General features: G+C 43.0%; 2 protein-coding genes across 2 annotated transcripts; both read left to right on the top strand.

Moving 5' to 3' along the window:
- Positions 1–27,826: 27,826 nt before the first annotated feature.
- Positions 27,827–37,152, top strand: LOC133902977 (F-box/LRR-repeat protein 15-like). The gene is made up of 17 exons (XM_062344307.1): positions 27,827–28,599; positions 30,348–30,618; positions 30,717–30,849; positions 31,216–31,315; positions 31,396–31,593; positions 31,666–31,936; positions 32,044–32,142; positions 32,224–32,312; positions 32,415–32,514; positions 32,611–32,781; positions 33,334–33,486; positions 34,852–35,012; positions 35,104–35,302; positions 35,636–36,099; positions 36,185–36,248; positions 36,518–36,607; positions 36,693–37,152. The coding sequence occupies exons 1-17, from the start codon at positions 28,205–28,207 to the stop codon at positions 36,768–36,770; spliced, it is 3,036 nt and encodes a 1,011-aa protein (XP_062200291.1). The 5' UTR covers positions 27,827–28,204; the 3' UTR covers positions 36,771–37,152.
- A 14,866-nt stretch (positions 37,153–52,018) lies between these two features.
- Positions 52,019–54,966, top strand: LOC133904148 (MOB kinase activator-like 1A). Its single transcript, XM_062345657.1, has 7 exons — positions 52,019–52,351; positions 52,901–52,949; positions 53,355–53,463; positions 53,561–53,654; positions 53,762–53,895; positions 54,011–54,174; positions 54,531–54,966. The coding sequence occupies exons 1-7, from the start codon at positions 52,326–52,328 to the stop codon at positions 54,603–54,605; spliced, it is 651 nt and encodes a 216-aa protein (XP_062201641.1). The 5' UTR covers positions 52,019–52,325; the 3' UTR covers positions 54,606–54,966.
- Positions 54,967–60,948: the final 5,982 nt, after the last annotated feature.

Consider the following 60,948-nt stretch of genomic DNA (forward strand, 5'->3'; position numbering starts at 1 on the left):
ATAAAATTTAACCAATTTCTTCGGTTTTATTTAGTCGTTGCTACTAGCAATTTGGAAAGCACTTCCTTATTTTTGCCCAAAAGTACTATAGTATTTCATATAGCAAACATTTTCGAGGAGGTAGTTTCTATATCACTTAGTTTGTTGAAGCTTGCTGAAGCAGCTTGTCATGAAAACATGAATTTTATTTGACTGAGCACTAAGTTGACATATATTCTAGAAAAAAGTGCATACTATTGAACAAACTAATTAAGCAACAAGCTAGTTAATCCAAGCTACAACTAAGTTACTTTGGATATTATATTTTTGTGTGTATAATTTTTTGTTCTCCCAAGAAGGAGGGCTTTAGGTGATCATATTGGAACACAACACTCAATCGTGCAAAGTGGCCCTGGTCACTCATGCAACACACCCGATCCTAATAATGGTTGGCGTCCACCACCATCACCATCTTCACCATAAAGGCTACTGCATAATGGGTTGAACAAAAGCACATTTCATATACTGTTCTAGCATATTTAAAAGCACCATTGCTCAAAGCCTACTCCATGTAAATATATTTGTGAATGGACATGGGATGATTTATGAGATAGTAAGACTATATATTGTGAATTGTGATGGAGGAGTTGATCGATGCTACTCTTGGATAAGTCATTGCAATATTTGATTTTACACAATAAGATAGTAGTCGGAGTGGCTAAGTATTGAGAAGAAAAGCACAGTGTATTGCGGTTGTTTCATGTTTATTTGTGTTGTAAACAGATATGATGCAGCGGTGTACGGTGTGTAGGGAGTTTGTATGTACTGCGCTACTCTTTTTGTAGATGTAGATGTTTATTTAGCAACAAGCTTTTCATAAGTAATTGCAACGTCCAGACACTGGTCTTTTCCCTTTCGAAATGTAAAAACTATTCCATATGCCATACTTGATGCAAGTAAGATACAATTTAATTCAAGAGGTTGAGAATTGTGATGGCATGTCCGTGTTCCACTCAAAATGGTAACATGGAACCACTTAATTGCTTCAATTACACCATCTTGATATCATTTTGGTGAATATTGGAGTAAGAGTTCGTCTTGCCCCAGCAAGTACGGTGCAAGCTTAGAGATAAAGTTTGAGAGGAAGTAACATCACAAATGTATTGATAGTAAAAATATGGACAAGTCTAGGGGGAGTATCACAAAAAGACTTTATGATTGTGTTCCTCCGTGCTATGTTGAGAATGCTCCTTCTGACCCCCTTTTCCAGATGACCACGACCCCCTACTTATAGGGTGATAGTAGCTTAGTGTGCAAGTTATCACGATATATAAATATCTAGGACCTGACCAAATTACTGGACCTTATCTCAGTAACTAATTTTTACCCTGCATAGAGGATAAATATCTACCATACTAACTATTATGGTGCCTGCCCCTGAGGGGTGAGCCGGTTGCCAATTGTGGCCCGGTGCCGCACTAGAGAGGGTGTCAGGACGACTTTTCATTACGCTAGGGTGTTAGGATAAGCACCACTTGCACTGGCATTAATTACCCGTCGCCTTGCGTCGGGTTGGCTGTATGGGGTGTCCTTTTCTTCTGATATTATCTCTGGAGGCCAGCTGTATCTTTAGGCTTCAGAAGGCCGCATAGGCACCGAAGGGGTGGTCCAAAGGGGTCCGCAGCCTCTGAGGGCCAGGCCTCCTACTAAGAGTCCAGAGGTCAAAAGCTCTGGAGAGACTTGTTGTAGCTCCGAGTATTCGGAAGGCTACGTATGTACCATAGAGGTGGTCCGAAGGGGTCTGCAGCTTATGAGGACCAGGCCTCCTGCTGAGAGTCCGAAGGCCAAAAGCTCCAGAGGGACCTTTGATAGCGATCGTCAATCATTATCCTCAGGTTGGTCTATTTTCCCCAACAGTACCCCCTCATTCTCTGGCCTCGACGTTTGGAGGGGTGAGAGAATGTAGAGGAAAACCAACTCCAGTCTGGGTTGTAGCAAGAATGCCCGAAGGCCATTCCCTATCCCTGAGGAGTTTCTTGGCGGAAACTGCGGGTGTCGATGGTGAAGCTCAAGGCTGATGACGCATTGGTGGTGGCGGCACGCCCTGGGGTTATGCTGAGGTCAGAGGTGCAGCCGGCATCAAAGTCAACGACAGGGTCGATGACACGGCCGAGGCGGCAAAGTTGACGACGGGGATGTAGGAGGCAGCCCGTTACCCCTCAACGGTAGATGCAGAAGTGAAGTCATCGGCGAAGCTGAGGGGCGTAACGAAGGTGGAGCCGATGAAAAGGCTGCGTGTCACACCCGGTTTTAACGGCCAAAACCAGATGCGGCTTATGTGTGCCCAGGATGTTCAACACACATAAGGACGTCATAGGTGAAGTAACAAAAGCAATATTTTTATTAAATAAACGTTAAACTCTTACAGCAATTGACATATATTGTCTTCTATGAAGATATCTGCAGCGGAACAGAAGCACTGGTGCCCAACAACACCGCAGGCAACTGACCGGGAGACACGCGCCTAGAACGTCACAACTTCGTCTTGATAGTCTTCAATATCTTCACTCACTGAGCAGCAGCATACATATCGCATGGTATAGGGAAAATAGCAAGTGTGAGCACATAGAGTACTCAGCAAGTGGGGGAAAGTAATGATATGCAGGCTTATATCAAGAATAGGCTAACACAAGGGTTTATTTGCGTAAATGCAAGTAATGAAAACATATTTGGACTCAAAAGCATTAAGCAATTATTAAGTGAATGTAACCCATACAGTCCAACACGCAGCATACAAGGCTCCCCACCTTGCACACCATAACCTTCTAGTACTCCCTGTACTATAACCAAAATCATCTAGTACTTCCTGTACCAGAACCATAACCACAACCATCTAGTACTCCCTGTACTAGAACCATAACCACAATCCATAATCACAATCCATAATCACAACCCAACTAATCATGTGAGGATCCAAGTCTCTCATAACCGTGAGCACGGCTGTTATAACAGTTTTACACTCTGCAGATGTTGTCCAGCTTTCCCCACGAGTTAGTGAATTCCATGTTGCCGTATTCGCGAAACACTTAACACACGCCAGTGGTGTGCCGCCAAGAATCACTGTATGACACTTTCCACTAACCAGAGACTAATCCAGTGCATGTCTGCCCACTAGGTTTCACCGCCAGGCTTTACGCAAGCAGCAGCTCCTACCCAGAAGCCCCCTTTTGTGCTGACCCAACACACACTGGACAGACTCTAATCAGTATGTCACACTTTACCCATATCAGCCTCGTGGTTGGTACGTTACTTCTTGGGTTGTCGCTCCACGAACCGGTCCTTACTTAGGTTACTTGAGCAAACACTAAACCAACATCATAACCATGACAACCATCAAAACTAATTTGCTCAAGGCCTAAGGTTCCATGTTGCTAGACCATTAACCAGTTAACCACTATTGTTGCATGTGTTCATTAGTCAAGTATATGACACTTCCCTGTATCCCAAACGCAAGGCTAAGCAATCTACCCATAAAAGACTCCTAACCATAAACCATCTAGGTTCCAAGGGATGATAAAGGAAAATCTAGGGAAAACCCTAACATAGGTGACTACCCATCATATTGACACTGCATGCAATTTTGTAAAACAAAACATTTAAAAACATAGGTTCAATATGATCAAGGACACTTGCCTTTTTCCCAATGCTGCTCAGTGTTGTCGAAATCTTGGTCTTGAAGTCCCTCGAACTGCTTCAGAACGTTATCAACTAATCGCGAGAACTACCGACAAACAACACAAAGGAAAACACTAGAATCAACATACCAAACATCATCAAAACACTTTAAAAATACTATGGTTGGATAGGGATGATTTTAAAAATATTTAGACGCAAGGATCGCCTAAATCGGAGTTAAGATAAAAAGAGAATGAGCCTTCGAGAGATGGATTAGACTGAAAAGGAAAAACTACTTTACTGGAGTTATCTTTCTATGGGAAAAGAGTTTATTGCACAATCACTGTGTTAGGCTTGACAACGTCATTGCGTAAGATTCAAGAAGTGTACGGCAGACTAGACTTCACTGGCTAGGCTAAGGAGAATAATGTGACTCTGACTTGGTATACTATGCAAGTACCATCTGGATTAAAAAAAAAAGGGATACGCTAAGGTCTAGTATCGACCACCTATGATGGATCAAAAAGGCAAAAGGTTACGCTTCTAGGTTAAGGATACTACTAGTGACTCTATGTAGCGATGGTGGTTCGGGTTTCGTCGGAGATGGCGATCGGGCATGTGGCCACAGACATCGATGTCGGCTTCAGTGGTGTTTCAGTGAAACGAGGGGAGCATGGCGTCGAACGTGGAAAGACTAACTCAGCGGTATGGTTGGTTTTGGAAGGGGTCATCCGAGATAGCGGCAAAACAACGATGACTGCTTCTAGGTTTGGTGGTGACCGCGAACAGATGTAGGAACGAAGACACTCGCGTTCCAGGAGATTGGCTATGAAATTTGAGGAACCGTTTGAACAAGGATGTTCATATAACCCGGGAACACAATGCTATGGCATGGGTTTTGGTAGATCATCCACTAAGAGCAAGAACGATCAGTATAGATGAAACGGGTGATGGCTGCGACATGCTGTGGCTGGCAATGGCGTCCTGGTCGTGTCGCTGCACAAACGGGGATGGGCTCCTAGGGTAACATAGAAGACTCCATGGGACACGCCGTGACACGGTTGGTGCATCCATACGGCTTTCGGATTGACGGGGGACGCGAATGCAACTTCAGTGCGCGTGCTGAACACGTGCAGAAACAGGACAGCGGGTATGTCAACCTTGATTTCGATAGTTTGGCTAATCTACTGGCCAAACCGGTTGGTGAGGGCGTGGGAAACATCATGGGACATGTGCTGGTAAAAGGGCATGGCAAACGGTGCACTAGTTGGCCGGGAACATCGATGTTAATCAGCTACAGCGCTGCTGTCTCGCGGCTGTCCGCGACGGTGACGACCATGGCGGCAAAGATCGGGCTTTGGCCGGTGCTAGGACTTGGCTAAGGACTTAGTATGATGCTAAAACAGTAGTAAGGGAGGAGAAGAAGAGGTCCTCACGTTGCTTTGGTGGTCGAGGAAGAAGGATTCGCGGAGAAGACGACGTAGCGCATCACGGGCGGCGGCGGCGGCGACTCCGGCGAACGGCGGCGCTCCGGCGACTCACGAACAGAGCAGCAGCGACTTCTAGGGCTTGAGGACGTGAAATAGAGGTAGGAGAGGGCGTGCAACTCATATATATAGGGCTAGGGACGGCTGGATGAGGTAGAGTCCAAACCGAACACGAATTGGATTCGAGTTCGAGTCGGTTACGGTTTCCTTTTTCGTAGCTCTGTATTCCGAGGATAATATCTCCATCGTCCGGACTCCAAATTGGACGTTTCTTGATTCTAAATTGTAGTACTCGAAAAGATCTACAACTTTGGTAGTCATTGGAACTTCTGAAAACGTCATCTTGATTTCCAAAAATGCGCCACAAGATAAACTGTTTCAACTCGGACTTCTCTGCGCAGGACTGATTTCGGGAGCCATAACTCCCAGCTCCATTATCCAAAAGGTGACTTCCATAGGTTCAAATCAAAGCTCTCGACGAGACCTACAACTTTGGTATTATCAAGATTTGCATTTGAGGCCGTTTTGAACTCCGAAACGTCATGCGAAGATGAGGCTGTCCAGGACTCCGCGAAAATTTATAGATTTCGTGGATCCTTTGTTGGGCCATCTAGAAGACTTGGCTAAGGGTTTGGACTTGAGCAAGATTGGGCCCAAAGACACTTTAGGTATATCTAGGGTTTAGAAAAGAAACTTTTGCAGAGAAATTTGAATAAGATTTGAATTTGAATTGAGTTTGGAGTGAATTTGAGAGGAACGAAAAATGAGGTTGATCAAGAATAAGAGTAGGTAAGGAATTTGAATTTTAGATTTGGGTAGAATTTGAGAAAGAGGAAAGATTGGATTTAAACAAGGATTTGAATAAGATTTGAATTTAACTAGAGAAGGATCAGGTATGATCAAACATTGAATAGATGATGAATTCAAGGATTTTGAATTCCAACCATTAAGATCCTTAACTTATTCACTACTGAGTTTTGTAAAAACATTTTCAAAATCTTTTTCACTCAAAACACCAAAGAGAAAGAAAAGAAAAAGAACTCTAATGCATTTACCTGGCTCCTAGCAAAACTCAGCATGCAATGCACAAGAAAAAAAAACCTATATTGATTGATTGATTAAGAAAATAGGTTTTAAACCTATACTACTAGTGAAGCTATTCAATACTATTGGAAAATTTTAGAAATTTGAGAAATCTGAAAATCAGGGTGTTACAAATCTACCCCCCTTAAAAGAATCTCGCCCTCGAGATTCGGGCAGGTCGGAAAAAAACACAAGGGATCTTTATCTTCAAGTTTTCTTCTCGCTTTCCAAATTGTTTTTTCTTCTCAGTGTTAACCTCGTTGCCCTGACATACTCTACTAACTTTGCTTTTGACGGTTTCCACATCTGTCTTGACATATCTTGATTGATTATCTTGAGTATGTTGGATCTTCTCGGATATTCCATTCCTGTCATCTTCAACGGTTGTAGTTGTCTCTGATGTACTGTTCTAACTTTTTCGACATGTGTCACATAGGACCATATACTTGCTACACCACTCTTGTTTCCATACTACCGATAACAATCCTTGAGATCATGGTACATCTTAGTGTTTTCTTATTCCTGAGAATTCCGTAGCTTTAGCACTCCTGATAAGTTTTTTTTTTTTTTTTTTTTTTTGGATCTTCTCATATGTTGATTGACCTTGGCAGACCTTCTTATCCTTGATTATTTAGTAAGACATATCCTAATTCCAAGGAAAGTGTACTTGTTCTTAGCAGTCACTTCTGTGGTCGGAGTGCATCTTCTGGGTACTGTCCTTCATTTAGCACATTTTATTACCTCATTACCTTTGCTGACTAGCCATTTCCAATATCTGTCTTGAGATTCCAGAACCAAGAGATTAGCTAGGAAGTCTACCCCCCTTAAAAAGGAGTGGACTTCTCTGACTTACATTTCCAGTTCTTGAGAAGTAGATAGTCATGTAGCCTTTGACATGGAATATATCACTCTCTTTTTTTGTTTGTGTGCCTACTGAGCATCTGTGTGCTTGATGGGATCTCGTCGATCTTAGCTATCTTGAGTTACAACTTGAAAGTCGTGATAGTCTGAATGTTGAACTGAGATCATCATATGGGATTGACGATTGATCTTATTCTGAGCAAGAAACTCCTTGGGACATCTTTTGACCCAGCACGTAGGTTCTCCAGAGTGGACACACACCTTCTTATCGTCAGGTACAAGGATCCTTAGGGGACATCCATTGGCATAGCATCTTTCTTCTTCATAGCAAAAACACAACTTCCTTGTAGAGGTACTCTGCAAATTTTCTCTCAACCTATGAAACTTCCTGGTTGACAGAACAAAGTACTTGTTCAGGAGTGGAACGTAACTGAGAACTGTTGTTGCTTGATGGTCTTCAAAAGCTTTCTTCCTCTTCTTGATGTTGCCTTGCTTTTTATGCTCGTCTTCTGCACCCAGAGCTTCGACGATTTGTAGCAGACTTTCTATATTCTGAGTCATATCTTGAAGGATCTGAGCCTGCGTCTCCAAAAATTGTTCCTTGTTGAATTGAGGTTGCATCTACTGGATGTTGTTGTTGTTGGTACCTTGACCGGGCTGACCTTCTTTCGAGTTCACCATTTGATCGGAATTGAGGCAAGAGGTTGGGCATGAAGAGAAAAGGCTAGAAGGAGAAAACCCAACTATACTATCAGCTATATAGATATATAAGGAATGTCGCTGTTATCAGATGCTAAAGCATCCCTCAACGCATTCCAGCACTCAAACAGAAAAGCCGAATCACACAAGGCACACAACACAAGCACACGACCTAACAGCGCTCTAACGATTCCGAAGATTGGGGAAAATCCTCCTATGACTCAAAGAACTAAAACTGGGAGCGGCGCGGAGTTAGACCTTCATGTCTTCAGTGTTGTGGTAGATGAATCTTCCTTGTCATGATGGATCTACATCTTTATCATATAAATCTTCACTCAAGGTAGGAGCGCCAAGAGATCTTCAAGTGCATCCACCTCGTGCAGAGTAACTGGGATGGTTCAACAACTAATAGTTTGAACAGGGGAGTGTTGGAAATTCATTTTTCTCAAAAGAGTGCAATAGGTAAGTAGAGAGAGAAACTGAGAGGTCAGAAAAGCACAAGGATGAGTTTTCAAAATAGGCTTTTAAAATATGACCTTATGTCACGACCATTCTATCTAGGCTTGCGTCCTACGGTCAGTATGGCTCTGATACCACCTCTGTCACACCCGGTTTTAACGGCCAAAACCAGATGCGGCTTATGTGTGCCCAGGATGTTCAACACACATAAGGACGTCATAGGTGAAGTAACAAAAGCAATATTTTTATTAAATAAACGTTAAACTCTTACAGCAATTGACATATATTGTCTTCTATGAAGATATCTGCAGCGGAACAGAAGCACTGGTGCCCAACAACACCGCAGGCAACTGACCGGGAGACACGCGCCTAGAACGTCACAACTTCGTCTTGATAGTCTTCAATATCTTCACTCACTGAGCAGCAGCATACATATCGCATGGTATAGGGAAAATAGCAAGTGTGAGCACATAGAGTACTCAGCAAGTGGGGGAAAGTAATGATATGCAGGCTTATATCAAGAATAGGCTAACACAAGGGTTTATTTGCGTAAATGCAAGTAATGAAAACATATTTGGACTCAAAAGCATTAAGCAATTATTAAGTGAATGTAACCCATACAGTCCAACACGCAGCATACAAGGCTCCCCACCTTGCACACCATAACCTTCTAGTACTCCCTGTACTATAACCAAAATCATCTAGTACTTCCTGTACCAGAACCATAACCACAACCATCTAGTACTCCCTGTACTAGAACCATAACCACAATCCATAATCACAATCCATAATCACAACCCAACTAATCATGTGAGGATCCAAGTCTCTCATAACCGTGAGCACGGCTGTTATAACAGTTTTACACTCTGCAGAGGTTGTCCAGCTTTCCCCACGAGTCAGTGAATTCCATGTTGCCGTGTTCGCGAAACACTTAACACACGCCAGTGGTGTGCCGCCAAGAATCACTGTATGACACTTTCCACTAACCAGAGACTAATCCAGTGCATGTCTGCCCACTAGGTTTCACCGCCAGGCTTTACGCAAGCAGCAGCTCCTACCCAGAAGCCCCCTTTTGTGCTGACCCAACACACACTGGACAGACTCTAATCAGTATGTCACACTTTACCCATATCAGCCTCGTGGTTGGTACGTTACTTCTTGGGTTGTCGCTCCACGAACCGGTCCTTACTTAGGTTACTTGAGCAAACACTAAACCAACATCATAACCATGACAACCATCAAAACTAATTTGCTCAAGGCCTAAGGTTCCATGTTGCTAGACCATTAACCAGTTAACCACTATTGTTGCATGTGTTCATTAGTCAAGTATATGACACTTCCCTGTATCCCAAACGCAAGGCTAAGCAATCTACCCATAAAAGACTCCTAACCATAAACCATCTAGGTTCCAAGGGATGATAAAGGAAAATCTAGGGAAAACCCTAACATAGGTGACTACCCATCATATTGACACTGCATGCAATTTTGTAAAACAAAACATTTAAAAACATAGGTTCAATATGATCAAGGACACTTGCCTTTTTCCCAATGCTGCTCAGTGTTGTCGAAATCTTGGTCTTGAAGTCCCTCGAACTGCTCCAGAACGTTATCAACTAATCGCGAGAACTACCGACAAACAACACAAAGGAAAACACTAGAATCAACATACCAAACATCATCAAAACACTTTAAAAATACTATGGTTGGATAGGGATGATTTTAGAAATATTTAGACGCAAGGATCGCCTAAATCGGAGTTAAGATAAAAAGAGAATGAGCCTTCGAGAGATGGATTAGACTGAAAAGGAAAAACTACTTTACTGGAGTTATCTTTCTATGGGAAAAGAGTTTATTGCACAATCACTGTGTTAGGCTTGACAACGTCATTGCGTAAGATTCAAGAAGTGTACGGCAGACTAGACTTCACTGGCTAGGCTAAGGAGAATAATGTGACTCTGACTTGGTATACTATGCAAGTACCATCTGGATTAAAAAAAAAAGGGATACGCTAAGGTCTAGTATCGACCACCTATGATGGATCAAAAAGGCAAAAGGTTACGCTTCTAGGTTAAGGATACTACTAGTGACTCTATGTAGCGATGGTGGTTCGGGTTTCGTCGGAGATGGCGATCGGGCATGTGGCCACAGACATCGATGTCGGCTTCAGTGGTGTTTCAGTGAAACGAGGGGAGCATGGCGTCGAACGTGGAAAGACTAACTCAGTGGTATGGTTGGTTTTGGAAGGGGTCATCCGAGATAGCGGCAAAACAACGATGACTGCTTCTAGGTTTGGTGGTGACCGCGAACAGATGTAGGAACGAAGACACTCGCGTTCCAGGAGATTGGCTATGAAATTTGAGGAACCGTTTGAACAAGGATGTTCATATAACCCGGGAACACAATGCTATGGCATGGGTTTTGGTAGATCATCCACTAAGAGCAAGAACGATCAGTATAGATGAAACGGGTGATGGCTGCGACATGCTGTGGCTGGCAATGGCGTCCTGGTCGTGTCGCTGCACAAACGGGGATGGGCTCCTAGGGTAACATAGAAGACTCCATGGGACACGCCGTGACACGGTTGGTGCATCCATACGGCTTTCGGATTGACGGGGGACGCGAATGCAACTTCAGTGCGCGTGCTGAACACGTGCAGAAACAGGACAGCGGGTATGTCAACCTTGATTTCGATAGTTTGGCTAATCTACAGGCCAAACCGGTTGGTGAGGGCGTGGGAAACATCATGGGACATGTGCTGGTAAAAGGGCATGGCAAACGGTGCACTAGTTGGCCGGGAACATCGATGTTAATCAGCTACAGCGCTGCTGTCTCGCGGCTGTCCGCGACGGTGACGACCATGGCGGCAAAGATCGGGCTTTGGCCGGTGCTAGGACTTGGCTAAAGACTTAGTATGATGCTAAAACAGTAGTAAGGGAGGAGAAGAAGAGGTCCTCACGTTGCTTTGGTGGTCGAGGAAGAAGGATTCACGGAGAAAACGACGTAGCGCATCACGGGCGGCGGCGGCGGCGACTCCGGCGAACGGCGGCGCTCCGGCGACTCACGAACAGAGCAGCAGCGACTTCTAGGGCTTGAGGACGTGAAATAGAGGTAGGAGAGGGCGTGCAACTCATATATATAGGGCTAGGGACGGCTGGATGAGGTAGAGTCCAAACCGAACACGAATTGGATTCGAGTTCGAGTCGGTTACGGTTTCCTTTTTCGTAGCTCTGTATTCCGAGGATGATATCTCCATCGTCCGGACTCCAAATTGGACGTTTCTTGATTCTAAATTGTAGTACTCGAAAAGATCTACAACTTTGGTAGTCATTGGAACTTCTGAAAACGTCATCTTGATTTCCAAAAATGCGCCACAAGATAAACTGTTTCAACTCGGACTTCTCTGCGCAGGACTGATTTCGGGAGCCATAACTCCCAGCTCCATTATCCAAAAGGTGACTTCCATAGGTTCAAATCGAAGCTCTCGACGAGACCTACAACTTTGGTATTATCAAGATTTGCATTTGAGGCCGTTTTGAACTCCGAAACGTCATGCGAAGATGAGGCTGTCCAGGACTCCGCGAAAATTTATAGATTTCGTGGATCCTTTGTTGGGCCATCTAGAAGACTTGGCTAAGGGTTTGGACTTGAGCAAGATTGGGCCCAAAGACACTTTAGGTATATCTAGGGTTTAGAAAAGAAACTTTTGCAGAGAAATTTGAATAGGATTTGAATTTGAATTGAGTTTGGAGTGAATTTGAGAGGAACGAAAAATGAGGTTGATCAAGAATAAGAGTAGGTAAGGAATTTGAATTTTAGATTTGGGTAGAATTTGAGAAAGAGGAAAGATTGGATTTAAACAAGGATTTGAATAAGATTTGAATTTAACTAGAGAAGGATCAGGTATGATCAAACATTGAATAGATGATGAATTCAAGGATTTTGAATTCCAACCATTAAGATCCTTAACTTATTCACTACTGAGTTTTGTAAAAACATTTTCAAAATCTTTTTCACTCAAAACACCAAAGAGAAAGAAAAGAAAAAGAACTCTAATGCATTTACCTGCCTCCTAGCAAAACTCAGCATGCAATGCACAAGAAAAAAAAACCTATATTGATTGATTGATTAAGAAAATAGGTTTTAAACCTATACTACTAGTGAAGCTATTCAATACTCTTGGAAAATTTTAGAAATTTGAGAAATCTGAAAATCAGGGTGTTACACTGCGGGAGGCAGCCCGTTACCCCCTCAGCGGTAGATGTCGGAAGCGCAGTCATCAGCGAAGCTAATGGGCGTAAAGGAGGCAACCCGTTTGGAGCCGATGACGAGGCTGTGGGAGGCAGCTCGTTACCTCCTCAGCGGCAGATACCGGAAGAGGAGTCATCGGCGAAGTTGAGGGGCATGAAGGAGGCAATCTGTTCGAAGCCGATGACGAGGTTGCGAGAGGCAGCCTGTTACCCCCTTAACAGTAGATGTCGGAAGTGGAGTCATCGGCGAAGCAAAGGGGCGTAACAGAGGCGGAGCCATCCGAAGCCCCCGGCGGTGAAAGCCAGAGACGGAGTCGATGACGGTGCTGTGGGAGGCATCCCATTACCCCCTTAGTGGTAGATGCCATAAGTGGAGTTGTCGGTGAAGCTAAGGGCGTGACGGAGGCAAATCCGTCCGGAGCCCCTGGCGATGGAAGCTGGAGGAGAAGTCAATGGCGAGGCCGAGGGGAGCAAGACGCCACCCCCTCAGCGTTAAGCGCGGTGGGGCTCGTCGAAGGCTGGACCATCCGGAGCCTGGCGTCATGAGCCAGAGATGGAGTCGATGACGGGGCCACGGAAGGCATCCCGTTACCCCCTCAACAGTAAATGCCAGAAGTGGAGTCATCGGCGAAGCAAAGGGGCATAATGGATTAGGAGCCCCCGGTGGTGGAAGCTGGAGACCAAGTCGATGGTGAGGTCGAGGGGAGCAGGCAGGCCTGAAGGCTTTGGAGGATGGAACATGCCACGCCGGCCTGGGTTTGGCCAGAATACTCCATCGGGGGTAGCTGCATACAAGGTTAGCAGAAGAAACAATAGAGATATACTAGTAGTGACTTTTATTCCTGCCTAAATACGGCCAAGCTGCTTCTAGCAGCCGTGAAGGAGACGCGCATGTCACGAGATGCTGCTCCAACTCGAGCACAAGTCAATGCTAGCCACATGCGTGTGTCAGAGTAGTTATGGCAAGGAAATCATGGCCATGACAACCTTATCAGCCCAAAATGTGACACATGGTTTCCCTGATAAAACTTATGCATGTGCTACGGTAAAAAGCCTTACGTGCACTGCCTCCTAAAAAAGGAGTGGCCAGCAGGCCACATATCTTGAGATATTTTACTCTTTCTAGGAGTGGCCAATAGGTAACCAGTACAGAGAGGAGTGCGTACTCAAGTTGAGTTACTCCTGGCATTAGGCGTCTGCGAAAATATCTGTGCGCAAGTGGGATGTAAGCACGCTAGGCTACCATATTTTAATGCACCTGCCACCGACAACAAGATAAGCTTGCCAGAGCAAGGATATACGGATACCGTATAAATCAAGAGCTACCCTTCGGCACCATCCATGTGCACCCTCTGCTTTAGACTATAGAGGCCACCGTACAAGGATAACAGTAAATAGATTACTATTTTTTACACCACGAACATAAATATCACAGGGTCATGGTGCGAACGTGAGGGCTTTTAGTCAAGTCCTGCGGCGCATGCCTGCCGAGGATGGTGGGTGTGCCAGGTGGGGCCCTACCTCTTGACTAATCCAGCTGACACTAATAATAAATAAAGGTATCTCCAACTACTGCACAATATACGGGTGCATGCACTTACCTTGTGTGTGGAGGTTCACATAGATTTTACCTTTGCATTTGCTCTCACATGGTTTAGCCTTCGGATGGCCTCAGGAGCGGCTCACAACATGCCATGGCTACCGTTCGCGCGCGCCCGGTCCATTGCGGTTTCTTCACCCGCAAGATGCTAATGACTGCCGAAGGGTGGAGGGAGTCTTCGGCAGCCTCTGAACATGTCCGCCTGGAGCTTGGAGGAGGCGTAGTCTCGGCCTACAGACCTGAGGACATGTTTTTGCTTTTTTGATGTCTTCTCAACCTCCTTCCTCTCATGGCTTCTTGTATCTGCGTCCCCACGGACGGCGTCATTGTTGGAGCAAGAGTTCGTCTTACCCCAGCAAGTACGGTGAGAGTTTCTTCTAAGGAATAAACTCAAGCTTGAAGACGAAGTTTGAGAATAAGGAACACCACAAATGTATTGATAGTAAAAATATGGATCAGGCTAGGGAAAGTATCACAGGAAGACTTTGTGATTATGCTCCTCCGTGCTATGTTGAGCGTGCTCCTTCTGACCCCTTTTTCTAGATGACCATGACCCCCTATTTATAGGGTGGTACGTAGCTTAATGTGCACGATGTACAAATATCTAGGATCTGACCGAATTACTGGACCTTATCTAGGATAACTACTTTTTACCTTGCATAGAGGATAAATATCTACCATACTAACTATTATGGTGCCTGTCCCCTGTCAGGACGACTTTCATTACGATAGGGTATCAGGATAAGCACCACTTGCACTGGTATTAATCGCCCGTCGCCTTGCGTTGGGTTGGCTGTAAGGGGTGTCCTTTTCTTTTGATATTATCTCTAAAGGCCGGTTGCATATTTAGGCTTCGGAAGGTCGCATGGGTATCAGAGAGGTGGTCCGAAGGGGTCCGCAGCCTTTGAGGGCCAGGACTTTTGCTGAGAGTTTGGAGGCAGAAAGCTCTGGAGAGACTTGCTGTAACTTCGAGTCTTTGGAAGGCCACGTGTGTGCTAGAGAGGTGGTCCAAAGGGATCTGCAACTTCTAAGAACCAGACCTCCTGCTAAGAGTATGAAGGCTGAAAGCTCCAAAGAAACCTTTGATAACGATTATCGACTATTATCTTCAGACTGATCTATTTTTCTTAACAGGGAGCGTTGGATCGATCACAAGGTCATATTGATGGAAGTGGTACGGCCAGTGCCAATTGACCGTCTAGATAGATTGTGCAGGGTATTGAATGGCAGCATCCTGTAATTCATCGCCCTTTTGTACCTCCATAAAATGTGTCGGTAGTGTTTTGTTTCCCAAAGTAAAACCAGTTTGTTTTTAATGTACTCATGATTCGATCCTGATGCTCTTAATTTACACACATGAAAAACCAGTTTGTTTTTAATGTCCTCCATGATTCAATCTCGATGCTCTTAATTTACACATATGAGTACTTTTGGTGATATAATTTGTAAGCACGTGAGAGAAGAGCACTTACGAGTGTGTGCGCATGTGATTGTCACCGTATAATCAAATAAAGAAAACCACATAAATACTAGATGGTTTGACAGATAAGAAAAACAACAACATATATTTCGTAGTGCATATTGTCTAATCTAACGTAGAAAACAATCATAAAACATTTCGTAGTTTGTTTGGGAAATCAATTAAATCTAAATAACATATGTTATACAACTGTTGTTTATATCACACTTGTGGTTTGAAATATATTGATATCTTTGTTTGCGACATGCACTATAAGAAAAGTAGTTAGCCAAATACTAAATTTTGAAAAGCAGTTCTAGCACAGGATTATAATATAATCCACTTTAATGCCAAATGAAGCCATAATAAGCAACCCAACTCATTACTTTTTTAGACTAACCCAACTCAACTAAAGATCTGTCGCATGATCTAGTCTTCCTCCTCACTAAATCAGAAAAAAAAAAAGCAAGAACTATTGTGGTTCTTGGAAGGAGATAAAAGACATTTTGAGGGCAAAAATTAGGAGAAGGGAAAATGCAAAGAAACGTCATAATAGTATTTCAAGGAAAATATTATTTACAAAGGCATTTGGCGAAGCACATTCTTTAGAGCGGTATTATCATAGAGGAGTATAGGCTATTCCTTGAAGTAGTATTTCACGAAAAAGGTTGGCAAATATTCAGCTTAGCCTTGCACATATTAGTCAAGGCCCATTTATTTTATATACTATGGGTCTGTTTGTTTTAACTGTGAATTGTGAAAAGTAATTTGTAAATTATAAATTATAAAAACTGAATTGTAAAAATTAAATTGTACAATCTACAAAAGCTGGTAAAATACGAATTGCTGGATTGGTACAACCTAAAAATTAAATTATATAATTTAGCTTTTATAATCCAGGTTGCCTATTTCAACTTGCAAAGTACAGATTACAATATGCAAACTTAAACAACCATGCCCTAAGTTTATCAACATATTTGCCAACCTCGCGTAACCTGTGAGGCGATTAAAATTTGTAGTTACTCAAAGCATACCACGAAGGGTCCACCTGATAGCGAGTGTTGGCAAGAGGTTTTTCTGTGACCCCATCTAGCTGAGGAACTTTTTTTTTATTGACACATCCAAAACACTTCTTGGACGGTTGATGCAAGGCCTGAGAGCAGTATGTAAAGCAAGCCAAATCGATAAGGTACAGTGAAAGCATACGGTCGTGAGGTAAGGGAATAGCTGTGAGCCTGTGAGCATGGAAAAACTGACTGCATGTTCTGCTCTTTTGGTGACTGTGCTAATAGTGCTAGTCATCTGCCGCATGCCCGCTGTTTCATTGGGACTTGGTGCGTTGACCACCCTGGCACCCCAGACCCTTCTCCCACGCAAATTGTGCAATTTTCTTCTCATTTCTGTAACGGCTGGTACTAGGTTTGGGAAAGCACTAAATGGACATATTCTAATAAAGTTTAGCCTGTTGAGCAAATTAATTAAGCAAAAAATCAACAAGTTATTCAAACCAAAAGAAAAGTCTATGGATGTGTGTTAACGCTAGTTATCGTCACATTTTAGTTATCAATTTAATGGTTATATTCATGATATTTGATCAATTGTGTCACTTGATGCTTAACAATAGCTCAAATGGCAAGTATGTTGTGTTTTGTGATTGGATATAATATTTTATAGAAAATAAGCGCAAATCAACACATTCAAAAAAGTGATGGAAAATAACATGAAGAAAATAGAGGAGGCTAAACAAACTAGTTGGTGAAACCTGGTAAGGAGGCTCAGAAAACTAACACAAAAGAAAATAGGCCTAGTTCAGGAGGCACTACTACAGAACAGTATATCACTGTCAGTTTTGGAGCTGGCAGTGGGTAACAAGCAGTGATAATTGAGGACTATCACTGCTAGCTCCATGGACCGGTAGTGAAAGTGATTATCATTGCCGGCTAAAGGATTCGGCTGGCAGTGATTTCTTGAGTATCACTGTCAGTTGGTGTTTTCAGTCGGCAATGTTGTGCCTCCCCCTTCTACTCCGGCCCTGTACTCTCTCTCTCTTCTCGATCTCTCCATCTTTCTCCCACTCAATACATGCATACAATAAGACATATGTAATGTAAATCCATAATAAAGGCACATTCATTAATATATAGTAATTCATGTCACACACATATATATAATAGTTCTCACATATAATATTGTAAATAAGTACGTTACGGCCACATTTAACCAAAAAAGTCACATCTTACATAGCAAAATAGGCATAAAGGTACTGACAGTTGACACATTAATCTTACAAGTCACATTATCTTACATAGTAAAATAATGATGATGACAACCAAAATTAGGATTATGACATCTTTACACGTGAAATCACACTTCTTCTTATTTTTGAAATTAGCCAATTTTAGTTTGGCTTGGATAACTTGATTGTTATATGCCGCAACAGCTTCATGTTTAGACTTGTATCCTTTGTAACATGCTCCTTTAAATCTATTAACTTGTGCATGGAATTCCTCCCAACTGGAGAACACTCCACTTTGTTGACCACGATGAACAACATACAATATCATAGCAGTCCTAAATTTCAGAGAAAATGCAAAAATGATATAAAAAATTTCAGAGAAAATGCAAAAATGATATACTACAAACCACACTAACACCAAAGAATGTTCTTGAAAAAAACTATTAGGTACAGTGGCTCTAGCAAATGATCTTATTAGGACTTCAGTACTGATTACATGTTCAGAGAGAAAGTATTCTTCTCAAGTTAGCATTTGTGTCAGTCCTACTAGTTCAAAGAGTAGCTTCGCTCAAGATAAGCTGGACGCTCTATTTGAGGTTGACCTCAAGAGTTTTTTTTTAGGTTGCATAAATACTGACATGAGAAGAATGCTTCCTCTCCGAACAGGTAATCAGTACTAAAGTCCTAGAAGTAATAAAGAAATATGGTCTTGAGCCATATCACCATCGCCACTATTTTATTGTATTTCAAAAGAAGAAAAGCAACAAACAAAAACCAAAAACAGTCACCAGCATCATATGCAACCACTATCCAACAAAGAGTCTATTATTTGATTAGTCTGCATTAAATTGACTGCAAGCTCGACTGGGATAGTGAAAAGATGTGCAAGGTGTATGTGTAATAACCATCCCAGTCGAGCTTTACAGTCATATGTATGGTAAATAATTCTCTAATTTCATCATTTGCAAAAAACTAAAATAAGTAAAAATAATAATACAGTTTTCAATGGCCGAGTTTTGAATGAACTTAAAAAAACATGTCAGCTAGTTGATTGAAGTTCCCTTCCCGTCATGTCCTAAGCAACTGCATAACTTCAAATATACAACAATATAAGCAAGTAATCCCATATTTACTTTCTCATTGTTGAAAGGATCATATAGCTCTTTTTGACTAAGAACATTGATGCATCATTTACATTAACATGCAAGACTTAGTTTGATAGAGCATTAAGGGGGAAATTGAAAAGGAGACTAAACATTGTAATAGTCTTACACTCAAGTTCACCACTTATGAAGAAACAGGGAAGCATCGGAATAGGACATATGCATTTGTTCAGTTGAAATTGGACTGGTTTTACAAATTATGGTTCTACCTACTTTTTAAATTGCTGCAAAATCTAACTTGGAGTGCAAATAGTTATCCATCAGGCCAATACACACAATGAATATCATAAACACATCTAGCATTCAACAGGCAAGAAAATACAGTTGACTTCATGAATTCAATGTGCTATTAAAGATGACTTTCATCTTCCTGTCTATGGCAAAACATCCATCGAACATGTATAAGTGCACAAAAGCATTCATTTGGGAAATCTGTACAAGCAACGGCCTCCGGTCTACATTAGTACGAGGTCGTGGGAAACTGATGAACAAGGAGAGGAGAGGAGGAGGATGGCAGGAGATATCGTCACTAACCTTGGGAGCAAAGAAGGAGAGGACGGCGGTGCTCCGAGACGAGGAGGCTAGGGCTCTGGGATGGGGATGGCAGCGTCGGGGCTCTGGGACGGGGATGGTGGCTTCGGGGCTCCGGGACGGGGACGGCGGTGTCAGAGCTTTGGGATGGGGACGGCAGCATCGGTAAGGGTGCGAGGAAGGGAAAAAAAATTTAAGTTTCAAAGGGTGTGAGGTGTCGAGCAGTATTATAGGAGGAGGACTTTCACTGCTGGCTGAAGAAGTCCACCAGCAGTGAAAGGTGACCTTCACTGCCGACTCAATAGGACAACCGGTAGTGAAATGGGTTTCATTGTCGGTCCAAAGTCCACCGGCAGTAAAAGTGATTTCACTGCAGGTCGAATATGTGCATCAACAGTGAAACCCCTTTCACTACAGGTGCGGGGAGCAAAAAAATTTGATTTGGCTACGCGCGCACTAAGACTTGAATCCACGACTTGCTCCAAGTAAAACCGAACAAACTGCTATGCTATTCGAATATTTTTGATTGATTTTTACTATATGTATTTATTAATATTATGTTAACCTAAAATCTTAATACAAATTTATTTAAATTACAAATTGAAGCTTCCATAACATAAGTGAGGTATAATTGCATGTAAAATAAATTCATGTAATTAATACAATTTAGCTACTTTGGCTTAACGATTCGCCCTTCATTATGATCACGACGTACGTAGGGAGGTTCGTCGGTGTCTTTCATGGGACCTAGGTCGACGTCATCTCCGATAAGAGGTAGCGCGTCGAATTGATTGTAGTCTTCCTCGTCAACAACATTCTCCACTTCGACAATCCTTCTTTTTCCATGAAGAACCACGTGGCATTCATCCTTGTTAGTCGGGTTCAGGTCCTTTACATTGAAGATTTGCATAACATCATTCGCAAGTACGAATGGTTCTTCTCTGTATCCAACTAGTTCTTGTCCACTGTAGTCATACCATACTTGTGAGGGAGAGAGTTCTGAAATGGCTCTGTTAGCTCGAGGTAGAAGAAGGTGGAGAAGAGGAGAACATCATTGTCGGCTAATATAATCCGTCGACAATGATGTACATATATCACTGCCGGTCAGTGGATCAAGCCGACAGTGATGAGAGTGCTGGGTATCACTGCCAGCTCAATCCATCAGCTACAGTGATGACTCTTATCACTGCCAGTTCATGAGCCATGATGTTCTTCCCGCGTGGCTTATGAACCAACAGTGATGCCCCATCACTGCTGGCCCATGAGGAACCGACAGTGAGAAGATGTCATATAAGTCCAGTTCTGTAGTAGTGAGGGTGTTGCACGGCACTGGTTCCAAGCTGGACCACAATGGCTCATCTTCTTCCCATAGTCGGTCTCCATCGACATATGACTTGCAGAAGGTTCCTTACATCAAATTGAAAAATATCTACGTAAGTTTGTCCACCTCCTCATGAAAGGACTATGTCGAACAGATTATAAACTCAAGACAATGCTGCCTGGCCAAGAAGGAGAAGATTTCTGACTGGATTGAAGGGTCAATTAGGTTAGACACTCAAAGTTCACGATCTCAGCGAAAACTCTTCAAAAATTGATTGTCCAGAGTTTAGTGCCACACAACATTAGCCCTGCCTCAGGTTCCGTGCCTAAGGTTTTGCCGAGATCTTCTAGAAGTGTTCCTCATATGATCTAATCATGTATTTTCAAGGTATTATGAGGTGATCTTCTATTCTTCCCATAGATTGAACGAGATCTTGCCATGCTATTATGAGATGTCGCTATATTAATTCAAAGTTTATTATTTTGATATATACGATGTATGCTTTCTTTTGTTTTATCATGTGTTCATGAAGTATGATCATAGTGAGGTATATGCAAACGTAATGTTTCAGTTATTCTTACTGAAAACATTGTTATAATGCATTAGCAGATTCGGAAAGATTAGCCTACTACGTGACTAATGCTTTAGGTGGAAATTGGTGTTTGCTTTGTAACAACCTTTTTAATCAATCTATCAGCTTAAGTTATTCATGCATGCAAGTGAACCTATACCTTAGCGAAGACTGTTCTTAATATTGATTACAACCTAACATTCTACATGTGTCTCTTGTTCAAAGTCTTTCTCTAGTCAACCATTCTTCTTTTATCATCGTTTTAGTTGATAATAAGAAGTCAATAGAATTTTGATTGATCTACTTATTCCTTGAGATCAATAACCTCGGAATACACTAAGGGAAATGGCTATAGACAATGCGTGCGCTTGCAGTTACAAATTGTGTGCGTAGTAGACATCGACAATGTAATTCCCGTAAAAAAATATCTATGGATGTCATGTTTTATGTGTGTATGGTTTTGTCCTCAGGAAGGAGAGTTCAAGGTGATCATCTTGGAGTTCAACATGCAACATTGGGAGGCCCAAATCCCTCTTGCAGTCCTGCCAAACAAATGATCAGCCTTACTATCCACCATTAGTCGCCATGCATAATGGATATACAGATAGTGTAAAATGGGCTACGTGAAGATCAATTTTAGAAGTTTTCAGAGAAGCTCAAAAGATATTAGATATCATGAAGGAAAGATGTTCAATACCTTTGCAAAGTTTCAAGATGAAACTCAACATATATTGGGACATAAGAAAAAAGCAAGTAATTACTAAATGGGACTTTTACTAAATATTTTTCTTTCTCATGGCTCATAGATGACATTTAGTTTGATCTTGAAATTTTATGCCTATAGAAAACACCCACCTCTATTTTTTTTTTTTGAAAGACCATCCTCTATATCTGGTGTCTTCTATGAGGGTTTTTGAAAATTACATTCATCTCTACACACGTTTTGCAACATTTAGACTATTTTGACCACATATGTGCCTTATAATTTGTATGTATGAGTTGGCTGCTCCTATACAAGTGGAAGTTACAAATAGAAAAAAAAAAGCTTGATTTTTCTCACTTATGACTCTATCAATTGATTATACAGCATTGCAACCACATTATCATATTGCTCTTGGCTTACTTATTAAGAGCACAATTGCGCAAATACTTGTCTATGTAAATTAATTAATGAACATGGGATGGTGTCGGAGGATGAACTCCACAAGCAGGGATCCGGAGGAACCCCTTTGAGATTCGGCCGGGGAGATGATTCTGAATCTACCTCGTATGTGAAATAAATAGGAGTAAATAAGATGCAGGTGGGTTGGATGATCGGATGCAGGAGGAAATAAATGCTTTGGGAATTTTAGACAGGTTCGGGCCGCACGGAGAGTAATACTCTACTCCTGTGTGTATGCTATAAATGCTCAAGGAATGCCTCTATGAGGATCTCTCGTGTTACAAGAATGTTTGTCTAAGTTTAGAGCTTCGTGAGTTTGTCTCGGTCTTGAAGAAGCTGTTGTCTTCTGTGTATCTCAATCTTCTCCGTTCGGTCTATCGATCCCGTCCTGTTCGTTGTTTCGTCTCCGGGGAGCCCGCCCCTCTTTTATACCCCCGTCGAGACGGGTAGCGTGCCTAGAAAGGATGGCGCAACTTCCAAGGCACCATAAATGGAAAGTAACCATCATGGACTGCAATCTGATGTGACGGGGGGTTGAAAATGCACCCCGTCCGGTCCTGTCATCATCATCCCACTTTTCAGCGGGTGCCGCGGGGAGGGCCCACCGGGCAGCCACCGAGCACCCTGCGTACCCGCCCGGTCAGAGCGAACCTGACACAGCAGAGCGGCAGGCGATATGCCTTGAGCTTTGCGACGATATCCCGAGGCGTGCCGGATGACGCGCGACGGAACCCGCCGCATTAAATGACCCCACGCCTCCCTGCTAGGGAGTGGCAGGGACTGACAGCAGGCGTGGGGGGAGTGGTTGGAAGTGACAGGCCACGCGCCCTCTTAAATGCAGCATCGGGCCTCTCACCAAATAACACCTCACCGCCAAGCCCTTATGGGGACCACCGGCGAAGGACTTCTCAGGTCCTCGGGGAACTGTAAGTGCTCGGGGACTACTGTTCACAGCCCCGAGCACTCTCTCTCCCGAATATGCTCTTTTTTGTCCTCGGGGAACTCGGGTACTCGGGGACCACTGTTCATGGCCTCGAGCGCCCTCTCCAGGAACTTGACTGCTCGGGTCCTCAGGGAACTCGGGTGCTCGGGGATCACTGTTCATGGCCCCGAGCGCCCTCTCCCGGAACTTGACTGCTCGGGTCCTCGGGGAACTCGGTTGCTCGGGGATTACTGTTCATGGTCCCGAGCGCTCTCTCCCGGAACTTGATCTTCTCGGGTCATCGAGGAACTCGGGTGCTCGGGGGCCACTGTTTATGGCCCCGAGCACCCTCTCCTGGAACTTGATCTTCTCAAACTTCGGGGAGATAATCTCCGAGGGAGGGCACCACGTGGCACTCTGTTGTCCTGGCCTCGGGACTCGGGGACCCCCGGTTTCCATGTCACCGACAGATGGTTTGGTGAGATAGTAAGCCTGTTGTGACCGATAATTTCATTCTTTTTGATAAGTTGATGTTACTTTTCTAGAAGTTGCTAAAACTTGTGATTTTGTGTTATTAAATGAAGTGTAAGTAGCTAAGTCTTAGGAAAAAAATGTAGTTCAGTTATTTCAAGTTTATTTGTGGCGTAGATGAATGTGATGTAAATTATGGGAAGTTTGCATGTATTCTACTACTGTTTCCTACTAGTTGTAGATGTTTGTTTAAGGGCAACTTTTACACAATGGAAATGGTGGACACTCATGTGGCTTCTACACAATGGAAATGGTGGACACTCATGTGGCTTTGGTGGCCAATGCTAACACTTGTCAACCTGTGATGCTTGAGATTATTGATCTGGGTTCCCACAATCTTACTGACTACTCTTCTCGTTGGTTGTTCACTAATTGAACATTAGGAAAATAATTATCGTACCAAAATATTCACATAGAAGGTTAATTGGTGGGGAAATGAGGCAAACCTCAATAATAAACCATCTTAAAGTTCAGTGAGGACTTTTGTGGTGCAAAGAGAGGAAGGCATGGTGAAACACGCTCATTTTCTTGAGGAGTATACTAAAGAAGTGGGAATGTGGTTGGGTGTGTGAAGCGTTAAGCACATCGCCACTAGATTTCTGTTGAGAAAAATGGAGGAGCATTGGAACTAGAATTGTGGAAGAAGATGAGTTGGATGAAGAAGGTGGTGTGTGTGCATCCAAATGGCAAAATTTGGTGGAGTAGTAGCCTACATGACAAGAACCATACTAGATGAAAACTGCTTTTTGGTTTAAACACCATTTTGTTAGTTGGGTGGTGTTGCATTCATAGTTTTAAAGTTGAGGATTGAAAGCATTTAAATGGATTTGTTCCCAAAGAAAAGGGAAAGCTGACAAAGATTTAAATATCAAAATTAAATTAAGAAACTTTATATATGTACCAGATGTATCTTTTTCCTCCCCACGATCGTACTCAGCATAAACCCTTCCATGATATAATTGAGTGATTATTCGATAAAAGATCCAAAATAGAAATATGAATTTGATTGAAGTTAGCTAGTGACCAATGACCATATGGCTACTGCTATAGGTGTGCACTCATCCCACCAGGATTAGAAGTCATAGACTTTTGTACTGGTGTTCACCGATTTGGTGATTTTAAGAGTACACATGTACCTTCAGCGGAAAAGAGCACAATTGCCTTGCATGAGGACTTATGCGTCTCCAATTAATTTGTAGCGTGTGCCACATGTGTTGAGTGTGTGCTATAAAAATTTATATTTAACTTTATTCTATCTAACGAAAGAATTCAACCAAAAAGTGCTATAAAAATTTATTCTATTTTTCTTTCTCTTATAAAAAGAACTATTCTATTTAAAAAATCCCCTGCAGCCAATATGATATGTGAACATAATATACTATTTAACTTCAATTTTAATTTCCTATCTAAAATGAACTTAATAAAAAGGGGATTTGCATTTTTGCCACTGTTTTAGGTATTGCATGTTTGCAATTGAAAAAAAAGTGTAACTGCAAATTTGCCAACTGAATCCCCCAAAACCCATCAAACTTGGCATTGGACTAAAGTGGCATTTAATTGGTTGAATAATGTTGAATAGAATGGGATGGTCATGAATGAGGTAGTATAAGTAGGTTGTTTGATTAGTTGTATAAGACGATATGAGAATATGTTTAGTTGGATTTATGGGATGGTATAAGAATGTGTTTAGTTACTAAGCCATGTATTATATCCTTGTATAAATTAATTATTTTACAGAAATAATGATTTTATATTTGTTATTATAAACAAACTATACTAATTAGTACTAATCATCACTATTTTAGTTAAGCATAACTTAAGTTGTCAATAATCATCATAAATACCCACAATAATAATTAGTAATGGTTAAAACATCTCATTGCAACTAATATTTAACTAAAAATCCTTAATAACTACTAATAATAACTAATCATCATTAACCACAAGTGATCAACGTAGTTGATAGAACTTGTACGGGTCGTTCGACCAATTTTTTGCCGCACGACTCGGTACAACATCTTCTTAATATATTTTAATAACGGAATGGTACGATTCATCGAACCAAACCATCTCATCCTAGACGGAATGATACAATTCAACAAACTAAATCATCTCATTCTAAACGGAATTATATGATTCAATGAACCAAACTATCTCATCCTAGACGGAATGATACAATTCAACAGACTAAATCATCTCATTCTAAACGGAATTGTATGATTCAATGAACCAAGCAACCGAACTTGCTGAGATCCCGCACGACCCGTGCATGTATGGATTGATTTAACCCACCAAACATACCCTAACGAATTGGACAAATGTTGTTCACCTGACAAAACCGCCTCTAGCAATTTCTCCTGGATAGCCGCCGTTCCTCCTCATCTTGACCCACTGTCGCCCCTCTTCTTTGAGTGTTGCTGCCGCTCCTCCTATGCCGTCGCTGTTCATCTCGACATGCCGCCTCCACATCTCATCCTGCCATCAAGGCTCCTCCAGTCGTGCGCTCGCCCACCCATAACTCACCGGCGGATCGGAGGAGAGGGAGAGAGATGCCATCCGCCAGCTTACTGTTGAGTTCCTACCACCATGTTCACCCGCCCTATTGCTGAGATCTTGTCAGCCTCAAAGTTGGATGTCTTTGGGCCGGCCCCATGGTGGTTGCGGCCTCCTTCAACTGGCGACCCAAATTTGGCCGGCAAGGTAGACGAAAGAGAAGGAATAGGGAGAGGGAGAGAGCAGGACGACCGAGAGTCGAGGGAGGAGCGGCGTCGCACAACACACCACCTATGGAGGTGACCATGTTGTCCTTGTTGCTCGCCCGCTCGCGTGTAACCGCAGATCTAGCCATGGCTGACCACGTCAAGGCCCCTATGGAATCCGTGGCCGAGCTCGACCCGTTGTTGTCCCTTGTAGCTCCCATGCTGAGCTCCCATCCGACGGCCACTGTTGTAGGGAGAGACAAACTAATATTAGAGGAGGAAGAAAGGATGACATGATGAGGAAGAAGAATAGAAGGGTAGTTTGTTCATTTCCCTTTGTTTTCTTGCAAAAAAGATGATAGTGCATTGAACATTGAAGTAGTGGCAAAGGGATCCAGAAGTGGCAAATTTGCAGTTAGTCCTTTTTTAATGGTAATATGCAGTTGAGGACTGAACCAGTGGCAAATATTACGCTGGATTCCGAGTAGACAATGACTGGTGGGTCCCACAATTGGCCCACCTAAACGGTGCGAAGTCAAAGTTAGCTCATAGCTGACCGCGGTCGCAGGCAACCGCCACCCAAGCCACATGCCTACTGACAGGTGGGGCCACCAGGTACAGAAGTACGCAAACACACTGCAGGCAGCACACCCCCGTGAGAGACAAGGTGGGCCCATTGTGTCCCTTGCCTGTCTCGTGACCAAATCGGGGGTCAAAGCACACATCAAATCAGACGTACCCACCAGAGCGAAGCCTCCTGATTCTGTCTGACTGACATGTCATCCCTACCAAGATACCCCGGATGTCAGTAACCACGACGTCGAAATAAACGCGCCGCTCGCCAACTGCACTGAGGCACAGTATAGCGACGCCCGGACCCACATGTCAGTTGGTGTAACACGTCCCATTTTGTTATCCCGGGCCTCCTCTGAACTCGTTGCCCCACCGGTCATCGACCGCGAGCGTAGAACCGTCCCGTGCCCGGAGGCGCACTGAGCAAGCGCAAAGCCCACGCATGAACACGGCCCAGTGGAAAACTACCCCTCACTTGCACCTGGGGCCCTGGGTCCTCAGGGCCCACTTGTCAGCCTGTAGTTCCGCTCGATACAAATGGCCCGCGCCCTCACGGTCCGAGCAGCCTCTCTCAACACCCCCCACCCATCTTCGCCTCCTCCCCGACCCCGAGCGCTCGCGAACCTGCGGCGAGCACCACCGCCGTATCCGCGCCGCGCAGATCCGCCCGATTCGCACGGCCCCAGGCGAGCGCACCTGTACGGACGACGCGAGCGCTAGCTTCCGCCCACCCCGCCGGCAAGTGGCTCCCGGATCGCGCGCCAGCCTGCCGGGGCGCAGTGCCGGGTTGATTCGGCCGAATCCGGTGGAATTCGCCGTGGCGTGGTGCGAAATCGGGTGAGTTCTGTCGGGTTCCGTGTTGGGCCGGTGCTTTCGGAGGTCGGGCGGCCGGAAATGGCGCCGGGGGTGGTTCTAGGGTTAGGTTTTGTTGCTTTGGCGTGAGGGAATGGCGGACGGAGGGCGGATGAAGGCCGTGGAGGGCAACGGGGACGGGGAGGAGAAGGATGAGGACGCGCGGGAGGAGCTGGAGCTTGCGCTGTCGCTGGGGCGGCGGGGCTGGCACCTGCCGCCTCCGCGGCAGGAGCCTGCGCCCCGCTCTCTGAACTGGACGGTGGCTTTTTCGGAGTGGAACCCCGACGCGGCCGGGAGCTCGCGGGCTGCGGAGAGGGCTCCGGTTGGACAACCCATCCCGTCGCTCGGGTTCGGTGACAGGTTGGGTTGCGTCATCCTAGACGGCGCCCATGCAGGTGGCAGTGCGGAGGCTGGGTGGGAGGACGGGGACGAAGAGGATGAAGACAGAGACCTGCAGAATAAACGGCTCAGAGTGCGTGGCTTTGACGAGTAAGTTGCTTGGAATATTGCTCCTTTTGTTTTAAGTATTTCTCATGCTGAGTTTTCTTTACACATGAAAATTGTTGTTTTGTTTATTTCATGCTGATAGTGGTTTTAGGAAAACCTGTCAAGTGAAATTGGAAAATTGCTAGAATTCATGTATGACATAGTTGAGGTGGAATTGTTCTGTTGCTAGTATGCAGAAGATTCCTAAGGTAATTTTCTGCTGCAAGCATGAGAAAGATGGGGGTCAAGGGGCGCACTTGGATGTTCATATTCTGAAATACCGAGTCCACTTTTGGGGTTGCAATGGTGTCCAAGGGGTAATGAATGTATTCCCTGCTGTGGAGTCATTGCTTTCCCTGGAAAGGAAAAAAACTACGAAAGGATCAATGGAGAAAGTGCTTCCTGTAGTCATGTTAGGTGTTAGCAACTTAGCATATATTTCCTGCTGTAAGAACTAGTACTATCAAACTTTACCAGGCCTTGGTGACATGATATTTGAATTGCTTAGAAGCCCAAGAGACCTAAACTAGGTTGAATCTATTGTAGGACATTTAATCTAGTTACCCTCTTGTTCTCGTTATTCTTTTTTTTTCTTTCTGAACTACGACCTCAGTGCATTTATGCTGCATCAGTCGTTATTCTTTTTTTTTCTGAACTACGACCTCAGTGCATTTATGCTGCATCAGATAGTTCATATAAGATGAAATTGAAATTAGTTGGTTGCATGCATCGTGCTGAAAGGACTAGCATTCTGTAATCACATGATCTGGAGGCTGTACTACTCTTATAGTCCTCAGACAGTAGGCGTATATTAATCTGCACATTCATGTACTTCTGTTTTCTAGGAACACACTCTTAGGAGAAAAAGGAGGGGGTGGGTGTGGTAACAACTTTAAGTCACAAATTTTTTTTTGCTTTCTCTGCATTTTTGCCAGCTCCCCGCTCCCATGTAAAAACTACATTATATAAAGTGAAAATACATGAATCATAGCCACTTGTAAAAAGTATCAGAGCTTCTTGACTGCCTAGAGATCTAGATGAATCCGACCAGCTGAGTATGATTTTGGTTACGCTCTCAGTTTGTTCCGTCCTATCAGTGTATCTTTGCATGCAAGTGTATGGACTTAGACTGCTTCTGTACCTGTATGTTGTTTCCCTGTTTTTATTTAATGCTATTTCATTGCTAAGTTTTTGGTATTATTTCTTGCGTTGCACAATGAACTTTTTTTGTTGTATGAAGATTGTTCCAGAGTGTCTCCTTTACTCTCTTACACAATTTGCATAGTGTTATGCATGCATAATTTAGGGTTAATCCTTTTCCCTGGTACGCACAAAGACCACGATTTCCTAAGATTTTCCTAAAAAACAATGATATCCTCTTTAAGTATGGACCATCTTGCTTGGTTTGGTTTGTTTCAAACTAGTGTTATGAAAGTTACTGTCATAAAGTAGCATGATTTTTATCTGTCTTTGAGGTGAACATTTTTTAAGTGCTTATTGTCTTGTTGAGCTTTGCAAGAGGATGCAATCATGTACCTATACTTCCTATACAATCTGTGGTTGTGGATATTAGTCATTCTGTAGGGAGTGCAAGAAAGTCTCTTCAATTGTTTTGGTTGGAAACACTAATTATCTTTGGGGGTTCTTTTCCTCACTTGTTAATTTTATCATTGTTGATTAGTGACTACTGCTTGGATTACCAGTCTGTGCATCCATTTCGACTTATGTTAAAAGGTTCTTCTATTTTGCAGAGGAAGCCCACAGCATTCTGGTGTCAATGATACCTCCTTCAGCTCTGAATCACCATTTTTGCCCATTTCTGATGAACATGTTCATTTCAATCTGTCACGTTGCCCAGAACATGAATTAGAATTTGGCTTGTCACTTTTCCCAAATGATGGCAGTGGTGAGAGCCCTAGGGATGCCCCTAATGAGAGAGTTGATGATATAGAAAAATCAGGTGGAAGAAATTCTGAAGATGTTGGAATAAGAATGGATCTCTCTGATGATCTCCTGCACCTGGTATGTCACGAGTTTCTTTTTCTTATGTTTTTTTAGGTATGCAATTACTGCCTCTGCTTTGCTCGAAGCGTACTAATTTGTTAGATTTGCCATTTCAGATATTCTCTTTCTTGGGCCAGAAGGATTTATGCAGGGCAGGTGTTTCCTGCAAACAGTGGCGATCTGCTAGTATGCATGAGGATTTTTGGAAGTGTTTGAAGTTTGAGAACACTAGGATATCTCTGCAGAACTGTATGTCAGTTTCTTGGTTTTGTTTTTCTTACCTTTCAATTCATTTTCTACTACCTCCTTTTCCAAATAACTGTCATGTTGACTTCATGGTTCAAATTTGACCTTAATTTGTAGGAAATACATATGTAAGTAAAATACAATTAGGATAAAGCCTGCTGTTGGAAACCTATAACTATGATTTTCTACCTGTTGACCAATAAATATGAATTGCTTTACTGAGCTCTTCAGCGAAACTAATCATCCTGTTCTTTTTGAAGGCTATGGCTTGCAATTAATTTACCATAACTAATCATTATGCAATCCTCTTTGTGACCCCACTGGATTGTTACCTGATGCTATTCGTGTCTTACTATGTTGCTTTTGTAGTTGTTGATATCTGCCATCGTTACCAGAATGTTACAGACCTCAATTTGTATGGTGTCATAAATGCTGAAGCACTAGTGATGGAAGCAATAATGTGCTTAAGGTCTGCCCCTTCAATTTTTTTTCCATCGTTGCCTCATTCTTTCTCTTATTATTGTATTTATCGAATCATCTGTCTTTTAGGCATATGAAGTCCTTAACAATGGGCAAGGGACAATTGGGAGAGGCATTTTTTCATGCTTTGGCTGAGTGCCCATTATTGACTACTTTAACAGTAACTGATGCATCTCTTGGGAGTGGCATCCAAGAAGTAACTGTTAATCATGATGGATTGCGTGAACTTCAAATTTTGAAGTGCCGTGCACTCAGAATATCTGTCAGGTGAAACTTTTTGGTGCAAGTACTTTTGTGTACATGTGTTGTCTAGCTAATATATGTTACTTTGTCATCCAGGTGTTCCCAACTTCAAATACTATCTTTGAGGCGAACTGGCATGGCTCATGTATCACTCAGCTGTCCTCAGTTGCGTGAATTGGATTTCCAGTCCTGCCACAAGCTTTCTGACACTGCAGTTCGTCAAGCTTCTACAGCTTGTCCGTTGTTGGCGAAACTAGATATGTCATCTTGTTCCTGTGTTACTGATGAGACACTGCGTGACATAGCTGGTTCGTGTCCAAATCTTTCTGTTCTTGATGCATCTAACTGCCCGAACATTTCATTTGAGGTTTGTTTTACTCTGCGCTCTGTTTATAATTGTGTCTTTGACGGATTCTGCATATAACTATCAGCACAAGAATGGCTGACATGTGTTTGTTTTTGTCTGATATGAAGTCGGTGAGGCTTCCAATGTTGATAGACTTGAGTCTGCTAAGTTGTGAAGGAATCACATCTGCTTCCATGGCTGCAATAGCTTATAGTCGTCTGCTTGAGGTAGTGATTCAGTTTCTTTGGTACTGTTTTGTAAACTTCTTGCTGCAAGAACTAATGGAGCTTCTTTGATAATTATTACAGGTTTTGCATCTTGATAATTGCAGTCTGTTGACTTCAGTGTCTTTGGACTTGCCACATCTTAGGAATATAAGTCTTGTGCACTTGCGCAAGTGAGTAGGGACTGCTTTTGCTTTATATTTGACTTTTTCTTAATTGTTGCTGATATATATATTTTTTTCAATCGTTCTTGTTCGTTATATACTGTCTTACAGGTTTGCTGATTTGAATTTGCGAAGTCCTGTGCTTTCTTTCATCAAAGTTTCCAGATGTTCAGCGCTTCATCGTGTTAACATAACATCAAGTGTTCTTCAGGTCAGCTCTATGTTTTTCTGAAATTTTGTTATGGTACTTATTGATTTATTTAGATACTCTTGAACATTACTGAATGCTGAATTTGTGTGTCTGCAGAAATTGGTGCTACAAAAACAAGAGAGCCTATCTAGCTTGACATTGCAATGCCAGAACTTGATTGATGTGGATCTTAGTGACTGTGAATCATTAACGAATGCAATTTGTGAAGTTTTTAGTGATGGAGGCGGTTGCCCTATGCTGAGATCATTGATTCTTGACAATTGTGAGGTATGGCTTGTTACATGCACACTTACAAGCTCCCCTCCCCACCCTAACAACCAACATAATCACAGATGACTGCGACTCTGGCTATCCCTTTGTGCTATAACTCCTACTCCGATCCTAAATATAAGTCCATTAAGGATTGTTATTGGTCAAACCTTTTAAGCTTTGACCATCAATATCTAAAATCGTATATATTGATAACATAAGATTGATGTTACTAGATTCATCATGAATATTACTTTCATAATATATACCTCTTTCTACTTGAAATAATATATTTCCATAGATATTGCTAGTCAAAGAGTCATATTGGAGACTGTGTCAATGTCCTAATGGACTTATATTTGGGATCGGAGGGAATAATGTATTTAGAGAAAACATCTTGCTATTAAATGCATAGAAGCTATAGTATTATTCCATCTTGTTAAACTTTGGTGTCATTTTGCCATCATTTGATTATTGCATTTAATTTGTGCTTCCTACTATGTTTTCCGTTTTCAAGATGGTAGTGACAATCTGTTTCGTTATACTGATGTTATTTTCCTTTTATCACAGAGTTTGAGCATCGTGGAACTGAATAGTAGTTCTTTGGCTAGTCTCTCTCTTGCTGGTTGCCGCTCCATGACATTCCTAAAACTCTCTTGCCCAAATCTGCAAAACGTGAATCTTGATGGCTGCGATCATCTTGAAAGAGCATCATTTTGCCCGGTAAATCTACCATCGTTTCTTCTGCTTCTGAAAAATCCCATCCAATCTTTTGTCTAATTGATAACAAATCTAATCTTAACTCTCGTAAACCAAATAATCTCCCAATAAGGAGGCTTGTCCCTAAGCCATCGCACACTGTTCAAGTGAACAGTACCCCTGACACAAACTTCCGCATGAAAAAATGATGAAAGGATGCCAGTTGTTCATTATTGAGCTTGCAATTTGATTTATTGGATTACACTCATGCAAGGTAATCTGTACTTGCTCGGCCACCTAATTAACTTTGTAATGAGTATACTGGCATTGGCATTCTACTCAGCCTTGTAACCGGTTTTCTCTATTTGAAAAAAAATGGATTCTATAGATGTGTTTATTTGTATAGCTTACAGACATCTATTGCATCTCTTTTGATGTATGTAGACTTGAAACTAAACAATTATGGACAATGAATGCTAGAATGATCAAAATAGAAGTCATAAGACCATCTCCAACGGTTTCCTTTCAGGGTTCAGAATCCCTTCATGACGGGATTTTCGTTCCCTTCAGCGCTCCAACGGTTTCCCTTCACGGTTCCCGTCACGAAGGGATTCCCAGGGTCATTCCTTCCAGGACGGGATTTTCTCTCCTTTCCCTTCGCGATTCCCCTCGAAGGGAAGCTGTTGGAGATGAGAGGAAATAAAGGGAATAAGAACGGGGAAGTGAATCAGGAAGGGAACGAAATGAAGGGAATATGGTTGGAGATGGTCTAACATCTGAACACTAATGAACCTAGAAAGCTGTATTCTTATGTCGATGACCCAACATGCCTTGTAAATCAAATTGCAAGCCCAATAATGGAGCAGTTGCGCGAATAAACCCTTGAAACCTGTTAACTACCCGGTTTTTGCAATACTCATAACCAGTGAGGAGAGTGGACCTAGTAAGAGTAAGCAAGTGATTTGGCAGGCTACAAGACCTGTTTTAGAACATTGCACTAAGTATATGGTAGTAATCTTCCTAATCTACACCCATGCACTATGAACATGTTTAAATGGCCACCCCTTCTCCCTGCAAGCCTGTCAAGTTACTGTTTTAGGCTCCATCAAGAGGCAGTTTGTTGGATTCTGACACTTGCATTGCCCTCCCTCCCCCTCCCCCTCCCCCCTTCTCTCTCTCAGATGTAGGTCAAACTCCGCCACTGCTGGTATACAAAGGGTAGTTAGGTCTTTCTGCTTGTTCTGAAACTGAGATATAGATGGAAAGCAAATACTGAAGCACAGAATATTTAGATAAACTCAAATAAAGAAGTAATTTGAGTACTTGACCTTTTTAATTTCTTACATAAATCAGTATTTGTGTACATTCTAACATTGTCTTCTTTTGTAGGTTGGCCTTGAATCCCTAAATCTTGGAATTTGTCCAAAATTGAGTGTTCTACAAATCGAGGCACCAAATATGTTTATATTGGAGCTGAAGGGTTGCGGTGTGCTTTCCCAGGCTTCTATCAATTGCCCTTGCTTGACATCTTTAGATGCCTCTTTCTGCAGGTTGTGCCATACGTCCAAAATTTCTACTATACATCATTAGTTAATACTGTACTTATCTGTTGCTGTACTCTACTTTCTTTTGCATGTTCAGGCAGCTTGTGGATGATTCACTGTCTTGTATGGCAGAGACATGCCCTCTGATGGAACATCTTATCTTGTCGTCATGTCTATCCATTGGCATTGATGGATTGTCCTCCTTGCATTGCCTTCATAAGCTGACCTTGCTTGACCTGTCCTACACATTTCTAATCAACTTAAAGCCTGTTTTTGACAGTTGTCCACAGTTAAAGGTAGGCTTGATTTGTTACTGTTTAAAACATTTTTGTTGCAGATATTGGTGTTTAGTAACAAATGAAAGTCTTGTTGAAATGGATTTGCCATTGTTGTAAATTTAGCAGTTATTATTTGGAAATTATACCATGTGGCCTATGTATTTATTCATATGTGGACATAGCACTGTTTTATGTTTTAATATAGTTTTCATACGATGCAATATTTTATGGAAGAACACAAAATGAGTAATGATATTGTTCCTTTATGATTGGAGTACTATGAGAGTTAATTTTTATTATCTTTCCTTTCTAATATTTTGAGGGTTTGACGGTATCTCCTTTCTTTGGCAGGTCCTAAAACTCTCTGCCTGCAAGTATCTCAGTGACTCATCGTTAGATGCCCTCTACCGAGATGGTGCTCTTCCGATGCTTGTTGAGTTAGATCTGTCCTACGCATCCATTGGGCAGACTTCGATAGAAGATCTTCTTGCATGTTGTACAAATTTGGTTAATGTGAACTTGAACGGATGTACAAACTTGCAAGAATTGGTGTGCGGATCAGATGATTGCAGTTCTGTTGATATGGCAGTTGACTTTTGCCCCCCTGATTCTGCACCAGTGAAGAGTGAAGAGGTCAGTGGGCGATCTGGTCGTTTGCTTGAAGTTCTCAATTGTACCGGATGTCCAAATATTAAGAAAGTTGTTATTCCTTCAATGGCAAACTATCTACATTTGTCCAAAATCAATCTTAATCTGTCATCGAACTTGAAGGAAGTGGATTTGATGTGCTCCAATCTTTACATTTTAAACTTGAGGTAATATCGATGTGCATGTCTGCACTTCCCATTAGTATCCATGCAGCATTTTTTTTATTTATAGCATTTACTTCTATTTTTTCAGCAACTGTAGCTCATTGGAGGTTCTGAAGCTTGATTGCCCAAGATTGACCAATCTCCAACTTCTGGTACTTTTCTTCATGCAACATTAAAGAATGTGTTGAAATTATTGACTGGCATGATTAGCTTCCGTATGAGACGAATGGATTGATGCTAGTTGTGTTCTCTGTTACATTAATATTAGTTCATTGCATCAATTGCCTGAGTTTAAGCGCTTGGTTTGGATCTCTTGGTTTCATTAATTAATAAGTTCCACGCAATGTTGGGCATGTACTGTTTGTCGCAATATACTTAGTCTACTGTTGCATATACTTAACTGATAGTGTCACTCTCACAGGCATGCACCATGTTGCAAGAGGAGGAACTAGAATCTGCAATATCCCTCTGTAGTGCGTTGGAGATCCTTAATGTACACTCTTGTCCAAAGGTAAGCTATCATTTTTTGTGCACTAGTTCAATCCTGTGTGTTGTGTTTAAATTTCGTCTCCTAAATAGCCCAAGTTTGTGCACAGATCAATGCTTCGGATTTTGGCAGGCTCCACAGGGTTTGTCCCAGTCTCAAGCGCATCCAGAGCAGCCTTATTGCATAATATTATGCAGCCCCCATATAAAGGGGTGTGCTATTCATGCAAAATAGCCTTTTGCTATATCTTGTCCCTTGGTGGACATGAGCAACTCTAGTTCAGATTTGAAAAAACAAAACAAAAAAGCCCTCCATGGCACTCTTGTACATAGTACCACAGCATCGCCAGTATATTGCATGGCAGCATATATTAGGAGCCAGGGAGTTATGCGAGCCTATTTCACCAGTTGATTCATGTCCGGTAATAAGTATCTTAGCTTCTGTTGTGTTGTAACTAAAAAACCGTTTGTTTGTTTGTTTGTTTGTTTGTATTCCATGTAATTGGACCGATGGAGCAAGCAAATGTGTACTATGGTTTATATGCGTTAATAATATATCCTGTTTGGATCTGAATTGGGAATTACTGGATGCTGCTTGATTGGTGATCTGGTGTGTGGTTTTGTATAGCTCCCTTGTTTCCAGAGCAGTGCAGTTTATGATCGCTCTCAGACTCGGTGTAACACTAGTGGTACTCTTGCATCATGGGTCCTTGGGAGTTGACAGTGCAACTGTGCAAGGGAGCCAAGATGCTGAACTTTAATGAAGTAACCTCACAACCTGCCATTTCTTTACTTGCCGATCTGTGTTTCTGGTCCCTCGAATCTCGTTGCTTGATGTAGGTCAGCAGGTTTCTGTTGCTTGCTGTAGGTCAGCCGTCAAGATAGCGCCATGAGGTGAATGTGTGCTGTGCTGCTATCTTCGACGAAATGTGTGTCTAGTTTCTCGCATCTCTGTTCGCTCGCTGCTTGCCCATGAGCCATGGATTCGTGTTGTGTACTTGGTGGGTACGCAGAACGGGAAAAGAGGCGTCTACCCGTCCAAAGTCTAATGGAGCAAATTTGCTAGTACGTACTTACAACCTTAATGTAGGCCCGCTTGCATGACAATGCTAGCTGCCACTGGTGTTTGTAGATCCGGCGGGAACTACACGCAGTATCAGGAGATCATTTCGATCCTACTCATCGATGAGAAAGAAAGAAGAGAAGGTCAGTTAACTCTGCTGAACATCGTTATTGCTTTACATCTGAAAGAAGTAATACGCATCTCTGATACGTATGTTTTTCTTTTCCCATGATGATGGGATTCAGATGCATCTATTCCAGCTGCACTTACCCATATCTAGTTTGCACTAGGGTCCAAACTGCTTTGTACACCTTTTCACAAATAAAGGTTCATAGTTTTTCAATTAGCACGAGAGCAATCGGTTGACTTATACTCAGTTTCTCAATTAATGCAGCAAGCTAAGATAATGTTGGAACCTTTTGTAAGCCTTTGACCATTGGAATGGGCAATGTGAGAAACACTCATTAAAGAGGGAATCGTGCATTGTAATTAATGTCACCCGTATTTTCGGTTATAGTGGGGGGTTTGAGGAGTTTTTATAGGTCGTATCTAACCACTCTTTGTTACAATGTACTACATTCGTTCTCTTTTACTTGTTGTTTAGGACATCAACACGATCTCCAACAAGCATGTTTGACTATTAATTTTGACAACTACATTTTGGTAAAAGTTGATAAAAATTAGATGATGTTAAAGTATTTTTCATGATAAATTCACTATTATCATTCTCATGTGCCAAATCATAATAGTTTTGTGTATATTAGTAGTCAAAGTTTTTAAAGTTTAACTGCGCGCATTTTAGGACGACATCTATTTGGGAACGAAGGTAGTACAATAATACCCCTCTAACTGCTACATTCATGGCATATTCGAGGGCAATGCAGTATTATTTCTAAGTACATTTGCCCTATTTACAATTATACCCTTATGGGTCCTCGGTTGCCAGCATCGGTTTCGCCTCCGTCACACTCCCGAAGGTCTACGACCAATGGCACCTTCGGGGTACCCTCAGTTGTCTTCGTCACAACACCATGCGATGGTCTTCGCCTTGCCTCCGAAGGCTCATTGAGGTCTTCGCTCGCGATGACACCTCTAGCATCCCTTTGGTCAATTCCCTTGCGAAGCCCAACGGAGATCTTCGGTCAACTTCTGAAGGCCTGTCAATGGCTTCGCCGATACCCCGTCATCCGGACACACTTTGATGGCGCCAATCGTCTACAAAGTACCTTCAACAAATCCGAAGGGTTCCTGCAACATGTCGAACCCACAACAACCGTAAGTTGTTAGTAATCAGTGGTCGCAGAGTTTGACCCTTTTCCGAAGGGGCCTGTGAAACCATCCCGCAACAGCAGCCCCCCCCCCAACGAGCAAGGCTCTTCTTCGATGGGCCGGACCTATGAACTAAGTGGTAGCACCGAACACCGTCCCCTTCGGCCTGTCGAAGGACTCTCAGCCTAAGGTTTTCCTTCAGTGAAGGAGCCCCCTTTTTGCGTCCGGTCAGTATAACTTTGTGCTCATAGCATTTTCTAGCGAAATGGCTCAAGTTTTGAGGCTTCTTTTATGTGATCTGTTTTGCATTAACTACCATAAAGGAGACGGTTTGATCCCGAATGGACGCATTAACTGCCGCTAGTGATGGCTCAGATCTCAAACCGACGCTTTAACTACCATAAAGAAGGCACTTTGGACCCCGAATTGATGTATTTTCACCTAGCCTTAGACTTTTTACCACTATATATTTCACCCCTAGGGTTATTTTCACCGTGAACTCCGTTGCTTCAATCTTTCCTGTACAACTCTTTCACCCTGCACGAAGGCATCTGCAACCCTTCGCACACACAATCTAGATAGCTTAACACGATGGCTCCAAAGAGCAAGTTTGGTAGGCCGAAGATATATTGGATTGGACGATCTAAGGTTGATGACGAAGCCTTAGCTGGACTGATCGAGGAAAGCCTTAATTGCGATGTCTCCAAGGTCAGGCTCCTGAAAGACCAGGAGTTTCCTACACCGGAAGAAGACGAAGCCGTTGTGTTCGTGGACTACTTTCTTGCCGGGCTTCGCCTTCCATGCAACGAGATTGTCCCAAAGGTTCTGAAAATGTTCGAAGTCTTCCTTCATCAGTTGACACCGAACACCATCGTACGACTCATTCTCTTCGCCTGGGCGACATAGTGAAAGGGAGAGAAGGCCTTGGCCAGAGCCTTCGTTGTAGCTCACTAGCTCGACCACCAGTCAAAGCCAATCTTCAAAGATGGCATGCAAAACGAGGTCCACTATGGGTATGTCAACTTTACCTACTGACCTAGCCTGACGATGCCTGTCGTGGCCTACAAGAATAAGTGGCCAAAGGACTAGACGCAATGGTGGTTCTACCACAAGGTGGACAAAAAGGAGTACCTTGTATCCAAGTGCTAAGAGTACAAAGGGGACCGAGCCCCAGATGTGCCATTGAAACACTCCCAGCGGGCGGCCTTTGAGGCATTCACAAGGTGTGCGAGGTACTTGAGTACACGTGACCTCGCCGAAAAGTTCGTGGTAGCTGGGGTGTGGCCCTTGAGCGAAGGGTGGTCCATCTTGTGCTTTGGCTCAAAAGGACTAGAGGGACTCTGTCGCCCCCAACTTGATGTTAGAGGGTTTATCGGTATGTTCACTGAGCCCTTCTTTTTTATTGTTCTTCCATTCTTTACCGTTCTTATGTTTTGCCTCGTGTAAAAGATTTGATAGTAGGTGAGGTAGAAGCTGAAGCTATGCTTCTTGTAGGGAAATTCACGTAAGCTGAGGCTCAAATCTGCGCCAAACAGGCCCTCGACCATTGACTCAACCATATTTTTGAGCTACGAGGACTCGCTTACCAGGATAGGCCAAAGCTGTCCAGGTCCTCAACGTGTCATGCCGAAGGTGGTCGATCTTCAAATGCTAACATCGACGAAGCCTCTACCACTAAAGTTCAGTGGAAAAGAAAAAATGAGGACCCTCCGGCTCAAGGAGCTAGAAAGAAGAAAGCGCTGGCCCTAAAGAAAAGGCCTCGCCCAATGACCTTCGATGATTTAGGAGTTGAAGAAGATCTCGAGGGTTCCGAAGCCATTCCTGGATTACCCTTCGATAGGCGCCCCCAAAGGATGTACCAAAAGTCCCTGTATCTTCGCAGAAGTATGCTACTACTGCGCAAGTGAATCTCACCCCCTCTTGCTCAGCGATGATGAGGAAAACAAGCCGTTGGACCAGCAAGTTGCTACGGGACTAGCGGCAGAAGAAATGGAGAAAACCGACGATCCTAAAGATGTCGAAGGAGCAGGAATTGAGTCATCTCCAGCTCTACCTCTAGCTCCAGCTCAACCGAAGCTAACAGAGCCACATAAATCGAAGAAGAGGGGAACGTTCCACCACCTTGACCCGTCATGCTAGCAAGGATCTCATGTCTATTAGCACCTCACATGATGCTAAGGTAATCGATATCGAAGCATTCAAGATTGCTTTGTTTGAACTGAGTTTCGGGAAGGTGAAAGATGCAAAGAAAATATGCAACAGTCTCGTCCTTTCCGAGCTTGAGATATAACTGGTGTGAAAACCTGCCTCTAAACTCATAAACGCCTTGAACGAGGCGGCTGCAAAGGTATTTTGACTTTTCATTAGGCTATCCTTCGCATGTTCATTCTTATATTGTTGTACTATCACAGGTTATGCTTCTCTCCCACGCTTTGCGCAATCAAGCGGAGTAGGCAGAGGGTCGCACGAAGGGCGCGGAGACCTTAAAGGTCATGTATCTTGTGCGGATGGAAGAAGCCGAGGCCAAGCAAAAGGATTATGTTTGGCAAATAAAGGAGGCTGTTTTGCACTCGCAAGAGCTTGAAAAAAAAGTGGCCATTCTTCGCTCGGGTACGCGAGACCTTGAACAAAAGGTAATGACCCTTCACACAAGCATTGAGGAATCCGAAGCGAGCGTGTCAGAGCTTCGAGCTCTTTACGATGTTGAAAAAGCTGAAAACCAACAGCTGCACGAAGCATTGCAAGAGGCAAAGCAATTCTCATGCGATGCCGTTAAAGAGCGGGTCGAGGTCCTAGAGCCAAGGGGGGTCAAGGCTAGTGAAGCTATGAGCTAGAATCTTGAAATACTAGGTGAAGCGTCGATAGAAAAACTCCATCCCCCCTGACTTTCAACTCGCAGGGACCTTCGACTGTAACGTGCGTGAAGCGTCGATCAAAAAACACCGCCCCCTTCCCCTGACTTTCAAGCCACAGGGGCCTTCGGCTGCAACGTGCGCGAAGCGTCGATCAAAAAATGTTGTCCCCTCGACTTTCACGCTGCAGGGAACTTCGGCATTCATAGTACATTTGCTTATACATTTTTATTCGAATGCCGCATGCATATTGACGAAAATGTGGTTTTTGCATTTCTATGCAATTTGAGCGTTACTTCAATTTCATTGGTACTGAAGTGTGTAGCCCTCACTTTGGCTTCCTTTTCTTTCTTATCTTTGAAATCAAGGAGTTTGTCTTGTTTGCTTTGCTTTAAGGTAAAGCAACACTTTGACTATTCCCTTTTGATTGTCTGCTTTGACTTCGGTGCAAATCTAGTACGCTCAGGTCCCTACTTTTTACTATATGAAGAGTTGATTAATCTTCTGAGCGGGGGCAAGCACTCATAGCCCTTGTCTTTTGTTCCGAGTCATGAGGTGTGCTGCCTTTTGTCTTAAGGTCTAGCGACACCTTAACTTTTACTTGTGAAGGTACTTAGCCTGCGATTGGTTTAGCAACACTTCATCTTTATATCTCTGAAAGTCTGTTTTGACTTTGATGTGGGGCTGGCACTCTTAGCCCTGTCTTTCTTTATGATCTGAAGGCATGTTTTGGCCTTCGACGCGAGGATAGTCTCTCTTAGCTCTCGTCTTTTGTTTCGAGAGGTGTGTTGTCTTTTGTCTTAAGGTCAAGCAACACTTCGGATTTTCTTGAGGGTGCATACTCGTCTTTAAGTTGAAGGGCAAGGTGTTAGGCACACTAATGTTCTTTACTTTGATTTTTCCTTGGCTGGCTGTGGCCCACTTTGCTTCGTCAATTAGTGTGCATTCTTCAATCGAAGGCTTGCACCACTTCGACAATGAATTATGCAGCAATTCAGTAGGAGTATATGCTTTCTAAGGGGTTACTTTTTATTGTCATAATGGTTTATAAAGGTGCCCACCTCATTAAAAACCTCAAACCCTAGCGAAGGGTTCGCCCTGTGAGAAAAAGAATACAACACCTGTACATGAATTGAAATGCTAAATATAAAAATGCATGAAAGTAAAGTACTTCACCAACTACTACGAAGGTCTCTCTCGATATCTTCGATTACACATGGTAATTGCGAAGGCTATCAGCATTCCAAGTATGCGGAATCTCTTCTCCTTCGAGAGTAGCTAGGTGATAAGACCCCAGCCTCTTTGCAATCTTGACCAGGAAAGGTCCATCCCACTTGATTTGGAGTTTTCCCATGGTCAAGGCATTTGGAAGCCTTCGGAGCACTAAGTCCCCCAAGATGAACTCCTTCAGAGATATGCTCTTGTGCCTCCATCTTCTTGTTTACTCCTAGTACTTCGACAGGTTTTCCACGGCCTGCATTCTCATTTCCTCTAGTGCATCTTTGGTTATCATCTCTTCATTTTGATCCGTCTCAGTTGTGACACGAAATGATTTGTTTTTACATTCCTCTAGAGTCATAGATTCTTTGCGGAAGAGCAAGCGAGACGGCGTGAAACCCGTTGGTCTTGTAGTTGTCGTCCTGATTGACCACAATACCTTCAGCAACTCTTCAACCCACTTTCCCTTCGGCAAACCTTGCAAGCGCTTTGCCACTCCTGTCAAGATGACGCCATTCGCTCTCTCCACAACTTCATTCAACTGAGGATGGTACACTGAAGAGAAGTGGATTTTAATTTCCATGTCTTCGCAAATTTTTTTGAAGCCTTTACTATCGAATTGTGTCCCATTGTCAACTGTTACTTCCTGAGGAACACCGAAATGACAGATGATGTTTTGTCATAAGAATTTTTATACATTTCTCGGCATTATCTTCGCCAACGGGAGCTGCCTCTACCCATTTGGAAAAGTACTCGATAGCCACTACCACGTAACGAAGGTTTTTTGGAGCAGTTGACAACTGTCCAATGATATCAATCCCCCAACGAGACAAAGACCAAACTGGCAGGATAAGTTGTATTACTAACGAATGTCTGCTTGAGCCCTTGGCCATGTATTGGCACTTTGCACAACTTCACACCATGTTCTCTGCATCAGAGATGGCCTTCGACCAATAGAATACTTGCCTAAAAGCCTTTCTGACAAGTGCCCGAGTACCAATGTGCGAGTCGTACAATCCTTCGTGTATTTCCTTGAGCAAATTATGTCCTTCTGGCTCACCCTTCGGGTGTCGCTTCTGGCGTAGGAGGCCAAGCATTCTGCCATATGTCCCGGGAGCCCCTTTTGCCTTTACTAGAGTCTTTAGTTTGAGTTTTGGGATATGCACCAAAGCATTGGTGCATAAACTCCCATCTTATACAAGTTAGCCCCCATAATCTTGTAGTTTTGACTCTTTGCATCATATGCTTTGCCTCCATGTGATCTTTGGGCTCGTAATGGCCTCGAAGGTAAGCCATTATGGAATAGAGCCAATCTTCACTGTCAATGATGGTGACACTGCCTGTCACCTGCTGAGGGAAGCTAACGGCTATTGTCCTCAAAACATGATAAACGACATCTAGAGGGAGTGACAGACTTCGCACCGTAGCCTTGGCGAAGTCATCGGCCACTTGACGATGAACCCTAGGAAATGTTTCTCCATGCTTCGCACGACTGCCATGTACTTAGCCAGTTTTGACTCCTTTGCCTAGAATATTTTGTCTATTTGTCCTGCTACCACCTGAGAGTCTGTCTTGATCCCTTCTGGCGCCCAGAGCTCGTGCCTTACGAAGGTTGAGGTGAACAGCTTCATATTCTGCGACATTGTTTGTTGACTGAAAATCAAGTCTGGCTGTGTATTGCAGCTTCACACCCGAAGGTGAAGACACTACTGCTGCTGCGCCAACCCTTGAAGCTCCTCAAGCTCCATCACAATATATGACCCATATCGGGTCTATTGGTGTTTCTTCCAAGCCTTTGTTCTTTGGTGTCCAATCTACCATAAACTTCACAAGGGCTTGTGATTTTATCGTTATCCTCACGATGAAGTTAGCATGAATGGTGTAAGCTTCGCGGCCCATTTTCCAATTCTTCTGGTGGCTTCTTGATTTTCAAACATATCACAAAGGGGTGTAGAAGTTGGCATTGTTATCTTGTGTGCAGTGAAGTAGTGCCGAAGCTTTCATGAAACCATCACCACCGCATATGCCATTTTCCCATTTTAGAATAGAACTTCTTTAGCCCTTATGCTATGTATGTGATTTTGGTGATTAATGACAACATAGTCAATGGGACTAATATGTTTGTCAAGTATATATTTTAGTATGTTTTATGGATGCAATGCACGAAGAAGCCACCGCAGCCGAACTCAAGATTGATTGAATTGGACGAGTTCCGGACAAAATGACAGCATCGGATGGTCGGGTGTTTAGGGGTTGAACTCACCAGAGTATTTAGTCCAGAGGCAAAGTGAAGGTTGATGACTTCACTGGATAGTCTGGTGCTGTGTGTATTGAACTCACCGGAGCATTTATGCAGCAGAGTTACCTCGGGGCAAAAAGATTTGAAAGCACCGGATAATTCGGTGATGAAAGGTACAAAGCACTGAAGAATTTCTTACAGAGGCAATTATAAGTGCTGAAGAATGAAGATCAGTTGACCGGATTGTCTGGCGTTTGTATTGTGTACACCAGAGTATTATCACCAGAGTATTTCTACTAGAGAAGGTGTCAGCTGTTGAAGGTTGAAGCTTAACTCATCAGATGTTCTAGTGTGAAGAGTGAACATCGGATGCTTACACCAGAATATTTCCAACAGCTAGTGCCACTTGTCAAATGACTAGCTACGAGTAGGGACCACATCGAATTGTCCGGTGTTCAGAGGAAGCAACACACCGAACTATCCGGTGTTAAGGAAAAATTCCGATCATTGGGCAACGGCTAATCCATAGGGTTGAGGCTATAAATACCCCTCCAACTCGGTCATTTGATGGAGCTGGAGTGTGCTGGAGTCTAGAGAAATACAAAGACACTTGAGAAGGCATCCAAGCCACTAAAGTGCTAAGAGTGATCATCCAAGGCAATTAGCATATAGATTAGGGAGTGATTAGTGCTATTAGGTCTAGAGATCAAGGAGTGATCCAAGCTTGTATCGAGAGGTGCGTCGACGCCTTAGAGTCTTGGTGACTCACCAACATTTTAGGCCTTGGTGGCTCAAGCTTGTTGACCCTCTAACTTGGTGTGGAGCGGCGACATGATGCTTGTACGAGGACGCGGAGATCCTTACCTTGGTGGCTCAAGCTCCAAAGTGATCACAACAATAAGCGACCAAAAGAGAGGCTAGTGATGAGGCATTGACTTTGTGGTTTGATGGATCATCCGGCTTGAGGCCTTGCCTTTGTGGCTTGGTTGCTCAAGAGCTATGACTGGGTGCCGTTCGGGAGCATATCCTTGGTGGAGCTCCAACGTGGACTATGGGTGATATTTATGCCATTGATACCAAGGGATAAAAATCACTTGGGTCGAGTTTGCTCTCTCTATCTTATTTATATTTTCGCATTTACATACTTGCAATTTACCTTGCTAGAGTAGGTTACAATCCTTTTGAGCGGTAGAGTAGACACACTAGATAAACCTATAGCGCATTTAGATAGAAATTGAGATAGGTTTATCTTCTATTGTTTTTGGAGCCATTAGTTTCTAAATATTCTAATTTACCCCCTCTTAGAACGTCATCGATCCTCACAGCCCTGCCAATGCCTCCAACATATAGTACACTAGAAATTATTGCAACTTCTCATTGAGTTGCTTTTCTTGCACAATTATGACACTTACCGCCGAAGGGGAAGTTGCTATGTAAAGAAATAATTCAACCTTCGGATCCAGGCTAGTCAAAGTTGTGAGCTCTGTCAAATACTCTTTCAGTTCGTTAAAAGCATTCTGTTTCTCCGCACTCCATCTGAAAGGGTTGAGGCCCTTGAGGGTTTTGAAGAAAGGCATGCTTCGCTCAATAGGCTTGGCTATGAACAGCCTAGAGTTGCCAATTTTCCCATCAACCTCTGTGCCTCTCTTCTATTCTGCGGAGGCCTCATATCAAGTATTGCTTGGATTTTTTCAGGATTTACCTTGATACCTCTCTTCGACACCAAAAATCTCAGTAATCTCCATGAGCGCACACCAAATGCACATTTCAATTTTAATCTCGCACTTTGCAGATTGGCGAAAGTTTTCCGAAGGTCATACAAATAATCCTTCTCCTTGTTGCTCTTCATGACTATGTCGTCAACGTATGCAGACACATTTCTAGCTAACTACATACTTAGCACAATTTGGACCAATCTGGCGAATGTTGCTCTGGCGTTCCTAAGGCTGAATGCCATTCTTACATGCAATATATTCTGAAGGAGGTTCTGAAACTTGTTTTTGCTTCATCCTCCTTCGCCATCTAGACCTGATGGTATCTAGAATATGCGTCTAGAAAGCTTAGCATCTCACAGCCAGCTGCGAAGTCCACAAGCTGATTGATGCGTGACAAAGGAAAATCATCCTTCGGGCATTCTCTGTTTAAGTCTATGAAATCAACACACATTCTCTAACTAATGTTACTTTTCTTGACTAACACTGGGTTTGCTAACCACTCCGAATGCAGTGCTTCACGCACAACTCCGGTGTTGAGCAGTTTTTTTACCTCAGCCTTCACTGCTTCTTCTCTCTCTTTGGAAGTTTTCCAAAGCCTTTGCTTTTTTGGCTTCACATTCGGGTCAACATTCAGAGTATGCTCAATGATATTTCTACTGACCCATTGTATATCCTTCGGCATCCAGGTGAAGACATCCTCATTGTTGCGGAAAAATTCTAGCATCCTTCGTTTGACTTCTTCTGTCATTTTGGCTTTGATGACCATTGATCTTTTTGGCCTATCCTGACATAACAACACTTTCTTAGTTTGGCCCTCGGGCTTGGCCTTCGGCACTTTTTGTACCTACAACAAAGCTTCGACTTCATGGGACTTCGACAGTGGTTCTGTTACAACATAAATGTTGCAGTGGCCTAGAGTGTATCCCACTTCAATTCCGTGGGCTACCTATTGATCTCCCAACATTGATATTATGCCTTCGAGGCCAGGCATCTTCATGCACATATAACCATGGTGCGGTACCGCGGTGAACTTGTTCAGCACCCCTCTTCCGAAGATGGCATTGTATGGATAGCTCATATCAACTACATCGAAGGTAATATCTTCTGTCCGAAAATTGGACCGTTCGCCGAAAGAGATTGGAATTTGTATCTTGCCCAAAGCATTGATTGTTTTTCCTCTGAATCCTAGCAATGGTGATCTGGCCTGCTGTAAGACACTTCGCTCCAGTCCCATCCTATCGAAGGCATCGTTGAAGATGATATCTGCCGAGCTTCCACAATCTATTAAGATACTATGGACCTCACTTTTTTAGATGTTAGTAGCGATGAAAAAAGTATATATGTGTGGGTAATCCAAAACCCTCATGTCCTCCTGTGAGAATGTGATGGGGACATGAGACCACTTCGAACGGATGTAGGGAGGGTTTACACTGACATGGTTAACCCTTCACACATACTCTTTTCGTTGTCTCTTGGACTTAATTTCTGGATTTGAGCCACCAGTGATTGCCAAAACCACGTTCAACCCATGGCTTATTGTGTTCACTGATCTGCTAGTTTCTGGTGAGGCTTCGATTGCAAGCCTTGGCGGAGGGGGTGGGAGTGATACTTCAAAAGCCATTGATTGACCATAAGATTGGACTGGTGGAGCTGAAGGTGCTGGGACATATGGCTCCATCTAAGCCATTGATCACCATTTAGAAGAAAACATTGAAGGGTTTGGCTCATGAGCTTGAGTCTAGGTCTGCTAAAACTGCCACACGTTGCACAGCCTATATGGCGCGGCATGATGCAATACCCTGGCATAATCGAAGGGCTGCTTCCCCAGACTTTCCTTCATGGCTACAACATATGGACACTGCTTTATCATATGGCCAGCACCTTCACCATGTAACTCACAATACAACATGCTTGGGTCACGCGAAGCTCATCCTCCTCGACCACCTTGACCTCCATGACCTCTACCGCTTCGGCCTCCGTGAGATCCACCTCTATGGGCCTCGACGACCTCTATGAAGGCATCTTCTGAACTGGCTTCTATCTAGTTAACTTCTTTTTGTTTGGAGTTATGCCCAAAGGCCTTGTTCTTCTTTGAGTGCTTCAGAATGTCCTTTGGTTGGCCAACATTTGTTTCCTTATTTGAGGGGTATGTCTTTGATGTTTTTGACACTGTCATTTCGCTTTTCCATCGATGATGGTCAACCTCAGACTTTGCATACTCCTTCATTTTGTTGAAGAGTTCATGGACACTCCGCGACCTCTTGCGCGTCAACTTTCCTTCTAACAAACCTCCTTTAATGCCTTGAATAGTGACATCAATAATCATTTCCTCGCTCAGGCCCTTCGCCTAACAGCGCACATGTATGAAGCGGCGCATATAGTGTTTCAATGACTCTGTCGGCTATTGTTTTACTACGAAGAGGTCTCTGGCTGTGATCTTCTCAGCTTGATTGCCTTAGAAGTTGTAGAAAAGGACATCACACAACTACTCCCATGAGTATATAGACCCCGGAGGTAAGGCGGAATACCAAGATCTTGCTATCCCTTTTATCGTCAGCACAAAGGCCTTCTCCAACGTTGAGTCGTCCCCACCGGTAGATTTAACTGCCGCTTCAAAACTCATGACGAATTCCTTTGGGTATGATTCTCCATCGAACATAACCACTCTTGACATCTTGAAACCCAAAGGCCATGGTTGGTTCTGCAAGCCAATGAAGAGTGGTGATTCTAAACCGCCTGCGCACAACCTATGCCGAAGATCGTGCACATGTCATATTGTAAATGCTGACGAAGGGGTGATGACATTCTGTGCTTCTTTGCCCTCTCGTTGTAGCATGTTAATTTGCTCCTGCATTTGCTCCAGAGTTCTTCTGGCTTCTTTTGCTCTTTGAAGATATTCAGCCGCCTTTCGACTCGCTTCCAAGCTCTCTACCATACGCTTCTTTTGTGCGATTTGTCTCTCTAGGTCCTCAGCTTCTAGGCACATAGCTCCTCTGCTTCGGTTTCTTCTTCTTCATCGCCGTACTCCTCAGTTGTTCGAAGTCCTAAACATGAGGGGTCTTCCCCCTCCCAACTGTCAAAGCTTCAAAACAAGAGCAAAGGCCTTCCTCAACCCTTCGCATCGAGGCCTTTTCACCTTCCCAGTAAGTTGGGTCTTTATAGTTTCAACCCTCGCCATCAGTCACCGCAGCCGCCTCGAGTTCTTCTTCTTAGACCTCTTCGTCTGCCTCGACCACGGTGATGTTCGGCTCCATAGCTGCTGAAGGGTTGGTCATGGTGGCGCCCTCTCTGGAAGCTATTGCATCTAGTGCAACAATTCTTCGATGCCCTTTGACTTTTTCTTGGGTGGCATGACTTCGCAATCCGCTCGATCCCCACAGATGGCACCACCTGTTAGAAACTTTCATAACCGACCAAGGAATGGGCCTTCAGTCACTGGACTAGTCCGAAGGCAAGGTGAGAGACACTCACTGAATGGAGAACTGTGTAGTGTAATTAATGTCACCCGTCTTTTCGGTTACAGTGTAACCCTATTTATAGGCCGTACCCAACCACTCTCTGTTACAATGTACAATAATACTCCTCTAACTGTCACATTCATGTCATATTCGTGGGCAATAAGGCATTATTCCTAAGTACATCTGTCCTATTTACAATTATACCCTTCTAGATCCTTGGTTGCGAGCATCGGTTTCACCTCTATCACACTCCCAAAGGTCTACGGCCGATAGCACCTTCGGGGCACCCTTGATCGTCTTCCTCACGGCCCCATGTGATGGTCCTCGCCTTGCCTCCCAAGGCTCACTGAGGGCTTCGCCCACAACAACGCCTTTGACATCCCTTCAGTTGACTCCCTTACGAAGCCCACCGGAGATCTTCAGTCAACTTCCGAAGGCCCATCAATGGCTTCACCGATACCGGCATCTGGACACACTTGGGTGGCGCCGAGCGTCCGCAAATTACCTTTGGCAAGTCCAAAGGGTTCATGCAACATGTCAAAACCACAACAACCGTAAACTGTTAGTAAGCAGTGGTCGCAGAGGTCGTTGATCCTTTTTCGAAGGGGCCTATGAAACCATCCCACAACAGATAAAAACTTGTCTGGTTCCAAATTTTAGTGTTTGGTTAACTGCCTTTTCTTTTGGTTGCTCTCCAAATAGTGAGTTAGATATCACATTGTTCTGTTAGACTATTTTATTTTTGAAAAAAAAATCATGAAGCAAAACTTATGGTTGCCCTCAAAATAGCGGAGAACATCGTTTAGTTACTAACTGTGTCGACTTAAGAAGTCTCCACCATTGAGTGACAGAATTTATGAACAATAATTCTATTTAGCAATTGGGTCACAAAAGTTTTCTCACAACTACATTTTTTTTTCAAAAAAGATTAGCACACCATAACGCATACAATCGCAAACTTGCATTGAGTTTTATACATCAGTTAACCCTAAAATTTTTAAGTGGTGGGCAATATACTCATACAAACTAATAGCTCCTATTGCGTGGTCTACTAATCTTTCTGTAGACTCCAGATTGGCAAAGGATTTAATAGCACTGCATTTGATAGATATGCTTCATCATCCTCTAAATGCACAAGTTTATAGGAACACCATCTTTGACCTCTTGTAGACCCCTTGTTAATATAAAGGACTGCTCCCTCCGGTTTTAAATATATGACGTTTTTGTCAAAATCTAGTTAAACTTTTAAAATTTTGATTATCAATAGTTTCTAAAATATTTATTTTGGAAATCTAACAATATAATATTATAAAAATATTTTTCAAAATAAATCTACACGTGTAATTTTTATGTTTTCAAAATAAATATTTTAGAAGCTATTGACAGTTAAAATTTTAAAAATTCGATCGGATTTTAATCAAAATGTCATATATTTAAAATTGGAGGGAGTAACAGTAATCCAATTATCCAAATCATGGACGCTAAAAATAATGAGAGAGAGGTTGGTCAGAGGAGAGAAAAAGAGGCAGCAGCCAGGCTGGCCAAAGGAGGAGCGGTGGTTGAGATTAACCTCTCCGCCCTAAGACCCCGCCAAACACCATCTAAAATAACACCACCACCATCTCAACCAACACCAGCAGCAACAAGGAGCAAGAATATCACTTATAAAAAAGGAGTAAGAATAACAAAATCAAAAGGAGGGGAGAGGAGCTGCGGACGAGAGAATAGAAATCTTCACGGCGACCCTTTCCTGCCTATTTCAGAGAAGAGGGGAGGAGAACTCGAGAAGAGGGACAGCGAGGGCGAGAGAGAGAGAGAGAGAGAGAGAGAGAGAGAGGCGCGAACATATCTGATTCTGTTGCAACCCCAGTCCCTTCTCCTGTCAGGAATTCCCTGCCCAGTTTCTTGATCGGGTGGTGAAGGGAAGACATGAGTCTCTTCGGCCTTGGAAGCAAGTATGACTTGTTCTTAGTTCTTGTCCTGTCCAATTGATCTTCTTCTTCTTCTTCCAGTTCAATGTGCCCTATAAGCATGTCGTTCTTCTTGTTATGTATCGCTATTTTCCCTCCAAATCTTTTCCTGGTCTCAAGAACTCGCCCTCATAGTTTCTTTCGAAATCTTGTTTTGTAATGGTGGGATGAGATTCAGGTACATGTGGAAGATGTTGTATTTGTGATCATAAAAACCCACAGAAAAGACAGGAAAAAGAGAAAGGGAGGAGGAACAAGAAAATTATTTTGACCTAGGGAGCAATAAGGCTTTTTGCATGTTCTAATTGCTGGAATTTTGAGCCCTTTTTTAGGATTTTTTTTGAGTTTTTCTTTTATGAGTCCGTTTTTAGGAAAATTGTTTTGAGTCCTATAAGTCCTTTTTTTCTTTTTATGTTTTGCATTGACTCAAGTTAACAGCACACTAGAATTCTGGAATGCTTGCCTGTTATTCTCTTGTAGTCCTGTTCAGTTGTACGTATGTGATCAATCTTTCTTGAATTTGGTTTATGGCAGGAATCAGAAGACGTTTAGGCCTAAGAAGAATGCACCTTCCGGAAATAAGGTAGGCAGTTGTCGGCTAAAGATTAATATCTTGTTTTAAACAATGCAATTAGTCTCTTGCTTTCATATTTTTATTTTTTTTCCAAACAATGTTTTCATACTTTTGATGGGACCTTTTTCCATACTTGCGATCATAAACTCCTCGCAATGGTTTCCGACAAAAAATAGCAAAGAAAAAAAAAGGATGCAGCAGCTCAAAATGTCATATCAAAGTTAAGAATTAAACATTTAGAGTATCCAATAAGACAGCCAGACTTATACAATAGAACATTGTACCGACTACTGACACAATAGAACATTAGATTTTAGCAAGATGCAGACCATTGTTCCTTCTCGTCAATAGAGTGTGGAGGGGCTTGAGGGTTGAGGCATTTGTTTCTCCTTTTGTGGTTTGTGTTCAATACAGGGTGTGCAGCTGAAAAAGCACATTGATGCAACCTTAGGAAGTGGAAATTTGAGGGATGCGGTTCGGTTGCCGCCTGGAGAGGATCTTAATGAATGGCTAGCTGTTAATAGTGAGTCTCTAATCGCCATCTCATCTTAGAAGAAAAAAAATCATACCATGCAATTGCCTCTGCACGTCCTAATAACCTGGTTGTTGCTTTGTTGCAGCTGTTGATTTCTTCAACCAGGTGAACATCTTATACGGCACTCTGATGGAGTTCTGCACACCAGCTACGTGCCCAACAATGTCAGCCGGACCCAAGTAAGATGCATGCCTCTTTGAGACAGACATGTGGTTTCTAGTTTCGACCGTGAAACTCTGAACTTTGTTCGCAAGCGTTTTCAACCGGTGACTACCAAAATTTTCAGGTTTGAGTACAGATGGGCTGATGGGGTGCAGATCAAGAAACCGATCGAGGTTTCAGCGCCAAAATATGTCGAGTATTTGATGGACTGGATTGAGACCCAGCTTGATGATGAATCCATCTTCCCACAGAAACTCGGTACTTTAACATATCATAAGATACAAACTGGTTCAGAAATGCATTTATCAGTTTAACTCGGTGTCAGGAGTATGACTTCTTGTTTTGTGGATTGATTAATTTTAACTCCATGCAGGAACTCCTTTCCCGCTAAATTTTCGGGAAGTTGTGAAGACAATATTCAAGCGTCTTTTCCGTGTTTATGCTCACATCTACCACTCACATTTTCAGAAGATTGTGAACCTCAAGGAAGAAGCGCACCTTAACACCTGCTTCAAGCATTTTACATTGTTCACCTGGGTAAATTGCCTCTTGATCTACCTTTATTTCCCCTGCTTTAGTGAGCATATACGATATATTTTGTTCAGTAGAAGAACATATTCCGATTAGTTACTTATTTCAGTATTTGGAGCTGATAAAAAAGAATTTCATTTTGTTGAAAAGGGATGAATTTTAAACTGAAATGTAAACTGTGATATATAACTTATAATTTCCGTTCTTTGCATGATGCCATCTCATCATGCATTTTGTTTGGCCTGCTAGTGAGTGTGACATTATTTTTACCAGAACAATTCTTGGTATATGCCGATCACGTTAATTGAATGAATTATCACTTAATTCTGGTCCTTGTTTTGAATCTTCTGTTCTTTGTGCAGGAATTCAAGTTGATTGACAAGGCTGAGCTTGCGCCGCTCATTGATCTAATTGAGTCCATTGTTTCAGTTTGCTAAGATGTCATCTAGGAATGTTGGGACCCCCCCTCCAGCCCTGTTTTGCCTTGGTTTGGGTACATAAAAGTGTGCAGAAAAGAGTGAGAGTAAGGCCAAAAGAATGGCCAAAGTAGTTTTTTTTTTCTTCTTGTTGTATTGTTTTTTGCGTCTGCTCCGTGAATATGAGACCAGACGATGCTTGTCTTATGAACCCCTGGAGAAACAATTTAGGGGCTAGATGAGATTGTTCTTGCTTCTCTGATATTTTGTGCTGCACCTTTATTCTCTTAATTCGCTCCCGTAACCTAACCATGCTGAATTGCTGATGTAACTAGTTTGCAACTAGCAAACATTTGTGTATACTAACAGAAAACTTTGTTCATTGGTTCATCTATAATTTTTTCCGCGCTACATCGATGCATCTTCAGCCGAAAGCCAATGAACCTTTTTCCTCTGACAAAACTTATCTCCAATTGTGCTTGGACATTGCATTTTGTGGACATAGGATATGTAAAACTAGTCTTCAGTGAGCATGTAATTGTAAATACGCAATTCCATCTTTCTGTTACTGGTACTGAGATAGCAATAATAAAGTTGGTTATCTGAGGCAGAAATACTTTGGAGTTTCAGAAAGTTCTGCAAGACTTTTTATGGGAAACGGAAACACTATTCCACAATGAAACACCCATTTTTCTACAACAAAGTCCAGACGTAAGCCTAAAACCAGATTTCCTGATCTGAATAAAGCGCCAAAAAAAGTTTGTCCCAAAAAAACCGATTTCATATACATAAGACCCCGACGTCGCGGCCGGGAGGGGAGGGCGGACCAATGCCGGTGAGGCGCATGAATGGTAGCCCATCGGGGCGGAGGGCGAGGGCCTAGTCACCTGGATAAGGGTGAGACCGTGGGACACTAGACGCCCTGCACGGCTACGCGAGGTTTAACTGCTAAAGTTGATGATGTGGACGTGGGCACAGCCTTGGACAACCTCGAGGATAAGGAGGAGGACGGACGGGAGAAACAAGAGGGCATGTTTGGTTGACAGCTTGACGCCCTGGCCAGCCATGCCAAAGTGTGGGCACGCCGAAGCTTTTCACTGCCCGTTTTGGCCCCGCGTGGGTGCAGAATTGAACTGCGTGTGGGCACCAGTGCATGGGCGTGCCAATGCTTGGTGCCGATCCAAACGTTACACAAATGAACTTTATTAATTGCAGAAGAAAAAAAGATGCAGTTAGGGAACATGAACTTTATTAATTGCAAACACATGCTAGTACACAACCTCGTCAAAAACCTTACACCCTGGTAAGGAAAAGAGTACCGCATACTATTACAAAGATAATTAATCCTCATCTACGAGCTCAAGATCGACTAAGGTATTCATGATCTCTGGGTCCTCTAGATGGTGCTGCTGTCGAGTTTCCGCGGCCTCCCAGTCCTTGAGGCAAGTGAGTGCCTCGACCATCTCGAGCATAAGAGACGACCTTCGTTCTTCGATTATTCTTCCCGCTGTGTTGAATGTTGATTCTGAAGATACAGTTGATACTGGTACAAGAAGAACATCTCGTGCAAATTGGGATAGCACAGGAAATTGATGTTCGTTATCTTTCCACCATCCAAGGAGGTTGATCTGGTCATCATCCTGAAGTAGTGGATCATGAAAAACATGATCCAACTCAAGGTAGTGGTTGAGCTCTGCGTTGGGGTTCCAAGATGACTTAGCTGGCTGAGTTGAGAAAGAAGAATCCTTTTTTTCCCTTCAGCTTCTTCCACATGTTAGTCGTCGTAGTTTTTCTTTTCTCATTTTGTGCTGGTTCAGACCTTAGGTGAGGTTAACCAAACTTCTTCTGGTACATAAAAAAAACTCAAAATATCTCAGATTTAACATATGAGTAAGCAGCTGAGTAATCAAGATTGAGTGCATCGCCAATAAAACAAAAAGCAAGATCTAGTTTCACCAACTTCTTACATGGATCAAAGACGAGAGCAAAACAATACAAGTGTTGAATAGCATTGAAATATTTTAAGTATTTTCCTTCATTGTATTAACAATAGGGACTAGCATTTCTTTTGTACTATGCTCATTAAACGTGTCAACAATTTTCATAAGCCATTCAAGAAATACAGAAGATATAGGGTAGTAAATACCAGACAATTGTGTTGATGCGTTATAGAATGGTTTTAAGAGACGACGTAAACTTGTAGCAACTTCCCAATCCGTGTTAGTAAGCAATATGCATATACCTTGAGCATTGATAAAATTGCTGAAAATATTCTCGTACCCTTTTATCTATTTTAGCATAGTGTATGTTAAGTTCCAACAGACTTTCATGTCCAAGCCGAATTTTTTTGGTTTCAAACCATTAATCTTGCAGTACTCCTTGAATTTGTTGTATGCCAATGGGGAGCTCGGAAGAAAGCGAATAGCACTACGGATACTATTTAAATATTGACTTACATACGACATATCTGCCTATACCATGAGGTGATGATGTGGCATATACATCTTTAGTGGAGAACATATCCACCAATGTAGTTTTACATATATGGTTCCATGTCTTCATGGCCGATGTGTTATCCAATGTAATACAATCCTATTTTCTATCCCATATTCTTGGATAACCTCTAGGATGAGTGCGGCTATGGCCTCTCCAGTGTGTGACTCATCAATAACCGTGAATCCAATGACCCTTTTGTTTAGCTTATACTCGTTGTCTGTGTAATGGGCAACAACACTAAGGTAGCATGTCCTCTAGTGTGAAGACGTCCAAATGTCTAATGTTAAGGAAACAGAAAAGCTTATGACCCGAAAACTTTGTTTCAGAAAATCCATTTGTTCTTTGTACATTCTCATTATATCTCTCTTGGTGGTTTTTTTAGATACATTACTGTACTGTGGATAAAAGGCTTTTTATCATTGTTTCAAAGCTAGCACTTTCACCCATCCTAGTGGGTATATTTTCCATAACTATATGCCTAGCAATTTCATCGCGAGCTATTTGAAGATCATAAACTCATGTACCTACAGAGCCATCTGCAGAGATATTCAGTTGAGTTTGCACTCTTTCGCCTTGTTCTCCCATGGAAACTTTTTGAAGCATACTAGATAATGGTGGTTTAGATGCCCTGTACCACCATGTGAGTCTGCAGAATATTCTTTTTTACAATAATTACAAGTTATAGACACTACAACCAACTAACCATTGCATATTTCTTTATTCTTAGTGAAATGCTTCCAACATTCTACCCCCTGTCTGTGGAGCAGATGACCTGGTAGTATCATTGGTCGTCACCGTCTCCACAACGAGGTAGTTGGTCGTTGCTTCCTCCGGTATGGAATAGCCTTTGCCTCATGTTGCTCCTCCTCTTTGTAGCCATCCACACTGTCCAAATGACAATTGTCCATCCTATAGTCTCTCATGCTTGAGGATAGACGACATGGATCGGGAGCCTCAGGCATGGACGAACCAGGACTTGAAGAGCTACTGTGCATATAGCGTCTTATTACACTTTTTTTCCTACCAGTTCTACCACCAGGGAGTATATTTTTGTGCGTGAGGATTTAATATTGTTGCTAGTGTGAAACTGCGAAGATCGTGAACAAATAAGCTGGTGACTTGGTGGCGAAACGAGTAGAAAAATATAGATTATATAGGTATTATATGAAGTTGGTTTTTTTGTTGTTGCCTCTTTGTGTGTTGCCTCTCTAGTCATATCTACTCCTCTTTACTCATGTTAGCACTGCATCGAATAATGCTTGAAGAATCTTTTGTTACTGTTTTCAGTTAAAAAGAGAGAAAGAAAACATGACGAGATCATTCATGCCGAATATACGAGCTGACTTAGGTACCCGCGTCACTTTTGCTTTCGCCATTTCCATCGATTGAGCGCTTGCTATGCTCGGTAATTGGTAGGATGGCCGTCGTGGAACTGTGGGCAGGAAAAGCCACGGCGGGAGAAAGTGTGGGCGGCGCTGTCGCTGTTCCACCCTCGGAGCCTCCCCAACCGGCGCGCGCCAGCGAATCATGGGCACCTGCAACCACGAGAGCTTCCGTGGTGACCATGCGATTGTGCGACGTTGACCTGCAGAGAACGATCGACTCTGCATGCATGCATGCTGCACTTCTCGGTCGTGCCACCCATGCTAGAGCAGAGCTAGGCTCAAAAACAGAGAGAAAAAAGTCTTTGGCGCACCAGCCCAGCCTTGCCGCCCATTTATCAAATCACGTTGAGAAAAAAATTCAGTGACACATACGCTGAGACACACATACTCAGAGAGGCCGAGCTGACGCGAGAAGAGAGATCGAGCAGCAAACGTCAACGCAACAGCCTAACAGGACATGAATGAACAGCACGGTTGTGTTGGCAGCGATGGGCCAGCACTTGCCGATGGCAGCTGGACAGCCTGGGTGGTGCTAGCCTACTAGGCGTGGAGCATGCATGGAGGTGGAGTCCGTCATGCATACTGAGCAAGCATGGATGATAGCACGAGGCATAGGTTGGTACGCATTCAAATACGAGCGCGGCGGGCTGTTCGTGCCTGGCACGGGCTTTTTCTATGCCGTCGGGCTGTTTTCGTGCCGACGGACCTTTTACTTGCCGACGAGCCGTTTTCGTGCCGACGAAACATTTTCGTGCCATGCTAGTCCAGATATAACCCAATATTTAGGTTGGGCTGTGCCATCCACCATGCCCAAACCTTGGGCATGACACAGCCCGTGTGTTCGTGTGTTCGTGCCGTACCAGCCCGACCCAATTTTTCTCTTGCCGTGTCATGCCATGGGCCGCCCAAATTCGGCCCGGTCTAAGTCCTAGCTCTGGCCTCCACCAGCCCAAGTCCTCTGCTGATGTGTCATGATCAGATTGGTGGCCATAAATGCTTTGTTATTTGGATTAGAAAATTTCAAATGAGTATATTTTATAAACTATTTATTTGATTTATGATCCATTTACACTATTGTATTAATTACAATTAAACCTACCAAACTAGATCTCACTTGACTATATTTTGATAAAAAATATTTAGATGATAAATGGATCCCACGTGTCATGATCATACGAACAATTATGTTTAGTTTTGATAAGCCTGCAATCCAAACACTATGTTCTTCCCCATTACCCGCGAATTGGCACTGTCCACGTTTTGGCACTACCAAATTTTGGTAAGGCACCCACAGCTGCAAACCAAACAGACCCTTTGTCTCAAATGGTGGCCAAGTTTTAGGGTGGCAAGCCTAGGCACATTTAGGTCTCGAATGAAATATACCCTTACAGAGGAAGCTTGCCATTCTACGTGGAAGCCAAATCCCGAGAATTTTAACCGCATACGTCCTGTTGTAGTATGATCCGTAATTATACTATTAAGAGCCATCTTTTTGACATGGTTCATGGAATTTGTCCCGTAATTTCTAACACATGTGTATCTCGCACAACTATGGTAACTGTTAATCTTTTTTTTTTTGAAGTTGTCTTAAGGCCACATGTTATCTCTCACATCTATTGAAATGTTCTATATATGCAAAAATATTCAATTACTGTTAGGCAATCGCTTCCTGAGGAGTTCAACCATTTGTTGATAGACTTCATGTACAGGCGCGATAGGAACAATAGGGTCTTCAGGAACGGAAGCGATGGAGCTGCTTCAGCGCATTCGCACGGAAGCAACAGGTTGGGTACAGGCCAGCAAGGGGCCATTGTCGTTCTATCTACAGTATCGATGATAACTCCCATCACGGCCTCTTGTTTTCTGTTATTTTTCCTTTCCTCTCTACGTCGGGACGCGACGAGTTTTCTTGTAATAGGACTGTAATGATCTTAGGTCGCTGACAGGGGTCTTGGACCCTTGGTCGTGTGAACTTCTAACTTCTCTTAATGAAAAACGTGCCAAGCATGTTCTCGAAAAAAAAGCCATCGCTATCACGGAAGCATGGGGCACACAGTGAAGGCCGACACCAAATTTCACCAGAGTCAGAGACGATGGTCTCGTTGGCATGAACAAATCTCCAAGCAAGACCGTAAGATCAGAAATTTGAATGTTCTAACCCACAATGAATTGTCATTTAGCAACTACCTAATGTTAGCGATACCACTGCACCGCCAACTATTGACAACATGTCTACATGCATTGGTTTGTATACTTGTGTGTTTCCAAAAATTCTCAAAACATTCTACACAACATGGTAGACCTGTTGACCTACAAAAGTTTGGACAAAATATGATCATACGAGAGATCTACAAAGTGATCTTTTTTTATTTTCTTGTACAGCTTCATATGATTATATTTCTACACAATTTTTTGTTGGCAATTTTTTTAATTGTCCTTCTGCAATTTTTTTAATTGTTTAAGAATTTGTGAAACTCCTAGAT

The sequence above is a fragment of the Phragmites australis genome, chromosome 21 (genome assembly GCF_958298935.1).
Source record: "Phragmites australis chromosome 21, lpPhrAust1.1, whole genome shotgun sequence".
In the NCBI taxonomy this organism is placed as follows: domain Eukaryota; kingdom Viridiplantae; phylum Streptophyta; class Magnoliopsida; order Poales; family Poaceae; genus Phragmites; species Phragmites australis.

What these genes read in the sequence shown, in the direction of transcription:
- LOC133902977 (XM_062344307.1), top strand. Translation starts at nt 28,205, where the DNA reads ATGGCGGACGGAGGGCGGATGAAGGCCGTGGAGGGCAACGGGGACGGG. An exon ending in TAACATCAAGTGTTCTTCAG is followed by an intron (nt 32,515 to 32,610) that starts GTCAGCTCTATG and finishes GTGTGTCTGCAG; the next exon opens with AAATTGGTGCTACAAAAACA. An exon ending in TGACCAATCTCCAACTTCTG is followed by an intron (nt 36,249 to 36,517) that starts GTACTTTTCTTC and finishes TCACTCTCACAG; the next exon opens with GCATGCACCATGTTGCAAGA.
- LOC133904148 (XM_062345657.1), top strand. Translation starts at nt 52,326, where the DNA reads ATGAGTCTCTTCGGCCTTGGAAGCAA. An exon ending in ACAATGTCAGCCGGACCCAA is followed by an intron (nt 53,655 to 53,761) that starts GTAAGATGCATG and finishes CAAAATTTTCAG; the next exon opens with GTTTGAGTACAGATGGGCTG. An exon ending in CATCTTCCCACAGAAACTCG is followed by an intron (nt 53,896 to 54,010) that starts GTACTTTAACAT and finishes AACTCCATGCAG; the next exon opens with GAACTCCTTTCCCGCTAAAT.